Here is a 72,089-nt window from a genome sequence, read left to right as displayed (position 1 = left end):
AGAAATGCCTTAATCCCCCTTTATTTCCTGCCCCATGATGTGCCTTTTAACCCTTTATATGCCACTCTGCCTCCAGAAATGTCTTATGCCCTGCTATATGCCACTCTGTCCCATGATATGCCAGAGTGGCATATAGGGGGTTAAAAGGCATTTCTGGAGGTATATATATATATATATATATATATATATATATAACTGCTAACAGCAATCAAACTCCTATCAAGCCAAGGCAGCCAGTACATGCTGGAACCTGGGGATGATAGGAGTTTGAGTACAGCCTCCCTATGCTATGCTACCACCCCCCTCTTACACATCCATGCTATCACACACACACTCATTCACAAACATTTAAATACTCATTCATTCCATTAATCACACATACACACACACTCAAACCCCCCACCCCCTTACCTGAACTGCAGATCTCCCACTCGCAGACTTCTGCAGGGGCCCGGCTGTGCGAGCAACTTCTCTGGCCCCGCCCCCAGAGGAAGGAGGGGGAGGCAGAATTATGTGACACTCGGCTAGCTTCCTGCTGCTAATAAAAGAGACGCTGCTTGGGACCAAAGCACCGGTAAGCAGCCTGGCCCCAGCAGACATTTTTTTGAGGTCTAATTAGAAGACGACCTCGGTTATAAGACGAGGGGTATTTTTCAGAGCATTTGCTCTGAAAAAAACCTTGTCTTATAATCGAGCAAATACGGTATATCAAAACAGAACGGTTAATAGTATGTGTATGACCTAATACTGCAGCTAGGGATGTGTCTCCCCATGGTGGCACCCTGAACTTTGTATAAAGTAATTAATCACATGTTTATAAAAGAAAGATATGCATGACAGAATAATATGTGATACATTGATATACAAAGCAATGAGACATTTTTGACAATCAAACCGGTAAAGACCACGAGTCTTACTAGGCCAATCTATGGGATGTATGCTTTGCTTAGACCAACCTTAGGGTCTGTGTTCATTGGAATTCTTTTAGAATTCTTATTTGCATTGGGTTGTTTTGTTTTGTTTTTTAAACTTTTTCAAGTTTTTTATTTGTTTTTTTTTTTTTCACATTGACGATACAGAAAGAAAAAAAGGGGAAAAGGATAAGGGGGAGTGACAAACAATGCACCTTCAAGTCCATAGCAAATCCACGGATTAAGTGAGGCGGTGAAATAGCGAGGTGCATCAACAACACGAGTATATGTAAAGGCCCTCTTTGTGTTATTTGCTTTGTTTTAACTCACTGATTTCAAAATAAACATATCTGGCAAATTTCTCCTGCAAGAAGAGCTCATTAGGGCCCTCTCGAATCAAACATTTGAGGAGAGGTTCATGAAAGCTCCCCAATTTAAGTACGCATTATACAGGACCAGCCATGCTTTTTTCATCCAGTGAAGATCACTAGTGTTGACCATTAATAATGCATACCAATCATAGAGATGAAACTGCAAATATTCAGGTTAATAAACCTTACCATGTCTCTGTTAAATATTGTAAATTGTCACAGAAATGATTTACATTGAAACTTGTCTTTCTAGTCCAGCATAGTAAATCTAGCATCTTATCTCCCCCTTTTGTGAGAATCCACTCCAGTATAGAAAAACTCATGTGGAGATAAAGTAAACTTTTAGTATTATTGCTTGGGTTTATTCTGTTTAAAATGAGAACAGGAAAAATGTTTTGTCATAAAATACATATTTTCCATATTATGTTCTTATAGCACTGTAGTAACATAATTATGATGGCAATTTTTATCAACTATAGGTGACTGCCTAATTGACCATCAAGATTATTCTAAAAGTAGAAATCCATGTTAAGAAATACCTCACATTTGTGTGATTTGTTTTTAAGTGTAATAAGGCCCAAAGTAACAATAAGTTACTAATTACAGTAGCCAGTAAAGTAGTTCGAGACAAAAGTGACATAAATAAACACTGAGCCATTAACAGCTTTTGAAATCATTTATCTTCTCACAGGAACATCAGTGTTTATTTTAGGAGCATATTACTTACATCGCCATTATAGGTATACATTACAGATAAATATACATTTTTTATTCATAGCTGTAGAATTTAGCTATATTTTCTGGTTATAGAAAATGTACTGCAAGTTAACTCCATAGACCAGGGCTGGCCCTACCATGGAGCAATTGCCCCAGGCGGCACTTTTGAAGAGGCGGCACTTTGCTGCCCCAAGCGCCTTTTTTTTTTTTAAGCGGAGGAGAGAGAGGGGCGCCGAGTGGTTTTCGCTTATCAAGTTGTCAGTAACCGCTCGGCACCCCTCTCTCTCCTCTGCGAGCCCTCTAGCTCGGTGCTTGTAACACATCAGCTTTGAGGACAAAATGCCGGCTATCCGCCTAATACATCCCACCCACTGACAGATGCCATGTTAACAGGATTATTAGCGGTCATAATGTTATGGCTGATGGGGTATATATATATATATATATATATATATATATATCTGTGTGTGTATGTATGTAGGTATGGGATTTCTCCCTGGAAGTCTGTGTTTTAGTTTTGCTACTTCTCTTTTAATATAGAGAGCAAGACATTGCAGCAATTTTATTCAATTTATAATTGTCTATACCAATATTACAAATGTCATCATATTCAGGACTGGAACATCTATTATCTTAATGTGCTAGATTTCACAAGACTTAATTTAAAAAAAAAACATGTTTCCATTAGAGCTGGGAAAAAGTTCACTCACATTTGGAAAGGAGCAGGTGGTTCATCTGGGTCTATGACTTGTCCTGTGACTTCCTGACATTGTCCATTTTAACTGCAAATATAAACAGCACTCTCTCTTTCACACTCTCAATCTTGTTCATTCTCTCTCTCTCTCGCGCTCTCTAAACCTTCTCTGCCAACCACTTCTGCTTCTGTCGACCACTTCTGTTTCTGCATCTTATTCATCTTCTATCAAGCTTTTAGTAATGTCCTCTTCCCTAATTGGAGGATTGTGAGAGGACATCACTCCTAGCACAGCCATTTTGGCAGAAGTTCCTAGCTGGTTATATCCACAGAGTTGCAGATGAAGATAGAAGATAGCAGATTGAAGAGAGAAGAGTACAGGCTCTGTCTGTCAACATCTCTCTACTAATGTTCAGAATTGCAATGGGAATAGTTTTTTTCTGTCTTATTAGTGCTCATGCATCTGGTCTTCTGTCTTATCTTTCTCTTTGCATTATTTATATCTTGGCACAAATAGTGTTACAGACAATGTTTTCATACGTACTTTACTTTTAACGCAAATTGTCTGTTTCATGCATTCGTACGAATCAGAGAAAAATAACTGCAAATGTTTGTCTATTCTTGCCACGTGTGGCCGCCACCATGACAGCCGTGTGTATAGGACGGTACATATAAATGACTAAAAGGTAGAAGTAGCCAAAAAACCCTTTTTTTAAAAAAATATTGAGGTGGAAATTCAGTCTTGCCCCATGAGGCTTCATGCGCTTACCATCTGCCAGTGTCTGTCTGCCCATGTCAGGTGGCCTACTACACCTCTTTGACCATCCTAACTCTGGGGGGAACCTTTTTTAAAAAAAAAAAAAAATAACAAAAGGTGAGTCCAGAAGGCCTCCTCCTTTGGGAACACCCCCTGAATGTCATTGCAAATAAAAAAAGGCCCCAAATTGAATCTGCAAGGAAACAAAATTTGTTGCCGAAAATGAACACCACCTTATGTAGGGTAGCATAAAAAGATCTGTTTCTTAGCTATTAATTTGATGTCTGTGTGCTCATGTCCATCTCTTCATACTCTTGATGGTGGGCTTTGACTAATGCTGCCACTAACCGAATGTACAGTAAGTAAATTATATTAATATCTTTTGGCATAATAAATCACATTTAATTGCATGAACATGTGTCTGGTGTTATGTTATTTTGGGATCTGAACTAGTTTGCTGAGATTAGCTATTTTCCTGTTGGCTTACAGCAATATAATTATTCATCTGTGTGTGCATAACAATAAATAATAGCTGATTATAGAAATATTTATTTTCTTTGATTCTGCAACCACTAGGTACTTTCAAGCAGTTTACATTCATTACCTTATATTTTTGTTTTCTGGGTTTAAGTATGATTGTATCTTTACACAGGTTGCTGTACCCTAGAATCTGGTGCGTCAGCATACCTGGGAACTTTTGAGTTCCGGCTACATAGAGCCTACCCTTGGGGGACCTGGCCAGAACTGCCTATTGACGTCAGTGGGCAGTCTTGCTGACATTGGTGGGCGGTCCCACTAACATTAGTGGGCACTCCCACTGACATCGCAAGAAACAGCCCCATTTAAAGGGGGAAATGGGACGGGAAGAGTGGCGTGTCAAGACCCCGCGACCCGGAGGAATCAGGTGTTGGCCCGGGGGGACCAGACAACCGGTGCTTCTCCCTTAGTTATCTGGGATAAACCTGGAGAGTTCCCAGGTATGATCATTACAATTCCTTTCCACATAAAAGTTACTCTTTTTATAAAGTATTTCAGACTGCTTTGAGAAGAAAATTCATAAAAAAATCTAGAAAATGTACCTGATGCAATGGCCACCACTTTGGTCTGCTTCTTTTTACAACAAGCCATATTGTAGTTCTTAGTCCTGTTGCTTCTAAGCAAATAGTTGAATTCATTAGTAAAGCATAACAAAAGAGGAGGGAAAATAACAAGGATAAAATATTTAGGTGTTAATGGACTGACTATTATTAACAATAAGTACTGTTTGTGTAAGTAAAAAGAAAGCAAATATTTGACTTTTGTGGGGTTCTTCAGTCCCTCACGGATGCCACAGTTTGAGTTATGGTGTAAAAATGTAAGTGCAAAAAGATCTCCATTGTGGTGATCTCCATTGTGGCGATCTCCATGAAATGCATCGAGGCCGGCACCATGGAAATGTTAAGCTGTCCTCTACAAGCATGTTTTTTAAAGTGTCTTCAGTGCAGCAGGATACATGGTCAGTGACTGTAGAACTTGTCTTTCCAGCTGTCATTAAATAATGATGTTTTGAAGGTAAGCTGCAGGGAAATACCGTACAATGAGGGTAGGAATGGGGGGGGGCAATTTGTATTTGATTTTTTCCCACAGTAAAAGGCTACTTAGTGCCATATATGAAGCAACACATTCAGTACTATAGACATCCTCTGTTTGACAAAGATGAGTCATTGGGTGCAATCAGAAGGTAGATGTGAAGGGAAGATGACAACAGCCTATGGGTTTTATTGGGACCAGTTAGCCCCATCAACCAAACTGGGTTACATTTGCCTTTTTTATGTATATAATTTAGAACATTTTATGAGTCATTTTTCCATATGGAAAAACAAACAGATTTAATTGTTAACTATAAATAATTGAACTTTTCACACTCTCAATAATCACAAGTTCATATGGTTTGTGGTTTTTGCAGCTGGTGTTGCACAGACATATTGGGTAATGTCATATGAAAAATATTTCACTCCCCAAGCCCAAAACAGTCCACCATTAATGAAACGCAGCAGTACAATGAGATCATATAAAGGATTGATTTCAACAGTCATACAAGCTACGAGCTACTAAAGGAACATTGAAAACTAACATATCAAGTTCTGTAAGCCAAAGCAGGAAATAGGGAATGTCTTCCTAAATTATTTGCTTTAAAACAACTGTAAACCACTGCCTAAAAAAAGCAATGGCCCAAGTGTTAGCAGACTAAACAATTGCAACTTGGCACAGGAAAACAGTAAATAACTCCAGAAAAATCGCACAGTTATTTGCCTAATACCACATATGGAATATTCTTGCCTAGAGAAAAAAAAAGCTGTCACTAGCCTACTACAGATTAAAAATAATTTCAGAGCTGAGATTTATATAAATGCTGTACTGTTTATTTTTTATAATGATGTTAAACAATACTCAGCAGAACAAATGCTAGAATGACGCCAAGTTTTGTTTCTGTGTTTTTATACTTACATTTACATAACATTTATTTATATAGATTATACAGCACTTTACAATCAAAGTTGGCAGGATACTTTTAAAATCACAAACAATAACAAACTGGTACAAAACGAGAAGAGGGCCCTGCTCTTGCGAGCTTACAATATTTCTGGAATACAACAAAAAAATGTTTCTATGTGATTAATATTGTAGGTCAAAGAGAATTATTACATGCAGGTAGTAAGACGTGCTAGCTACAGTATTGCCCCTATCTGTGCGTTGATGCAAGCAGAATTTGTCAGAAAACTGTACATCACGCAGATGCAACCTATGTAGAGTTGTTGGTTTATGTCATCTGTTATCCTAAATATAAAAAAATGGAAGATTAGACTTTTACATGCTGAAGTTCTTTTTCTCCTCCTACATGCATTTTCACTATGAAAATCTGTGATGAAGCCGGAATTTAGCCCAGCACTGACAGCCACCTATCATTGTTGTTTTATTCATTTATTAATTATATACAAGGGCACTTAATTCTAATTTTCTTCATTTTTCTAACTCTTTCAATGACAATTATATTGGCATTCTACTCCCAGCTCAGTTAGATAATTTTATCACCTCTCCTGTTTTCTATATGAATTAGTAAATTGTACATACGTTACTAGTTGTAGAGATTTATTTATAATTATGCAGTACCTCTGTGATGCTGCTATTCACAAATATTTTGGGGCCATAAAGCAATTTAAAAATGCATTCTAGCAGCAAGTTTTCACGCCCTAGAAGAGAAAATATGTTTATATTTCTGTTGTAGAGAACGTATTTAATATATTGTTTATTCTAAAATGAAAAAGAATATTAACCCCTTAATGACAAAGCCTGTACATGTATGGGCTCAAAATGCATTGTTTTCAATGGGTTTAGGGACCGCCTATTGTCCTTAAGGGGATACAACTGATAAAATTGACAATAACAACAATGCAAATTGAGCCATACTCTAAAACTTTAAGCTTCTCTAAGACTATAAAAAGCTGGTAGATACGGATTTTGGAAATTTCTAATAATATTGCTGCACGGGTTCCTTTAAGATTTTATTAGTCATTTTATAAATATCCTTGAAACTTTATCTCATACCTATTGTTTAATTCAAAACATAATGGAAATGTACATTTTTAAGGGATGATTTTTAGCTATTAGAGTTTACTAATAAATTACTTAATTAATAAATTAGAACCTCGAATCAAATAAAGACAACATTTTTTAAATCAAATCGAATCTTGAGTCCAATCAGTCAGTAGAAAATGTTTTTGTAATACTCAAGAAAACGTAAAAGCTAAAAAAAATCATAAAAATATATAACCAACAACCCAGTGCCACCCGTACAGCTAAACTCCTCAAAATATATAACCACAAACCAAAAAGTAAACACCCACTTTCTTATATTTTGCTTTTGTTAGTGTCACAATATGTTTAAAAAACTCACTTTATATGTATACCATTAGGAAAGCTTAATTCACGTTCCTTGGGATCTATATAATTAGTCTGTCTATGGGTCGCCTGCAGGGGCCAATTGGTTGATGCTAGAGGAGGCCCCTGCAGGCAACCAATAGAGTCGCTCGCACGGCCCTTTAACTCCTGACATCGGAACTTGGCCCGGTCTCCATGGTCTCCCCCGGCCAAGTTGCGGCACCAGGGTTTTAAAAGTCTGTACGAGCGACTCTATTGGTGGCCAGCAGGGGGCTCGTCTGCCATCAACCAATGAAGTGAAGGTGCACTTCATTGATTGATGGCAGAGGAGGCCCTTGCCGGCTGTCGTTTGGACCTTTAAAATCCTGGCGCCAAAGCTGCTGCATAGTGCGTACTGCTTTAACCCCGTATTGACCCCTTCTACAAAAAAACGGCAAAAATTATTTGCCCGAAAACAGGAAAGGCGAATTTTCGTGGAATACGAAGATTTTTTCCCCACGAAGACGAACACAAAGACTAACACAAAGAGTTGGCCGGCGCCCAAGTCATAGCGACTCTATGGGTCGCCTGCAGGGGCCAATTGGTTGATGCTAGAGGAGGCCCCTGCAGGCAACCAATAGAGTCGCTCGCACGGCCCTTTAACTCCTGACATCGGAACTTGGCAGGCAACCAATAGAGTCGCTCGCACGGCCCTTTAACTCCTGACATCGGAACTTGGCCCGGTCTCCATGGTCTCCCCCGGCCAAGTTGCGGCACCAGGGTTTTAAAAGTCTGTACGAGCGACTCTATTGGTGGCCAGCAGGGGGCTCGTCTGCCATCAACCAATGAAGTGAAGGTGCACTTCATTGATTGATGGCAGAGGAGGCCCTTGCCGGCTGTCGTTTGGACCTTTAAAATCCTGGCGCCAAAGCTGCTGCATAGTGCGTACTGCTTTAACCCCGTATTGACCCCTTCTACAAAAAAACGGCAAAAATTATTTGCCCGAAAACAGGAAAGGCGAATTTTCGTGGAATACGAAGATTTTTTCCCCACGAAGACGAACACAAAGACTAACACAAAGAGTTGGCCGGCGCCCAAGTCTAGTTCTAATGTTGCCTCAACATATGCCAATAAATTTATGAACATACTTGAGGAGGAATTGGTATACTCAATACCTTTATTTAAACACTATATAATGTGGCAAAAGGTACATTGATGACATTTTATCATCTAGAACTAATCAGTGGATTTATTACATCAATTTGTAAATACTTTGAATCAATTAGAACCCAATATCCAATACAGCATGAATTACAGCTACACTGAAATTGCATACCTGGACATGTTGATCAAAAAGATAAGGAAAATGCTACACACAGATTTGTATGTAAAACCACTTGTCAGGCATAGGTACCCAGAAAAATAAAAGTTGTTTCTTATCCTTTTGTTAGGGACAAGGTACCAAACAGAGACAGAAAGTATTATGCAAAACATCTTTATTAATATATATATATATACAGGCCCGGACTGGCCATCGGGCACACCGGGCATTTGCCCGGTGGGCCGGGCCACGGCAGGGCCGCATTGACTTAGGGGCTGATGGAGCTGCAGCTCCAGGCCCCTACCCTACCTACGGCCGCGTTAACGCAGGGCATAAGGGGCACCTGCCCCTTAAGCCCGCCGCAACTGCGACCGCCACTCTAAGGGGCCGGAAAGTCCCCATCAAGGCCGGCCTTACGGGTCTGCGGCCGCACAGGGTTGAGATTAAAACATCGGGGTTTTTTAAACTTTATTTAACATCCTCCTTGTGGAGGATGTTAAATAAAGTTGAAAAAAAAACCCCGATGTTTTACTCTCAACCCTGTGCGGCCGCAGACCCCTAAGGCCGGCCCTGGTGGGGCTTCCCGGCCCCTTAGAGCAGGGCCGACCTTTGGGGTGTGCGACCGCACAGGGCGCCACACTCCAGGGGGCGGCGGCGGCGGGGGGCGGTCCGCACCGGGTGCCGCTCATCAGAGGGTGCCAACTTGCGGCACCCGGCACCCCTCCAGAGACGGACAGTAATGTCCGCCGCTGGAGGAGCAGGCTCGCAAGGGAGCGGTATCGGAGGTCTTTAACAGACCTCCGGTTCCCTTGAGTGATTTTAAGCCGGGTTCAACCCGGCTTAAAATCACTCAAGGGAGCCGGAGGTCTGTTAAAGACCTCCGATACCGCTCCCTTGTGAGCTGCCCGGCAACAGCTGCTGTGCGCCGGGGTTTGTTGTAAGATCCCGGCGCACAGCACTGAAGCCGCGCCCACCGCTGTCCGTGCCCTCTGACCCGGAAGAAGACAGAGAAGACAGAAGAACTGAAGAAGAGGAAAAGAAGCTGAAAGAAGAAATGAAAGGTAGGAAAGCATTAAGTGAGAGTGGATTGCTATATGTGTGGATTGGTGTGTGTGTGGATTGGTATATATGTGTGTGGATTGGTATATATGTGTGTGGATTGGTATATATGTGTGTGGATTGGTATTTATGTGTGTGGATTGGTATTTATGTGTGTGGATTGGTATATATGTGTGTGGATTGGTATATATGTGTGGATTGGTATATATGTGTAGATTGGTATATATGTGTGGATTGGTATATATGTGGATTAGTATATGTGTGTGGATTAGTATATATGTGTGGATTGGTATGCGTGTGGATTGGTATATATGTGTGGATTGGTATATGTGTGGATTGGTATGCGTGTGGATTGGTATGTGTGTGGATTGGTATACGTGTGGATTGGTATACGTGTGGATTGGTATGTGTGTGTGGATTGGTATATGTGTGGATTGGTAAGTGTGTGAGAGTGATGGGTGTTATGCTGTACCATTTCCAATGTCTTTTTCATGATCTAATTATGCTCTAAAAGTACATCATAACTCCCATCACTCTATACTGTTCCATACAGTGGCAGAGCTGGGAGGCAGAGGCCTTGCACCCCCACCGCAGGACTCCTGAAAGGTAAGTGAACTTCAAAGAGGGAAAGGGTAGATAGTTAGGAGGGGGTAGTTGCGGCGGGCTTAAGGGGCTCTGCGTTAATGCGGCCATATAGGACCAGTCAGTCCGGTCCTGACTGGGCCTATTTTAAGGTGGGGGCCTGGAGCTGCAGCTCCATCAGCCCCTAAGTCAATCCTGCCCTGCCACAGGCGCGGTCGCAGTTGCTGCTTGCTCCGGCAACAAGGTAAGTAGGGTGAGGGAGGGGGGTGCAGTGAGAAGGGGCAGAGGGGGGTTAGATAGTGAGAAAGGGGGAGAGGGGATAGATAGAGGCGGTACAGATTGAGAAGTGGGGAAGGGGGTTACATAGTGAAAAGGGGGAACATAGTGAGAAGGGGCAGATAAGATGAAGAGAGGGGGTAGTGTGAATGCGTATGAGAATGAATGAATAAATGTGTGGATGAATTGTGTGAATGCGTATGACAATGAATTCATGTGAGGATGAATTGCTTGAATGATTTGTGAGACTGCATTAATGAATGTGTTAATGATTTGTGTGAATGATTAAATGCAAAGATGGTACATGAAGGGTGGGCTTTAACAATAAATAAATAAATAAATAAGGGCTGCTCAGGCTTAAATGCCCGGGCCTATTTTTTGTCCCAGTCCGGGCCTGTATATATATATATATATATATATATATATATATATATATATATATATATATATATATATATATACATACACACACACACTATATCGTGATCCAAAATCATAATCCAATAAACTAGCTGGGATCAATAGCCGGAGCGGGTAATCAGATGAACTGGTGTCAGGACTATGGAAATCAGCAGTCAAAATCAAAGCCTGGAGCTAGGAGCCAGAAGGGAAGTCAGCCGAGCCAGGTCATACACAAGAATACACTGAATAGTAGGAAATGCACTTGATAGTCGGATACAATCCAAGAGCAAAGAGGTAATGAGCCTTGAAGCTTAAATAGCCTGGACTAAGTAGGAAAGGGGCTGGCTGACAGCAACCAGATGAGTAATCGTGGCAACTGAGAATGAAATGGGTCGCTCATTATTAAACAGTTGAGGAACCCTTACACAGGGAAGGAAAGGGCGTCTTGTTAATAAATTTACTTGGAATTCTAATTATGTGATATACCTACTTAGATGCCCTTGTGGTGAAATTTATATAGACCTAGGCAGTGAAAGACTGAATGTAAGATCAGATCAGCATTGAGGGATATGGGAGGGACATAATCCCCAGTAGCCAGAAGCTTCCACATGCCTGGATACTTGGTGAATCAGTTGTGGCTTGAGGTCATTGACAAATTAGATGTATTACAACCATGTGGCCTTACTTATGAATCAATACACTTTTTGTGACCCTTAGGTTGGGACAACTCCCTTTCCCCGGGCATACCAATATGGAGACAATGCCCCTTTTACCTGCACCTACCCATCTCCTGAGTTGATGCCCAGTGGGGTTTGGCGGATGCGGTGGTTTTATGTTTCCATAGCTTTCCATTTTGTGACGCTGGAAGTGTATATTCCATACCTCACCTTATTTCCCTCTGCACATTCGCGATCCAGGAATCTCTATATAACACACAAGCCCCAGACGTGAGATCAGTACTATTCTTTAAGCATATACTGTTATAATTCGTTTTTACTAGTCACCAAGAGAAGATACTCATACTATACTCTTGATGTCATTATAGGTCTGGACTATTGCCATTTCAACACAAAAATATCCATGTTCTTGAAGCCGCGGGGGCCAGAATTGACTAGAATAGGCCCTGACAGTGTGCTCAGCAGGGCTAGGCTAAGGCAGGAATTGTGGAATTTAGGGGAGGAGTTTTTGGTAGGAGGATATTTAAGTTTGGTGGTTACAGGGGTAAGGAGCCATTTTAGTTTAACCTTACCTTGTGTTGTTTGTCCCACCCTCCCTCCCCTTATGTGGTTGCGTTTGTGGAGTGGTGTTGCTGCATTATTTATAGTCATTGGAGGTCACTTGCCAGGTATCCAAGGGGTTAATGTAGTGGTATGATCATTGGTGGTCAGATCTGGTAGGAGGTTACATGGTTACATAGTTCATAAGGTTGAAAAAAGACCTAAGTCCATCAAGTTCAACCCTTCTACCTAAAAACCCTAATTAAGCTACTTTGAATTCTGGGAAAATCAGGAAAAGAAATTCCTTCTTAACTCCAAGAGGCAATCAGATTTCTCCTTGGATCAAGAAGCTCTAAAATATTAATGTTATTCTATTTATATCCCTGTATGTCATGCCTTTCTAAGAAAATATCGAGACCCCTTTTGAAGGTATCTAATGTATTGGATAACACCACCTCCCTTGGAAGTGAATTCCATACCTTTATTGTCCTCACTGTAAAGAATCCCATCTTTTGTCGTCTATGAAACTTTGTTGCTCTTCCAGTCTCAGTGGGTGACCTTTTGTTCTTTGTATATTTTTGTTAATGAATAGGTTACTGAAGAGCTATTTATATTGGCCCTGCATCAGTAGCGTACCTAGCGGGGGGCGAGGGGGGCGGTCCGCCCCGGGTGCCGCTCATCAGGGGGGTGCCAACTTGCCGGCACCCGGCACCCCTCCAGAGACGGACAGTAATGTCCGCCGCTGGAGGAAAAGGCTCGCAAGGGAGCGGTATCGGAGGTGTTTAACAGACCTCCGGCTCCCTTGAGTGATTTTAAGCCGGTTCCCTTGAACCGGCTTAAAATCACTCAAGGGAGCCGGAGGTCTGTTAAAGACCTCCGATACCGCTCCCTCGCGATCCGCGCGGCAACTGCTGCTGAAGCAACACTGAAGCCGCGCCCACCGCCGTCCTTGCCCTCTGAACCGGAAGAAGACAGAAGAAGAGGAGCGAAGAGGAAGAAAAGGAGCTGACTGCTGCAAGAAGAAAAGAGGAAAGGTAGGAAATCATTCAGTGACAGTGAGAGTGGATTGGTATGTGTGGATTGGTAAATGTGGATTGGTATGCGTGGATTGGTATGTGTGGAATCTGGATTGGTAAGTGTGGATTGGTAAGTGTGGATTGGTATGTGTGGAATCTGTGGACTGGTATGTGTGGAATCTGTGGACTGGTATGTGTGGATTGGTAAATGTGGATTGGTATGTGTGGAATCTGTGGACTGGTATGTGTGGATTGGTAAGTGTGGAATCTGTGGATTGGTATGTGTGGAATCTGTGGATTGGTATGTGTGGAATATGTGGATTGGTAAATGTGGATTGGTATGTGTGGAATCTGTGGATTGGTATGTGTGGAATCTGCACTGGTATGTGTGGATTGGTATGTGTGGAATCTGTGGATTGGTATGTGTGGATTGGTAAATGTGGATTGGTATGTGTGGAATCTGTGGATTCGTATGTGTGGAATCTGGACTGGTTTGTGTGGATTGGTATGTGTGGAATCTGTGGATTGGTATGTGTGTAATCTGGACTGGTATGTGTGGAATCTGGACTGGTTTGTGTGGATTGGTATGTGTGGAATCTGGATTGGTATGTGTGGATTGGTAAATGTGGATTGGTATGTGTGGAATCTGTGGATTGGTAAGTGTGGATTGGTAAATGTGTGAGAGTGATGGGTGTTATGCTGTACCATTTCCAATGTATTTTTCTTTATATAATTATGCTCTAAAGTACATCATAACTCCCATCACTCTATACTGTTCCATACAGTGGCAGAGCTGGGAGGCAGGGGCCTTGCACCCCCACCGCAGGACTCCTGAAAGGTAAGTGAACTTCAAAGGGGGGAGAGGGTAGATAGTTAGGAGGGGGTAGATAGGGAGAAGGGAGTGAGACGGGGGGATAGGGGGTAGATAGGGAGAAGGGAGTGAGAAGGGGTAGATAGGGATAAAGGAGGGTAGCAAGAATATTGAAAGAAAGAGTCAGAATGAGAGAGCGAAAATGAATGGATTAATGTGTGGATGAATTGTGTGAATGAGTGAGAGAATTAATGAATTTGTGAGAATGCATCAATGAATATGTGTAAATAATTTGTGTGACAGAATAAATTATTGTGTGAATGAAAGTGAATTAGTGAGTGACTGTAAAAGTGTTTGTGTTAATCATAGGTGTATAGTTGATTTGTCAAAAAGGCAAAGATGGTATAACCAGGGTGTTTATGGGACAAAAATGGCACAGGCAGGGTGTTTATGGGACAAAGATGGCACAGGCAGGGTGTTTATGGGACAAAGATGGCGTACACTCGGCTGTTTGGGAACAATGCTGACTCATGCTGGGCTGTTTGGGGGCAAAGATGGCACGTCCTATGTGTGTGTAATTTGGGTGCTGGTCAGGTTCTATGTGGGCAATGTGGACGCTGTTTTTTTTGGAGGGTTATTAAAGAAAGCACTATTATATGTTCAGTAAATGTTATTTAAATGTATTTATTTTACTTATAAGTTATTAATTTATTTTTTCAGATTTTACAAATTGGTTACAAATTGGTGCAATAAATATTCTTGCCAACATAATTTTGTAGATGTCTTTACATTTGGGGGGGGGGGGTGCCACTTACAGGATCCGCCCCGGGTGCCAAATACTCTAGGTACGCCCCTGCCCTGCATATATTTATATAATGTTATCATATCCCCTCTGAGATGCCGTTTTCTAGCCTATATAATTTAAATTTTCTTAGTCTCTCTTCATAACTAGTATCTCCCAATCCCCTTATTAATGTCGTAGCCCTCCTTTGCACTTTTTCTAATTCCATAATGTCCTTTTTAAGGGCCGATGTCCAGAATAGTACCGCATATTCAAGGTGAGGTATTACCAATGACCTGTAAAGAGGCAAAATAATAACCTCCTCCCTTGAATCAATACCTCTTTTTATGCATGCCAAAACCTTATAGACAGTGGTGGGATTCTTACCGGTTTGTGCGAACCAGTTCTTAATTACCCTATTATAGGCCGCACTTTCCCCCCCTTAAAGTGGTTGTGCAGCCTATAATTGGGTTTAGGATCCAGATCCCCCGCGGCGCTGCAGGGGACTTGGATCCTCCATTCCACCCGCCCTCCTCACTGAACGCGGGGAGTTCCACTGGCCAGCTGACTCAATTCTATTTCGGATCAACGGGAACGGCTTCTTAAAATGCCACCCCTGTCGATTCGAAATAGAACTGAGTCAGCCGGCGCCGCTCAATAACTTTCGTGGGCGGCACCATCGCTGCTCAATTACCTTTGTGGGCGGTGCCAGCCCCGTTCAGTGAGGAGGGTGGGGGGAGCCGCCAGCAGCAGCGGGGTTGTCTGCATCGCACAGATGTTTGGCAGCGGGAATCCAACAGAGTGCACATCAGGGTCTTCAGTCAGGTAAGTTGAAGTAACTGGAGGCATGCTTGGCAGTGGGAGGCTGGGACAAAGATGACTATGGGAGACTGGGGGCAAAGGTAAACTCTATCCCCAATTTCCTATAGGCATCTTTGTCACTAAACAGCTTCCCATAGTCCCATGTTTAGTGACAAAGATGCCTATGGGAAACTGGGGGCAAAGGCAAATTCTGTCCCCAGTTTCCCATAGGCATCTTTGTCACCAAACATGGGACTATAGGAAGCTATTTAGTGACAAAGATGCCTATAGGAAATTGTCTCCCATGCCTATGGGAAACTGGGGAGAGAGTTAATTAATGGGATTAATTAATGGTAATTAAAAGTATGCACTGATGCTTTTTAGAGGATTGCTTGATATTTTTTTTAATGTGACAAATGCAATTGATAGAACATCAAAGGGGGCATCATAGATTTGTAAAAAAAAAAAAACTTTTTGAAAAAAGGTGAAAACGGCATATATCAATTTGAGTCAAATTGTTTCTTGCAGTTTTCACGAAGTAGATTTACAAAAACTGTTTAGTGGCTCTTTGTTTTATTAATAGAATTTGTCACATAAGCAATAATTCACAATCTAAAATTATCTAAAAAGCACCAGTGCATACTTTTTCCAGACTTCTATGGAACACTTTGATTAACTGCTTTATATATATATATATATATATATATATATATATATATATATATATATATATATATATATATATATATATATATATATATATATATATATATATATAAAGCAGTTAATCAAAGTGGAGTGAGGAGTGATGAGATGTAGGTAGGGGAAGCGCTGTGAAGTGCTTTAAAAGTAAGGATTTTGAAATGAATCCTGAAGCGCACAGGCAGTCAGTGAAGAGACTGACAGAAGGGAAAGGTGTTAGTAAAGCAATGGTAGAGGAAGATAAGTCTGGCAGCAGCATTCATGGTGGATTATAGAAGCATGGGATGGATAAGAGGGAGACCAGCTAAGACAGAGTTACAATAATCAAGGTGGGAGATATTGAGGTCATGGACAAGAGCCTTAGTGGCATCCTGTGTTAGAAAGAGACGGATGTGAGCAATGTTTTTAAGATGTAGACGGCAGTTTTTAGAGTGTGGGGGTGAATGAGAGGTCAGAATCAAGGGTGACACCAAGAGAGCGAGCATGAGGAGACAGGGAGATGATAGCATCATTAACAATAAGGGAATATTAGCATTAGAGAGATTGAGTTTCAGAAAATAAGCAGACATCCAAGTAGAGACAGATGCAAGGCAGTTAGTGACATGATCTAAGACAGAGCTAAACAGATCAGGATAGAATAGATAGATCTGGGTGCAATCAGCATACAGGTGGTATTGAAAGCCAAAGAATCAGATTAGTTTGCCAAGTGAGGAAATGTAAAGAGAGAGCAGAAAGGGTCCTATAACTGAGCCTTGTAGTACCCCGACAAAGAGGGGGAGGGGAAGTGTTACCAAGAGCATGAAGAGTTTGAAGGAGAAGAGGGTGGTCAACAGTGTCAAAAGCAGCAGAAAGGTCCAGTAAGATTAGCATGGAGTAGTGACCCTTGGATTTAGGAGAGACTAGGTTATTAGTAACTTTAGTAAGGGTGGTCTCAGTAGAGTGAGTAGAGAGCGATAACCAGATTGAAGAGGATCAAGAGGATCCCAAAAGTTAATTGGGATTAAACAATTCTTTCAAGAAGCTTGGAGGCAAGAGGAAGTAGAGAGATGGGATGGTAATTGGATATGTGTGTGCATTCTACAAAAGTATGATAATGTAACATGTGGCTGTGTGTATCCAGCAAGTGACTGCATGGATATCATTTTATTAGCTGCTGGCCTTAAAGTACAAGAACAGATTCCATTGGTTACAGGGGTGATAAAAAAACTTTCAAACTTTGCTTCAGAATAACTTTTTTTATCTTACCATACCACCCAACATTTCAGGTGTCCAAATCAAGACACCTGTGTTGTGGGTTTCTAGATGGGAAGAGGAGGCAAAACCAGACATAGGAGGGGTATGGTCCAGACCACCGACCCACCATACCTGAACTACCACCCAATTATGCTTGGCTGTAGAGCATCATGAGCTGGCCATATAGGAGCTATAATGGGGATCTGTGCTGAAACAATAGAGAGCTCAATTAATTTTACAGTCCCCTAGGCCAAGGAGATTACGGGACATAAAAAAAGGCCAGTGGGGCAGCTACATATTTCTTTTCGGTGTTAAGCTAAAACACAGTTTAGAGAGTATGCAAAGTGAGTGCTAGGCAAACAATGCAAGTTTGCCCTAAAATGTATGGGTGAGTCTTAAACTTTAAGGCAGCAACACATAAAGATACTTTGTATTAATCAAATATGGTGTTTATTATATACTAACAGTATATGTATGTAGAGGTCACAGTTAGACTGATTCCATGAGTTGGATGCAAAAGATATGATTGTTAGAGATAATGAACGCTCATGTATTCTTATTATGAAAATTATACTTTCCCTTCAATTACCAGTCTGTATGTTGTACATGTATTTAAATCAATATAATAAATAATGAAATAGCAATTCATAAATATTGTGCGTATGGCTTCCTATTAAAAAGCCCGATATATTCTGATATTATATGTCAAAATATGTCAATATTTGCATTATTTATTTAAGTAAAATGGTTAAAATTGACATTGTGCCATTCAGCCAATAAGTGTATACCTAAATTTAGCTTTCAATTTCACTTGGCTACTTCCAGCAGTAAAAATATAGAAGGTATAGGGAGCTCTTAGTGGTTTAAACTAGAACACAGATAATATAAATATAATATTTTTTTATTGCAACACTTACAAATTATTGTATCCAGAAAATTATGAAGAAAGGTTAATTGGGAAGGAATGTAGGTACAGGCCTCTCAATGAGAGTAAGTACAGATCTCTCAATGACTGTGTGAGCAAAATGCACACAGTTTCAAGGGTGCATACACTTTAAGGTAGCAGACTTCGGGGAGCAGGATATCATAGATCTGGACTTTCAGTGGAGGAGGTTCTAAAACACAAAATGTCTTGAGCCTTCTTTTTGACCTGCATGGCAACCCATTGGTCTTCTAAAAGAGAGAAGTTTTCTCATTTAGTGAACACAACAAGGGGGCAGTCCAGCCACTATGTCTTATAGGAACCTTAACTGACAAATTATTATTTGCAAAAATCCAAATGATTAAAAATTATGTCAATTGGTATGCTTACCAATAAAGGTATGTTTTGTCAATTTCTTTTATAATATATTATATTTCATTTTTATTACCGGTATTTTAAGCATTATGATAAAGGAATGATCTTGCAAAAGTAAATGTGAGTACCAATATGTCTACAAAACTACTGTAGATAACTAGGTTAAATTAGGGCATTTCTCAAGGGTCGATTTGCTAAACCTATTAGTTTTAAACTCTAATTCAGTCATCATGCTAGATTTCTTGGTGCCACATGTTTTATGGACACTGCAAAGCAAGCATGAGACATGCTTTTAATTGTGTTTTCAAATGACTGCCTTTATGTTTACGATTCAATGATGGAAATGCACAATATCATTCACTCAGAGGGTGTTACAATTTGCATTAACCATTCGGACATCATTTTTAGTTTCGTTTTTGGTCCGTTCACTTTTGAACAATGAATTTAGTTTCCTGCCCTCTTGGTTTGTACAATATTTAGATGACTTTTTCCCATTAGGAAATGAAATTTGTTGTCACTGACCATCATTTATTCTTTCTCACACTCTCTCACTGTCATGGTAGAAGTTTCTTTATTCTGTTGTTTCCCTTTCTCCCTGGCAACTCCCTAGCTGGTTGCCATGGCAACTTTCCAATTCTCATAGATAAGATTGGGGTATTCCTCCTCCCCTGCATCTTTCTGTAGTTAGTTTTTTCTGGGTGTTTTCCTGTTTCCCTGAATCTCTCCCCTGGGTATACTATATCTCAGTAGCCTCTGTGAGTACAAGCTCTGATTTTCTTCTCCCTTGCAAGGCAATCCATTTTTACCTTCCTGTTGCAGAAGCACTTCCACCCATACCAAAGCACCTTCTTCTAGAGAAGCACTTTTTCCCAACACTATAGAATCAACAAGTGCCTTTATTTCTGTTAGTTCCCTAATAAAGCTAAGAAAATACAGAAGACTTTGTATGCTTTCATAGGGAATGAGTAAAGCTATCTGACCTTATTCATATCCTGAAATGTGACATCCATATCCAGGCATCTGACCCTGGGGGCGCCAGAATACTCACTCTCGCTCACACTCTCTCTCAATGTCACTTTACCTTCTCTGCCAAATCCTTGCCCCTTGCTAAAACCATACACTAACATATATGCACACAATCACTCTAGTACAATGCACTTACATATACACTGATCAGCCAAAACATTATGACCACCAATATTGTGTAGGTCCCCCTTTTACCCGTCGAGGCATGGGCTCCACTAGGTCTCTGAAGGTGTACTTTGGTATCTGGCACCAAGACGTTAGCAGCAGATCCTTTAAAGTGAGGCCTCCATGAATTGGGCTTGTTCGTCCAAGACATCCCAAAACTGCTTGATTGGATTGAGATCTGAGGAATTTGGAGGCCAAATCAACACCTTGAACCATTTTTGCTTTGTAGCAGGATGCATTATCCTGCTGAAAGAGGCCACTGTCATAAGGGAATAATGTGTCTGTGAAAGAGTGTACATGGTCTGCAACAATGCTTAGGTAGGTAGTATGTGTAAAAGTAACATCCACATGAATCACAGGAAACAAGATATCCCAGCAGAAATTTGCCCAGAGTATCACACTGCCTCTGCCAGCTTGCCTTCTTCACTTCTTCCCATAGTGCATCCTGGAACCATGTGTTCTCCAGGTAAGCGACGCACATGCACCCGCCATCCAGGTGATGTAAAAGAAAACCAGGCCAGACTAACTTAAGAAATCACTAGTAACCCTCTTCTTTATTTGTAAAATGACATAGAGTGTATTAAGTAAAAATAACCTATATTATATTAATAATAAAAAGCTTTTGGCTGTTGTTGAAAACCAAGCATGATTGACACAATCACTGCTCCAGTCCCCAGACAATAAAATAATACACTTTAATACATCCAAAAACATTGCAACATGATAAAACTTTTTATGTTTTGTATAATTAAAAGGTTGCCTGTAAATATGTTGAATGCGAAATTAGCTGTTTGGAAAAGGTACAGCTTAAATGATTTGATGTGTAAAACAATTAAAATAGTGAAGAAAAGGATTGGGGTTTTCATTACACAATCAATTATATACTGTATAAAGTAACCAATGTAGCTGATGTAAAACAAAATGTTATCCTAATGAATATTGACTATTGTATTTAGGATAGATGTAATTACTAGGTTGATTGACATATGTATGTCAATCAATTAATTACTTAATACGCTTGCGATGATTTAAACAGCAGCAACTGAAGGATAGATAAAACAAAATAATGTCTGCAAATTTAAAACTCAAAACAAAATGTTTGTCACATGTGTAATTTTAAATGAACAACCATCAATGCAATTAAAATACATTTCATAGGGTAAATATGAATGGGATCAAATGTGGCAATGTGTTTGCTAAGTCTAAGTCATGCACCAAGTTTCAAAACTTCAAACAAATGAAATACCACAACATTCATAAAACAGAGCTCAGCTACTGGGAGTAAAAAAAAATACAAAAAAGGTAGCAGACCTCAACAGCAGATGGTAAAATTAACATTTCAACAGTTCTTGTCTTTCATCTCAGTCTCCGTAGTACATCTTTTCTAGGAAAACTAAGATTGAGGTTTAGAAAGATGCAGAATTACATAAAACATCTGGAATATGGGACAAGCAATATTGGCTTTATTATCCCAAATAGACCCTATCTATGAAAAATTTAATAGTACTGTTTTGGTAGTTTTAATCTCTAGAGTTTTCCAAGATATGTTATGAAAACATCATGTTGGTAATTTATATTAGAGAATACCTTCTAATGAAAGTAAAGTATATCCTTGATGTTTTTTCCCCAAGAGTAAACCATATTTTTAAATGAACTTAATGTATTATGTTACTATTTTTTTTTATGTCTAATTTTATGTCTGTATTAGGGGTTTATTGGTATATATCTATGTGTGTGCATGCATGTTTTTGGTACGTTATGATTAGTTTCTCTGTTCTATAGAAATAAGCCACTATTTTATTTTGCTTCAAACACCGACTTGGGTTCAATACCAAAGAAACTTGGATCAAATACAATTTTCATTCTTCCATTTATTTACCTATTTTCCTCTAGCATTGAATGCAGCCCATTTTCACTAGATTCTTGAATGAATCCATGATAATAGCTCGCTTAAGTTTACAACTTAAATTTATGTGATATTTTCTTGATAGCAAACTCAATACATATAATGTTCATTAACTATTGCGTTTGCTGCACAATTAATACTCTAACAACAAAACAAATATCTTCTTTTGTCTGATACAAGAATATCAAACTGGTAACACAAACATGCACTATATTCTGGTAGTATGTTTTGTTCAAGGTACCATACATGTAATTAAATGTGCCATATGTTAAAAACATAGAAATGGAGACAATTTTGAATTTACATTTATTATATTAAAGTATAATTTATTTACTTAATTCACAAAGAAATCAAATGTATATTGAGCTAGACAAAAGGAAAATCTGTATTTCTCTTTATTGGTCCGGTATACTGGATACAGTATTTAGTGGAAATACATCTGTTTCTATGCTGGCCCAATAAAAAAGATCTCATTTGACTAAAGACTACATAAAAGGCAACAATATGAATTTATATAAAAGGGAAAATGTCCGGAACGTGAGTTCTCAAGTGTCTGGCTCAGTTTCTTCTTTTATGCCACATGGAGAATGGTGCATAAAAGTCCCCAACGATCTGCAAAATCCATAGCTGTAGAGTTCCAAACTTCCATTGGCATTAATATCAGCACAAAAACGGTGCAGCCCAAGCCTATGTCTGAGCAACTGCTCGAAAGCTTCACATCACCAAGAATGGCAAGCGTCGGATCGAGCGACGTAAAGCACGCTGCCACTGGACTCTGTAACAGTAGAAACGTGTTCTGTGGAGTGACAAATCACACTGAGTTTGGCGGATGCCAGGAGAACATTACCTGCCTGACTACACTGTGCCAACTGTAAAGTTTGGTGGATGAGTGATAATGGTATGGGGCAGTTTCTCAGGGGTTGGGCTTGGCCCATTACTTCCAGTGAAGGGAAATCTTAATGTTTCGGGCATGCCAAGACATTTTGGACTATGCTATGCTTCCAACTTTGTTCTATTCCTGCACGACTGTCTCCTAGTGCACAAAGCAAGGTCCATAAAGATGTGGTTGGATGAGTTCCTTGTGGAAGAACTTGACTGGCCGCACAAAGCCCTGGCCTCAACCCTCAAACAACTTTGGGACGAACTGAGCCAGCTCTTCTTGTCCTAAAAAAACCCCAAAATATATCATTTGTGTGGGTTCCGTAAATGAGAAGGATGAAAATTATAGCTATACATGGGCACCGCAGAAATGTTAAAACAGCCATTGTCATGAAGGGATTAAGCTTTCTGGCAGAGGCAGTCAGGTGTTTTCATTTGATACCTGTCGATATGAGTATATGATTCCATGTATCCTAGCAAAATTCCCAGGTCATGGTCATGTTGGATTGTAGTTTTGAAGACCTCCTGACCCCAAGACGCAATTAACTTCTGCAATTCTCAAGCTGTGATCCTTGGAGATTTTTTGGCCACTCAAACTATCCTCTTCACAGTAATTTGAGACAATATATACACACGTCCACTTACAGGTTGATTCATAACATTTTTCAGTTTACTAGAACTTCTTAATTATTGCTCTGATGATGGAAATGTTTTGCTATTTTCTTTTAGCCACTTCACATTTTGTGAAGGTCATCAACCTTTTGCCCCACATTACAGCTATATTTCTTGGTCTTACCCATTGTGATTAAATACAAAGTGAATTTGTAAGGAATGTGCTACCTAATGATGGCGGACCGCATCCTAGACTTGACAGATGTGATCATGCCACTGACGCTCAAGGACTGCCCCCCCTGGGCTATTTAAAGCTGGTACAAACTAATGCCAGTTCTCAGTTGTAGTGTGGCTTCCTTGTGGATGGTCCTGCTTCCCAGCGTTCTTCTGAGTCTTCCCAACTGTGTATTTAATATGTTCTTTTCTTGAATCTGGTATCCTGACCCTGGCTTATTATATTACTATCCGTGATCTCTTGGTACCCTGACCCTAGATTTGTTATATGTTCTAAGTGATCTCCATTATCCTGAATGTGACCTTAAGCTGCTCCCCATAACACCTGATCACACTGCTTACTGCTACCCACAAGCATACCTACCAACATTTCAAAATGTGAAAGAGGGCCACCAATACAAACATTTGCACTTTAAAATGTCGCGCTTGCATCACTATGTAAAACATGCTTCATTTTTGTCAGCACAGTCATGCATATTAAAAATAACCAACACATTGAGTTGTATTCCCATAAGGCTCAGGCAGACATACTACTTCCATGATGCTAGCTTAGTGTCATGGGAAGTGCAGCAACAGTAAAGCTGCAGATGCTAGCTGTGAACTGAAATTCCTAAGATTCTCAGGCAGCCAGGTGTCCACCATAATACTTGCTGAGCATCATTAGAAGAGTAGTCCACAGCAGCAGAGATTTTTTTTAATTATAAAAGGCTAATGTTGTCTCCATCCCAGGACCAGTACACACTGTCTTTAAACACACCTGCCCATAAACACAAATATACACATACACTGCCTTTACACACACATATACACATACACTGCCCTTACACACACCTGCCCATAAACACAAATATACACATACACTGCCTTTACGCACACATATACACATACACTGCCCTTACACACACACACACACATGTACACGTACACTGCCCTTACACGCACACATATACACGTACACTGCCCTTACACGCACACATATACACGTACACTGCCCTTATACACATACATGTACACTGCCTTTATACACATACATGTACACTGCCCTTATAGACACACATATACACTGCCCTTACACACACACACAGACAGATACATGTACACTACCCTAACACACACACAGATACATGTACACTGCCCTTACACATCAGCTACCAAATAACTATACTGCTCTAACACACAACGGCCCATACACATACACAACCTTATAAACACATACATACACATAAACTGCCCTTACACCTCTTTCTCCCCATCTCTTACCTCTTCCTCCATCCTTCTTCCTCCAGCCTCCATCCTGTATCCTGCATTCTGGGGTGGGTCTCACTTCAGACCTCGCTTTACTGCTCCCTCATTACTACGCGCCGGCTATTGCTGCAGAGCGCATGGATAACATCATATCCCTGCACTCACCATTATTTGCCGGCACGTAAAGATTAGGGAGCAGTAAAGCGATGTCTGAAGTGACAGACCTCGGGGTCCCTAATGTTGAGCCGACTAGAGTCTGCTGATCAGGTGGCTGTGCGCCCCCGCAGCTGCAACTGAGGTGAGTGCAGATCTCGCCTCACCCAGGGACGGACTGGGAATGAAAAGCAGCCCTGGAAAAATGTGGAGACCAGCCCCATATAGTTTATCTCGCGATATACCCAGTCCGGCCCTCGCCTCACCCTTCCTCTGCCCCTGCAAAGCGGGACAGAGGAAGGGATAGGCGAGACGGCGAGACGGCGAGACAAAGAGCCAAAATCTGGACAGTTGGGGGGCATGCACAAGAGCGCCCTGTTATCCACCTACAGGTCTCTCAGAGTGTGTTCCGTGACTGCAAGCGTGTTCATTCCTGCAAATATATTTTTCATATATTAAGTCATGCCAATAATCATGCCACACATATATTTAATTTTTTCAAATTTTCACAGAATTCTTTGCTCATATTTACCAAGGGTGCCAGTGGAGGGCACTGCATATATATATACACGTGCACACACACACATACTTATTGTCTCACATCTCCTGACTTGCGCAAAAGATTCTAGGTTAAAACAATGATGCACACATTATGTAGGTTTATTCAGAATATTTATGGAAGAAACTATTTACAGTGCTTTATTTATTTAATGGGAACATTTAATAGAATGATATTGATTGTTATCATAATTTCTAGCATTTTTCTTCTGTAAGAGAAATGTTGCTTAATAGTCCAGGAACAATAGAAACCACTAGATAACCTTTGGAAACATATTCAAAGTTATCACACTTGGCTGTACAAAAATTTGTGTGAACCATGCATACAAATATTATTGCTAGACTTATAATCTAGTTTCAATTATAATCAAAATTGTGCAATCTATAACAATGCACACACATTGGACATTAGATAACACTACAACATACAGTATACTATTATTATTATCTTTTATTTATATAGCGCCAACAGTTTACGCAGCGCTTATTACAATACATAAATTCAAGGTATATGACAAGACAAGAATTGACAGACTAAGACAAATCGACACATTCGGTGGAGAGAGCCCTGCTCGCAAGCTTACAATCTAGAAGGAAATGGAGTGACAAACATAAGGCACAGAGAAAGGGTGAGAGGTAGTGTGGTGGTTGTATCAATGACAAGGAAGTTCTAGCAGCTAAGATGGTATGCTTCTCTGAAGAAGTGGGTTTTTAGATGTCGGGAGGGAGGGTGAATGCTGAAGGTTCATTGGGAGTAGATTCCAGAGATATGGAGCAGCTCGAGTAAAATCTTGTAGACGGGAAAAGGAAGAGGTGATAAGTGAGGAGGAGAGACTTAGCCCATGGGAGGAACGTAGGGATCAAGTAGGAGAGTATATGCTAATGAGGTCATAAATGTATGGAGTAACAGTATTATGGATGACCTTATATGTCAGTACCAGGATTTTAATTGGGAGCCAGTGGAGGGTTTCACAGAGGGGGGAAGCAGAAGAGGAGCGACGTGCAAGGAAGATAAGCCTAGCAGCGGCATTTAGGATAGACTGTAGAGGAGAGAGTCAAGACAGTGGAATGCCAACCAGAAGAGTGTTGCAGTAGTCAAGACGGGAAATGATAAGTGAATGAACCAGAATTTTTGTGGATTCTTGGGTGAGGAATGGGCGGATACGAGAGATGTTTTTTAGGTGCAAGCGGCAGGATCTGGCGAAGGACTGAATGTGAGGGATGAAGGAAAGGTTAGACTCATGGATGACCCCAAGGCCTGGTTAGTAGTACTACACACACCATCCATCTTTCCTCCTAAACTAGTAGATTATCAAGGCTCCTGATTTTTCTAAACTGTGCTATCTAGACATGGCCTAATACTTCGGGCCCCCTTATCTTTTCCCAAGGAATGCCTATTTTGAATTATTTGACTAATTTAGTGTTCATTTCTTAATAATCTGTTCTTCTTCACTTTAGTAGTGTCAGATGTAAAGAAGGTAGGTAGTCTCAAACTGCCTTGGACAAAATTACACTAGAATTTCTCATGATCATGTTGCCACTATCTCCTCATTATAGTTGGTGTTAAACCCAAGACTGAATTTGAGTAAACACTTTTTTATTTTCAAAATAACACTGTATTTCTGGTCATGTAAACCTCAAAGTAACATGTTTGTTTCTTATAGAAGAAATTAAAAAATCAATGATTTATGGACCATTTCATTGCTAAAACTGTGTGTTGAATCTCCAATTCTTACTACCCTAACACTGATTTGTACTCAATTATACTAGAAAAAAACCATGATGGGAATTAAAAGCAGAAAACTGCATGAAATGGAGGTGTTCTCTCACCAGTTACTTTCTAATTAACTAAACGGCACATCAGTAGAGGTCAGTATAATCTAAAAAAAAATTATCAGTACAACGTTACAACGTGCGTTTTTGGGTTTGATACAGAGCAAAATGATTGCTTAAATGGTTATCCACAAAATGTTGTATTATATATATATATATATATATATATATATATATCATTACAAGACAAGCATTCAAGTGCATTGATGTTGTCATCCCATATCTGTCCAGACTATAGTTCCACAGAAAAATGCTCAGCTCCCTAAGGTTCAGGAGTCTTTAATGGTCACAGTAGCATGCCACACGTAGATGTGAAAAATGCAGGACTAAGTATTATAGTTAGAAATGAAATCAAGTCATAGCTGCTATATATTTACAATAGTTTCATGTTACCATGCCTTTTGGAGTACAGATTGCCACTCTAGCTGGAGAAACAAATTTACTAATGAACCTGCTAATAATTAACACACAGCTATTGTGTTTGGGGGTAAGCATCTCATAGAAGAACAATTGAGAGGCAGAAGATATGCTTGCTTTAAATCAAATACATATAAAAATGAAAATACTTTTAAGAAGCTTTCATAGTGCTGAAGTAAAAATCAAAGGCCCAGCAGGATGAAGGCACAAATGAAGAAAGGGTTCTCCCCAGGAGATGATATATGACCTGTCTTGTGATTTCCATGGCTTTTGGATCAAAATCCTTAGAATGACTAAAAGAGCACTACATGACAGAAATATGCCCTCATGTAATCAGATTAAGTGTCCACAATGTGATTTCCATTGCAAAGAAACTCCACAAACATATATTAATGTAAGGCTAAATGTGTAAAATCCATCTGTCAAAGGTTATTGTTATTTTTTAAGATCATCATTCAGGAACTTTGTCATCACTTATGGCAAAGGGTGGCTTGAAATGAATCATTGTTGAAGATAACCAATAACCATAATGTCCACAATGTTTAACTCCAATGCATCACCTGATGAAATAATGTGTCACCAGGGCCGGCCCTATAATGGGGCAGACTGGGGCAATTGCCGCTTTTTTGTCATCCGATGCGGCTACCGCCGCCGGTTTTAACACAGATGTAAATCTGTTCGGCTCTTCGTTCCACCCCCTTGAAGATGCGCCGTGACGCTCAAGGGGGCGGGCTCACGCAGAGCAGTTGCCCGTCACCGCGTGACAAGGAGAAGATCTCGAGGGAGAAGAGCACGTCAGTGGAAGAAGAAAAAGTAAGTATTTAAAAAAAAAATTGAGGTGATAGACGGATGGATGGAGTCATGGAGAGACATATTCATGCCCCTGAAGCCGGCACCGAGACCGAACAGGGAGACTCGCCGCAGGACTGCTGAAAGGTAAGTACAAGGGGGGGGTTAAGGGTAGATAATAGGGAGGGAGAGGAAGGGTAGATAATAGGGAGGGAGAGGAAGGGTAGATAATGGGGGAGGCGGCAGGGACGGAGGGGGAGGAAGGGTAGATAAGGGGGGGCGGCATTTTAAAATTCGCCCCAGGCGGCATTTTGCCTTGGGCCGGCCCTGTGTGTCACATATATTTTTATACCTTGAATGAGTGGTGGTGATTATGACAAGTGACATGACTGGAACATGAAGACAACAACCTTCAAAACAGCCGCTGAGCGGCTGCAAACTGGATTGAAAGCGGCACCCAGGCCGCCTCCTCCCGCCGCTGGCGCCTAATGAGGTTAAAGGGGTCAGTGTGCACACACCGCACCGCCCAATGGCAGTGCCTCAGCAGTTTGTCCCACGTCTTAAAAGGGGTGGAACGAAGAGCTGAGGCATGGCCATTTGGCAGCACGGTGCGTGTACACCGCCCCCTTTAAATTCATGAATGCCGGCCTCCACCCACTGCCCTCACCAGACACCAGAAGCAGTGGTAAGTCGGGGTGTGTGTGTGGGTGTGTGTTATATGGTGGCTTAAGGCTTTTATGGAGGCAGAGTGCATATAGGTGTATAAGGCATTTCTGGAGACAGGGTGCCATACAAAACCATCCACTTGGACATATATACACACACAGCCACTCCATCACTCTACACTTTTACACACATTTTTTTAAATTAAGATGGAAGTTATGATATTTATTTAAAAAAAAAATATATGCATTCTAGTTAATCTATGTTTCTTAATTGATAAGGGTTTGTGTTTGATATTCAGTTGATCTCTGATTCCATGTGGTTAACCTTTGATCTATACCTGCAATGCAGGTTTAAGCATGATATCCTTTATATGTAATAGAAAGTCATATTTCTCTGTATTATATCATGATGATTACAGCAAAAAGATCCCAATAAACAAGGATAGGTAAAATGGCATTACATGTTAATGACATTACATAAAAATAATTCTGATGTTTGAAAAGCAAGACCTTCTAGCTCAAAACATTTATTTAATCTTAGGCCGTTTAACCTATGCAGTCTGCAGTTTTATTCTACAGATGTAAACCCTCATACCTTACTTGATCCTAGGTTATGTTTCATGTTTAGGATGCCTAATTCAAGCATGATAAAATTGAATCAGTGTATTGACCTCCTCTACTTCTGCTACAAGTCTATCTACCACCCTCTGAGTGAAGAAATACTTCATGTAATTTTGAGCCCTTGTAAAATGTAAAGGTGTTACACTGGTTGTCAGGAATGAGGGCTACACATTTCTAAAATAGAAACAAAAACCTTTATGTTAAAGACATTGTGTCTCCATTGAACATGTGCATTTTCAGTCAGGTATAGCCATCATCATAGATTCTCAACTAATACTTGTTTATCTGCATGAGAAAATGTGCAATGATGAGTAGTTCAAGCTTTAGTCAGGGTAAATCTACAGATCTAATCTTTATGCTATTTAATGCACAGATATTGATAAGCACTAGCCTGTTTAATTGGAGACATGTGAAAAAATAAAATAAAAAGTAAAATGTAATGAGTAAAATGGTGGATTTTCTGATGTATTATAATGAATACCACTTTATCACCTCTGGCAAATAGACATACATATGCCTCCAAAAAGCCTTAGTTCACAGCGGGCCTTCCATGTATATATGTTTATATATTTAAGCATCCTATTGCTCATACCACTCAGCAGCTGTCATTTTCATTTTTCAAAAAATGTCCATCCTATAAACATCTACTTAATTAGATACACATTTTATGTGCACATAACAAGATGGACTATTACATTTAAAAAGAAAAAAAACTCTAGATACGATTGTAATTTTAACCTAGTCCATTCATTCCCAAATGTATTGTAGAAGTACTGTAATTTTAATGAAACAAAGAAAATAAATACGCTCTTTTCAATAGGATGAGATTTTTCCATTGCTGGACTACTCATGGTCCAGAACTTATTTCCTAATGAAGAAGTATCTGCAAGTGGCCCAGGAAAATCGGACAATACCTACCTATTTTAAATAACAATACTCATAGCATTACAAGGTCTTGCATGATTGAAATGTTGCTTTCATTTCACACAAGCAATCTGTTCCATTGGATTAAAATTAAATAGTTTTAATTTGTATTTTATATTTTTAATAAATGCTATATTCGCAAAGAAGCCCAATTACTTAGTTATTCCTAATTTAACATGGAGATAGATAATTTTTTGCTGGTTTTCCTTAGAACATACTTGAATTAAAAAAAGGTTCTGCTTGATTTCTAAATTGTAAACAGCACATAAAAATATGCAGAACAAGGCCATCCACAAAATATCTGATGCAAATACAATTATTTGCTACATATTGAAAATAATTGCATTCTTAGTTAATTTTACATACCTGCCTATTTAAAATAAATTGAAGAGTCTTAATCAAAGCATGGTGGTTATTAAATATGTTAATCTTTATAGTTTATACTAATTCAGTAATTTTTATTAATTTGACACAGATACACTTACAATGCTACTAGTTCTAGCCCTGTTCCACACTTTCAATGCAATTAAAATCGGTTATGGGAGAGTATGGGCTTCTTTGTAAAGGAAGATATCATTCTTCTGATTAACATGCAAACGAGCTCATGCTGGCAGAATAGATTGGGGTTTTAAAACCCCAATTACTTTAGTGTGATTATCTATTTACCAGTACACAGGGTGTTTTAATTCCTGATAAACTAAATATCCTGCTTACATTTCTAGGCAACCAATTATTTTTTAATATTTGCTTACACACTGGTGTATTTTACTGAAATTTTTACACCATATCTAGGTTTGTTTAACACGCTAGCCTTGTGTGCATTCTTCAAACAGCAAAAAAGTAGCCCAACTAGATTTAAAGCTCATAATCAAAACAGAGCATTCAAATACATGAAAAATAGAGATTTTTATTATTTTAATTTGCAGAGAAGAAATAACATCCAACCATATTAGGGTTAAAATTCACTGCAAAATAACACTATGTTTCTGTTTGTTATATATTTTGCACTAATTGCATAATTCCCTTTGTTAGGCGGACTTTATTTCTGTAAAAATACCAAATAGTATTTTTTCAACAAATAGCATAGACAACACTGTCTAACAAGCAACCATTGATTTATTCTTGCTACAGTCTGAACATGTACACATTTTTTTTTCAGACTTCTAAAGAAAATTATAATGCATTAATGACAAGAACCACAGTAATGGAAAAAGGTCACCTTCTCTTGAACACCTTCTGTTTTAAACCATTATACATAAAGACATTTGAGAAAGCAAAAAATTAAAAGCCAGCCTTTGTGCAACCCATTACTGAAATATTATAGAAGAATAATCTATATAAAATGTAGTGGAATAACAGATTCTTTTGGATCTAAATTAACTGCAGCCAGAGAAACACATTTATACTTATTATGTATCTGCATGTTGATGCAATTATCAAAAGAACACCTGACAGTACCAAACTTATTAAATTGAATTAACAGGGATTGAAATACGGTTCTGATGATTATTTTGTAGTCTCTGGTGCATTATGTCCACCTGGCATGCATTTCAATTTTATGTGACATACAGTATACTAACATTATATATATTTATATATGCGTGTGTGTTTTGAAATGTTTTTTTTATTTTAAATGATTACTGATGTTATTATTATTTAAGGAGAATGGAATCAAACAGTCCTTAAGGGTGGATAACTAATGTTTTTATAACGGTTTAACAAAACAATTGTGTATCACTAAGTAAGTCTGCAAGTACCTGAAGCAATACAATTGTTGTTTCAATATATTGGCTCATATGACTTGATATGTGTTTCTTCAGGAGTATGAAGTCACAGAAAGACTCACTTGAATGGTTTGGAAAGCCATACCATGCAAAATAAAAACTAAGTTTATTTACTAAAGTGGTTGTAGGCAGTTGTGATTTCACCTCCCTGAATTCACCTTGCATTATTAAGGGCCAACATTTGCAAATGCATGAAGGGTTGAGCCGATTCAGTAATCTAACTTTTAAGGAATCTCATTGATATAAAGCATTTAAATATACTTTATACATGGCCATCCCATGGGATGGGGTCTGGACTCCTCTAAATGGCTATTTAGCCATCATCCCAGTGGGCAGGGACAAGGATACTCCCTAAGGGATTTACACTTATCTTAGTCCCCATCCAATGGGTAGTAAAGGGAAGACACAGGTTAAGTTTATTATTTGTACCATCTTCCATCCCTCCAAGCAATAAATGGAGGTGAGTGCATGGGTGTATCCAAGAGGGGCAATGGGGCAAATGCACCCCCTGAGAAAGATGGTGGCCTTACCTCACAATGTCTCTAATTTCCAGAATGGGATTGGGCTCAGCAGGGTCACGTAACACTGTGCTTCATGACCCCATGGTCCAGTGAGCGAGCTGCATTGAAAGCCGACTGAGTTGCGTGAGGGTGTGTATGTTACAACGTTAGTGTATGTGTGAGTATGTGTGTCTGTGTATCTTAATATGTGTATATTTGTGTGTCTGGGTACATTAGTGTGAGTGTCTGCTTGTGTTAGTGTGAATGTCTGTGTGTGAGCATAAGTGTCTGGGTGCGTGTTAGATCGGACTCAGGATCCACCACTGGGTATACAGTGGGTATACACTGGGAGTATACACTGGTATACCACCCCCAGGTTGAATTAATTACCTCATTCCTGCCCACAGGGCAGGATGGGCAGGGTGTGAGAAGAGCAGTTGGCAACTGTCACCCCCCCTTGGTTAATAGTAGGTTCCCAGGGACCACCCTATTCATTTTTATGGTTTTATGGGAAAGGTCTCGCATATCAACATGCAACCCCCTGAGGTTTGCGGTGAAACTCATAGGTTAATAAATCTGCAAGTTGCCTGCATTTTTTTTTAACTCACATACACTCTCATACACTCAAATCTACTACAGACGAGTGTATGAATGTTGAAAGTTATTTCTCCCTGGCAGTAAAATATAATATCCCAATCTGCCCACATATTGGTACTTGAGTTTTGATAAACATATTTCTAAACTTGCTATACGTTTCTGCTTTATTATGCAGTATTTTATCCTTGTTATCAGTAACCATATGAGAATTCAAATGATTAAGTCAAGTATAACACATATTCTGTCTATTCCTTTAAAAGCTGAAATTCATTAAAAAAGACCCTGAAGGTGAAACATCACATCGAGGCATAATTTGTGTTGCAAATTATTTGATCATTTTACCCAGAAGCTTTCGCACACAGTTTCAGCTTAGGAGAAAACATCCTATGATATTACTCTGTTAAAAAAAGTAGTGATTATAATTACACACACGTGTGTATTTGTATAATATATAAATAAAAGATGTATATATGTAAACAAAACATATTTTTTTCACTTTTTTTGTAAGAGCTACTGTTGCATATGAGACACACCTGTCTGACTCATGAATTGCATTGGTGACAAATTAAATAAACCATCCAATCGATATAAATGTTAATAAAATATACCACAAGGCATATTTTTTTTTAGATCTTGTCTTCTACGTAGCAAGTTGTAGACATGACAGGGTGTATAGTAAGAAACATTCTGTGTTGTGATCAGTGTCTGTTGATTTGGAAGCAGGGCATCTAAGCCCATTTTCAGCCCATTGCACAAGTCACCAAGTCCTAGCAGAATTGTGCTATTATTCTTAGGACACAAGTGATAAGTTCAGGAGTAGACAGGAAGCTGAAATCAGGCCAAGCTTGATGTCATGAAAGAAGGTTTCTCTGCATGTTGTCATACTGCACTGTCTATCCTAGTGACCATATGGATGTTTGCTTGATGTTTCTCAATGACTAGCAGAACCCAAAAAATTCTGCACAAAATAGTCTAAAACTGATTTGCCTGGAGGTGGTATGCAAAGCTACATGCTAAATTCTCCATTGGAGTGAGAAAAATATGATAGATTTCTCTCTAGAGCTATTCTATGTTCAATACTTGGAGGTCCAGTGATAGACTAGTAGACATGGCTACACAATAGTCAAGCCCATTTTCAAGTGTACCCATCTGAGGTTGTGATCCACCAAATTAACCACATTCTGTCTAATTTTACCTATCTGACTTTTATATCCAATAATGATGTTTTTAAAGGGTGAAATATGCTGTATTACTAGTGCACACACCTACCAGACACGTAGATCAGCTGCTTTATAGGCTACTTTACAGTGATTAAAGGTAATTCGTACCTCAATTTTGGATCTTCCTGGTTTTTAAGCAACTAGATCTGTTTTAATGCACTATAGTCTGTGCATAAACCATTTCTATTATGCCACAGAAAAGGGTTAGATTTTTATGTCAGTATGTCTGGTGTTATCATAAAAAGGAAAAGAATATCTATGGTATGATTTGAAATGCAAGTGAATAAGCATTACCTATTTGTATGTATGCTTAATTTAATTTTTTTTCCCCGCATGATCAGTGTTTTATATACCACATTAATTTAGTGTCATGTAATATGTTAATAATTATATGTTAATAGTAATCAAAGAAATACATTCATTTTATATTAGCAAATAAATGTAACCACCCTTATATTGTGTAAATTCCATATACAACTGTATAAATAGGCATTGGTATAAATGCATGTGACATATTGGGAATTAGCTTTATCAAATCTTTAAAAAAACAGCTGTGAGATAAAGTACGTTATTTTATATATTAGTACTAAATCATATTTATTTGCAAATTTTATGTTTTATGTTAAAATCATACAGTTATATACAAATGAAAAATCCTACTTTCAAAAACCATGGAACATACTATACTCTTTAAACTGAGTCTTTTCGTTGCTCAAAGTTCACCACATTAAGGCTGATGTGTCTCTGGAGTCCAAATCAACAATTACTATTAATTAGGCGCTTTTTTCATGTGTTTTCCCCAAAAAAAATTATCAACATGTGACTAAACATTTTTGTTTGGTTTATCAGTGCAAATTAATTCATTTTTGCTAATTGTTGACAGGGCACGGTTTTGAATGTATCATGTTAAACTGAAGTTAGAGGTAACAGTAATTTATTTGTACAGTTAATTTATTTTAGTCATTATAACATATATTATTTGGCATAAATATAATATTTGCGATTACAACATTCTATGTTTATGATGTTCGTTACAGAAAATAAATTCACTATTTTATTAAATTCTACAGATGTTATTAACATGAATTTTAAAAAGGAATTCTAAAGCCATATGTATACATATACGATTTTATTCTTCTGTTGCTTCACACATAGAGTACTGTAAATTAGAAAATAATTACGGTATCAGTAGGAACATTATTAATGATTTTGTTCCATGCAGACTCTGTGAAAGTCATAACCTTTTTGGTTCAAGTTACAAAAGGGTTTGATTACCATATGGCCTGCACTCAAACTCATGAAGGAATTTACAAAACAAAGGTGTTCAGTCATATTATTGTAAATTAGTTTAAATCAAGTTATCTATTTGCGATATTTTATAGGATTAAGAATAATTTCCTTACTGATTAGTAAATAAAGCATTCTTCAAAGGTCACAAAATCTGTGACCAGCAGAAAATTGAACCAGTGTGGGCTTTACATTTTAAGATCTTGAGATATGTAATGCATAATTTTAAAACTATGAATTTACATGCATGCATTGCCTGGCATGAGGAGACAAAATCTAAATAATAATCTAGAAATATGTTATAGTTAATTTCCCACATTTCATTTTGTAATAGCTAAATCCACTGGCAAAGTATACAAAAATATTCTGTTAATAATGGCATGGATTGTATAAATAATAAAAATAATAATAATAATAACTCTGTTACAAATTCATATTCTTTAACCTTTAGAGAACCCAAATGGTATTTAACAGACTATGCAAAGCAAACCAATCTAGCACTCTAAGGGTTAATTGTTTGAAAGTCTCCATTTATGTGAAATGTGCATTCCTTAACATTATGTAGGTACCATTTCAATATGTAGTTTATCTGTTATATTTCGTGGTAGTAAGGTGGAAATGGAAACAGTGCCATCATGTGATACATTTCAGCGTTTTTTCATTTAATAAAACATTTTACAAAATCTATGGGGAAATTGAAATTAACAGAAATGATACACTGATTGTGTGCTTGTTTTAATATTGAAGAATGATAAAGAAAAAAACAACTGCATAAACTCAATATATTTATTTTTATTTCTGTGAATTAAACAAGATATTTATACTTTGTAAGTATGTAACAAAAGCTAGTATAACATTATTTGTTTATGTTGAAATACTTACAATTATGTAAGAGCCCATTCTGTCTGGATTTGAATTATTATAATAACAATCTGGATAGTTGGATTGTTATTATAAATAATTATTTTTGTTGTTCCAGATTTTGAGGGAAGTTTGGGGGAAAAGAAATACAACTTGTATTACTAAATGAATATGGGAGATTTAACACTCCTTACAGCTGGTTAGTGAGAATTTTTGCCCAAAATGCATGTAGCTCCAGTACAGTTTGGTTGCTGTGTATCCTCTTAGATTAACAAGGAATACACAGCAGGTGCCTATAAGCATTGGCACCCTGGCTTTTCCAATCAGGAAACTCAGAGGCTAGGGATAGGTAACACATGCATGTATACAAATGTTTTTACTGCACGCAATCAACAAACTACTCTATTTTGTACAAAATGAAGAAGCTCATCTGTCCTTCTACTTGTCTGGAGAACTGAAGAAAAAGGATTAGCAATCAAAAAATAAAATGTCCCAACATCAAAAAAGTAAGCACTTTATATCCATCAAAAAAGTCTATGAAAATCATATCTTCAGTTAAATCTTCAGAAATGGTTAGATCTCAAAGGAAGCAGGTCACATCCAAAGCACAGATCTGACATAAGTACTTAAAAAAGGCATATTCACCCACGCAAAAAAGTGGTATACTAGCCTGCCATATGTGCTACAATCCCAACAACCTGAAAAGGGTGCAGTGCACAAGTGGCTTTGTAGACTGTTCACACACAGAGAGGTTATCCCAAGTTTGCTTTTGACATACACATCCATGGGTTCACCGTTATATATTACCATGATTTTATTCGGGTATGAAAAGAAAAATGAATTTGCATGGACATGTTACTGACTAAACAATTATTTTTGGGTATATGATGATACATATTCAAACTCATCTACTTTGCATGGAACACTGGAGGGCAACCAAGTACCAATAGAAGGTGCATGTCTAAGGTCCCTTTTAGTGATCACAGAGATCACTCCACTGAGATCACCCTTGCTAAAGTTACAAATTACCTACTCACTGCTAAACCCAAGGGTCACTACTCCATGTTAATCCCACTGGACCTTTCTGCTGCCTTCTACACTATGGACCACCCTTTTCTCCTTCAAACTCTTCATGCTCTTGGTCTCCATGACACTGTTCTCTTCTGGTTGACTTCCTACCTCTTTGATATTACCTTCAGTGTCTCCGTCTCCAGTAACACTTCCCCTCTCTCCTTCTCTTGGTCGGGTCCCCCAAGGCTCAGTTCTAGGACCCCTTCTGTTCTCTCTTTACACTTCCTCACTTGGCATATTAATCTCATCCTTTGGCTTTCAATACCACCTGTATGCTGATGACATCCAGATCTATCTGTCCTCTCTTGCTCTCTCTCCCTATCTCTTAGATCGTGTCACTGACTACCTTGCATCTGTTTCTACCTGGAAGTCTGCACGTTTCCTGAATCTCAATCTCTCCAAAACCAAACTTCTCACTTCTCCCTCCAATGCTAAGATTCCCTCATCAGTTTCCCTTAATGTAAATGGTGCTAATATCTTCCTGTGTCCTCATACTCTCTGCCTTGGTGTCACCCTTGACTCTGACCTCTCGTTCACCCCCCTCACTCAGTCTGTCTCTAAAAATTGCCGTCTCCATCTTAAAAACATTGCCCGCATCCATCCCTTCCTAACACAGAATGCCATCAAGGCTCTTGTCCATGCTCTGTCTTAGCTGGTCTCCCTCTTACCCACCTCATCCATTTACAATCAACCATGAAAGCTGCTGCCAGACTTATCTTCCTCTCCCATCGCTTTACTAACACCTCTCCTCTCTGTCAATCTCTTCACTGGTTACCTGTGTGCCTCAGGATTCACTTAAAAATCCTGACTCTTACTTTCAAAGCCCTTCACAGTGGTTCCCCTTCTTACATCTCCCCACTCATCTCTAAATACACTCCAAACTGGTCCCTCCCCTCCCCAATGATCTCCGTGTATCCTCTCCTCTGATTGCTAGCTCTCATGCAAGATTTTTCAAGGGCTGCCCCTATTTTCTGGAATGCCCTCCTTGGCCTATCCATATTTCCCTCTGCCGTCGTTCCTTCAAGAAATCCTTCAAGACCCACTTCTTTAAGGACACTTACAACATTGCACATTAACACCCTCCCATATTCCTTTAACCCACCTATCCTAGTCCCTCTCCTGCAATACTTATAGTAGTGTGGCTGCTCCATCCCTACCAATGGCACTTTTACCCTTTACCTAATGTATATTACACCCTACATTGTAAGCTTGTTTGAGCAGGGCCCTCCTCACCTGTTGTTTCTGCAAGTCAAATTGTTATGTTATATAGTATTTGTTATGTCCTGTCTACCCATTGTACAGTGCTATAGAATTTGATGTTGCTATATAAAACAATAAATGATAATATTAAGAGCTGCAGTTTTGGAGATGCTCTGACCCAGTGGTTTAGCCATCACAATTTGGCCCATGTCAAAGTCACTCAGATTTTTACGCTTGGCCATTTTTCCTGGTTCTAACACATCAACTTTGAGGACAAAATAGCACGGAATGGAGCGCATGTACATGAGGGAAAAAACAAAAATACAACACAATAGTGCAATATGTATATTCAAAATATAAAATGTGAAAATAAGTACCACTCACAAGTGGACTGCAGATGGTGTGCTCATCAAAAAATCCAATTTTCAGATCTTTGGTGCTGTAAAGAATAGAAGTGGACAAATGGTGCAGTATCTTCAATAGTCGGATGTAAATAAGACGAATTTACACTTACAATTGCGATGGCACCACTCTAATAGAATAGTGCATATGCATATAAGTAAGACTCCACCGAAATCTTGTAAAAAATGGTTTATTAAATCCCTCGACGCGTTTCGCCGATCGCACGTCGGCTTCTTCAGGAGTAGATTAAATTAAAATTAAAATCCAATACAATATAATAAAATTAACAAAATATAAACCTGTCTACTGGGAGTCCATAAGTCCTTTTATGCTCATAGGAGCACTTCCGGGTTCGTCCTCACGTCAGGTCACGTGAGCCGACGTATTGACATCATCTATGGGGCATCCTCTCTGATCCTCTGAAATCTGAAAATTGGATTTTTTGATGAGCACACCATCTGCAGTCCACTTGTGAGTGGTACTTATTTTCACATTTTATATTTTGAATATACATATTGCACTATTGTGTTGTATTTTTGTTTTTTCCCTCATGTACATGCGCTCCATTCCGTGCTATTTGGTCATTTTCACACTTTAAGGAAGAGTGTTTTTTGGAAGCTGCAGTCTTGAGGGAAGTATCATTTTATTGATTAATACACGTGTTATTTTGGGTTTTCTCTTGTTTTTTCAACTTTGAGGACAAACTGTTCACTTGCTGCCTAATATATCCAACCCACTGATTGGTGCCATGATAAAAAAGATTATCAGTGTTATTCACTTCACCTGTCAGTGGTCATATGGCTGTTCGATGTATATATAGTAATCTGTACAGAAATACAGAAAATTGTCTGGCTTGCCAGTAGAGAAAAATATGTCCTGGGCCCTAATGGTGTGCAAAGGGTTAATAAGATAAAATGACTAAACTAGATTGCTATCTTCAAAATCTTTGCTGTATGAAGGAATAATGTACATTAAAAAATGTCATGTACACATTGTCATGTACACATTGCTTTAACACACAATTACTGGTATCAAACATTTTAAAATGCTGGTATCCATATACATGTGCAGAGAGTGAGACATGGGTGTCTTGTGGTCTGCACACTAGTGATCCAGTGTGAGGCAGTATGTAGGACAATTTTTCTTCAAACTGGCCTGGTCCAACTTGGACTGGCCTACTTGCAGCGGTGGGAGCAGAGTGGGTTCATAATGCAAAGTTTTGTGGCCCTATGGTAAAAGTGTGCCTGACTGTCTGCACAATGTGAAAGCAGCCATAAAAAATGGCCCGGGCAAAGTAAGGGTGTGATAGAGCGAGTATGTTTTAGTGTATTACTGTGAGTATGTGTTAGAGTAAGTCTTTTCTAGTGTGAGTGAATGTTTGCGCTAGCTAGTTAGTTAGATACCAGAGGGGGAGTGCGGGGGCAAGGGTCCAAGCGCTGCTTGGCTTTTCCTGTCTCTGGGTCAGAAGGCTCCAGCCTTCACCTGTTCAAAACCCAGAAGAATGGGTCTATTGAATTAAATATATTGCTGTAGCAATAATCAACTCACTTATAACCTCTGCTCTAAAAATGCATTGCAAGGACACAAACAGTGATGTGTGAACTAAGTTTAAATGTGAGAGACATTGTGCTCCAAAAAATATTCAGATGAAAATATATTCATATTGATATACATATTTAAAGCATAAATATAATTTTTGTATGGAAAAAAATAACAGGTTATCATTTCAAACCAAATGAAGTTAGTGAAATGACTGCATAATCAAAGGACAGTTACAGCCTTGCAAATGTCATAATCATAACCTGCACTAGTGTAGTGTTCACGGGCATATTACAAAAAATTCCTAGAATTAGGATCCCTTATTACTTAATAACATCACTTATTTTCAGACACTTTATTTTGAAATTATACTTTCCAAATGTCTTCAAAATGTAATTGTTTAATAAATGATGATAAATATTTAGTACCGTTGATGATTGAGGTGGTATTACCATCTGCTGGGAAATGAGAGATGCCTATTGGCCAATCTGAAGTCACGGATTAGCATAAACTCAGCATGATTAATCTGCATAATTTAGGAGCAAATGATTAACCACATTCTGTTTATGCTAATCCCTGTTCTTTAAATGGCTGAGACAAGAAACATAGTTTACATCAAAGAACACGGCGCTTTCAACTCATAGCTGTGTTATGACTGACTTAATTGTTAGAATGTACACAGCATGCTAGTCACTTTCATGAAAGTAGTTTACTGTATCAACCATATGTAATTAGACCTTCACATTTTATTTTATTTTAATTTGTTTATTAGGTGGATTTTTTTTAATAAGAGGCAAATGGATTTACAACGTAATTTAACCGCTGAATTACTTGCCAACTTTATTAAAGTCACTGATTGTATACAAGCTATTTTTACATGAAGAAATGTAGTCTTCAAAAGAGCATTTGGAAATAGATCGAAAAGAATCATAATCAGCAATATATGAAAAAAAATGTACAAGGTTTCATAAACTCTGGAGCAGATACCAAAATGAAACAAAGTAGATTTTGCATCTATCATGGAATATCTTGTGTTATTTATTTGATTACATTTTAACTAGGAAAATCCTGTTACCGGATGACCTTAATGCAGCCAAACCCCAAATATGCTTTGACATTATATAATGTGTTTATTCTGGGCTGGTTTAAATGAAAACATTACCGAAATGCAGTTTCCTTAAGAATTTTGGAATGGTTCTACCAAATAATACTTTATTTATATACAACTACATGTGCCATTTTGGAAGTTGGAAGGGAAATTTTTGGTTAACACTTAAAAATAAAATATGTCATATTAACATTTTCCATTCATTGGTGGTTATGGGTAATTTAATTTAATGCTTTACGCTTTGGATACCCACCATTATATATACAATATCCAGTAAGCTTTCATAGTTATAATTTCCAAGATGTTGGAGGAATTCACTGTGTTAAGGAATTGATTCTTCTCCAGTAAGTGTATTGGGCCATTGTTTTGTCATTTAAGGTACCACAACGTGTCTTACTGAATTATCATTAGAAATGTCATAATTAGGATAGCTAACATTTTTGTTGACCGCTGAAAATTCAGTAGATAATCTTTTAATTTATTTTTTTATTTTTATGTACCTGTACCATACAAAAAAAGGCCTCATAAATCTACAAACAGTGGCAAACGACTGCTTTAATGCATTTACAAAAGTCAAGATAAAGGTTTGCATGTGATACTTATTCTTTTGCTAGAAAAAGACCCAAGTATCGTTCATGCATTCACTAGATAAATGTATGTTATATAAGCCCATTATGTATCCTCCTTCTCTCTCTCTTTTACATCGATACAAAAGGCATGAAATTCATCTCCACTCTACTTATGTAATGAATGGGCTTCTCCAAGCATAAAAGTCAATAGAATAGGAGTTTTTAGAATGTTTTGTGGATTCACAAAGGAGATGTGCTACTGTGCTGTATAGAAACTGAAGTAGCTAAACTTCAATTATATCGTCACATTTGATAACATGAACCCTTTTATTACACAGATTTTTATTATGCAATTAAACTCTATATCATGCCTCTGTTATATGTTTTGTGGTAGCACATTTTTGCAAATAAAGGAAGATAATGGAATTAATAAACGGGCAAGGTTACAGTAGGTGCTATCTCCTTCTGAACAACTAAAAAAATGTTCTAAATTGATAAAAAAGTTGAATTCCTTGAAACAGTCATGGACATAGAGAATGTTATGCTTCATTAAAAAAAAATCATGAAAATAGTTATTATGTTTGGAATGTGTGATTTCCCAGCATCTTTGCTTAGCATGTTTGAAGTACTATCTAATGGTATAAATTATGCTATCAATAATGTACTGTGTGCCAGAGTGCATATACAAAGTCTGATGAAGCCTTTTTCTTGATAAGGCAGTTGTGCATTAATTCTGTGGTGTTTATTCACCTGTGTGTGCTCAAGTTGCCTAAAAATGTGAGTTTGCAGCAGCAAGTTTGTTCAAGTTGGATAAAAGTGCAACTCACTAAAGCGAACTAGGATGCAACCTCAGCTATGTCTGGTCAATTATGTTAATCTCTTACTGGACAGACCACTCAAGATCTTAGTGAATAGACCCATTTGTGTGTGTCAGAGTCATGTGCTCCACAGGTAATATCATTCTCCATTCAGGCACTAAAAGAGTTGACTCTTAACTTACTTGTAAAACACTCATTGATATTCTTATTTTTTCATGCGTCGTTTTTTTCTGTAAGCATGGTTTATAACTTCAAATAGTAATAGGATGTTTTACTTTACTTATTTCTCTGTACTTCGACTAAAACTTTTTTTTATTGCTTTTGCTATCAATCTAACAGTTTCACAAACAGCCAACACTGTGGATATCCTTAACTTTTATCTGCACAACTATATTCTGCAGTGTTTTTTATCACTTTACATGGATGTTATAGAATTACAATGTTCTAATACCCATTGTTATTCTTTTATATAATTTAAATCTGGTAATCTAGACATAGTTGTTTGCTAACAGCATTTATGTAGCAATATATACAAATACCAATTATGCATTTGAAGAAGGGAAACACGCATGCTAAAAATAAATTGAATAGCTGTTTGTTGGGTACATTTTCTACAGAGAACAATCAAATGTTATGCGGCATTAAAAAAGAGAGCACATTAGGTTGCAATAATTGTTTGTAATCCATTATACTTAAATTAGCCAATAAAAGTATCATTTTTACCAAATTTGCACACAGTACAAGTCTATTTATGTATGGAAGGGGAATGCAATGTATTGGGTGAGAAATGAATACTTCCTATATACCATTGCGAAGACCACAAATTGAACATGGACTATGTGATGGGCACCAGTATATAAAAAGACAACATGAAAATGGAACGGGTTCAGAGATGGGCACAGATTAACCCCTTCACTGCCCTATGGGTGTACAGGTATGTCCACACAAGTTGTGGCAAGATTGTCATTAGGACATACTGGTGCACCCTGACTTTGTTGCAGTGGCAGGGACATCTCTCCACTGCACAGAAGATCTGCCTGATTACAGTTTGATCAGTGCAGGGGAGATCGGAGGGAAGAGAATAAGAAACTGTTCTCCATCTTCCCAAAAAGGAAAAAGTAAAAAGTTGGAATAGATGTGGCCCTGTAGAACATAAAAAATATATGAGGGGTATTTCTGTAATCAGAGGATGTTGCTAATATAAACTGAGCTACTGTGTAGAAGCAAAATTGGAAGTTAAAAAAGAACCCTTGATAAGGAAAGGGTTAATTAAAGGAATGCAAGATCTTGGCTATGAAGATGGACCTTTCAAACGCCAATGGAAAATCTTAACTATGATGATGGGCCTTCCAAAGATACTTGCATGGGAATCTGAAATATTGAAGGATAATTCAAAAAACCTGTCTAAGGACCTTTTCATTCGTAGAACTTTACAGCATGGGGCATCCTCTAAGAAAAAAATGATTTCTTATTAAGCTAAGTTTTTTTTCTTATTTCAAGGCAGTTAGGATGTGTAATGTGCTGCCTTGTGAAGTGGTTCTGGAGAATTCAGTTAATCTTTTCAGAAAAGGTCGAATGCTTTTCAAGTGACTACGGAAGTTAAGGGTCATACCAAAACTAAAATAGGTAATATTGTTCCAAACAAAATTTGATTGGCTTTAGTGTTAACAGAAGTCATGTTGGGGCTGCTGGGGCTAACAGGGCTATTGGTGCCTTGAACTTAAATAGCGTTGTCATTTTTCAACCAGATTAACTATGTTAGCATAGCATGTGTCATCTAAATGCCCAAACAAATATTTCTCCTTATAAGAATTCGGAATTGTTTTAGACGTTCTTAAATATCCCTACATAGTTAGATTTCATTAAATTAAATGGATAATAATGAAATGGTCAAGAGACTGGTCAAAATAAAGAAAAATATATTTACAATACATTTCAGTAAGGCATTGGCTTTTGGGATTTAAGGCCAGAATGGTTGTACTAGCCTAGACGCTAGAAAAATATTTTATTAACAATAAATAGATTTTTTTTAAATATAACATTTACAATTCATTTAGACCACCATGGCACCCATCAGCATGTAGCTGAACCTTTGCTTTTTTACATAGCTATGTAGTGCCAATCACATAAAACAGTCATGTGGCCAGAAACCATGTTTTTTTAGACTTTTCTTAATATACATCAAAAGTTGAAGCTACTTCAAATATGATAAAATAGTTTTGATGTGCAGTACCCCTGTGGCTGGAATAAAGGAGTGACTTCACAAAGTAACATTTGTACAATCTTTCTCAGCAGGATAATCTTGGTTAGTGATAAGCTTGTTCTAGGGACACTTCAGACTGGTAAAAAAAGTATTTTAGCAATATACCTTCAACAAAGTAGCATGGCTCATACATTTAAGAAGCATCAGAAATGCACAATTAGTGCATTTTGCTTATCTAAAACAATTGTTGGCCCCCACCTATTATTATTATCCAGACAGCAAACATTAACAAGCATTATTTTTACCATTTTAATGACAAAGCTGAAATGTATATCATATTTATCAAGGGTTGGCACTTTTTTTCCCAGCCAGCACAGTGGTTTCCAGGACATAAAGAAGAAAGTCCATTACCTGGGACGAGTGGCAGCCCTATATTTATCCAGACTGTTATTGGTACTAAAAAGTATACCATATTTAACAAAGCGAGTGCCAATACCTGATAGTATACACTCCACTAGTACCCAAGTATTGGAAGGACATTTTATCTACAAGTCCTTTGGAAGCATTTCATAGCCTATAAGAACCAGTGGACTCATTTAATCAGATCATCTTTTTTTATTTTCTTAATCAAAGACCCTAATGCCTATTCCATTCATTAACTATGGGATATGGTTAACTCCATTCCTTAATGATAGAAGGCCTTGGGCAATCAGGAACTTCTTACTGTTTATATGCAATTACCTAAAACTCTGCATTTTCTGCTGAGGAAAAATACTTACCCAATACCTAGTGTTAAATCCTTAACGAGCTTTAAATTAATTTACCAATCCTCTCCATTCTCATATTAAGTCAATCTGTTTTGATATGATTAACAAAGTATGACCTGCACCATATAGCAGCTGGATATGGCCGGCCGGTTATATACAGCCACTACAACACCCCTGATCTGCTGCTGGAATGGTAGATCAGGTGAGGGCACGGCTCTGTTGGCCAGTAGCATGTGGGATTTGCCCAGTGTGCCAGATGGCCTGTCCAGACCTGTATCCATATATTCATACAATATATATAGGTATTCTACTGCTTAAACATCTTAATAGGATAATTAAGCTCAGAACGGACACACTTGGGTTTACAATTATCCTTATTTTTTATCCACAGCCATGTTTGTTGTTTTTATTGAAAGTAAATAATAAAGAGTCTAACAAAACCTGTGGAATAACAAAGCAAGCTTTAAAGGCACAACCTGCTCTTTATTCTTTTCTGTGAGTGCTTAAATATCTTCTTCGGGCTCTCACTAAAACTACTGATCTGTGAAACATAGTGCACTCCAGGGAGGTAATTCACTTGACATTACATCTCAAATGATGAGATGAATAGTGATCATGGCATTTTGTAATTAAACATCTTACAAACCATTTCAATGATTGAGTGTCAAAAGGGCACAATATGTTGTGTAAGCACTTTTACTCCTGTATCATGAATTTTACTTAAAAAAGTTTGTGATCAATGGTATAAGACATATTTGAACATACCATTTTATACAGAAATGTAATTAAAAAAAAAACAGCATGTCACAGAAAAAATAGTGATAAAAGTAATTTGGAATATTTTCTGGTAAAAATTATTGCAGTATAAATATCTAAATAAACATATTAGCAATAACAACACACTCACAGTAGCAGGTATCTACATCAGTACTGGAATAATAAATAACGATCTGCTCTTGCATCATCTACATAATCCCATTGAAACATTGGGAGAAAATGACTCAATATACTGTATTTACACATATGGTGCTACCCTTGACCTTCCCTACACGACTTAGCCAGCCACTGTTCTCTGCATTCCATGAAACCATGGGCCAGAGGGCATTTTAGTGGTAAAGGTGTAACGATTTGTGTTTTTTAGTACCGTTCTTTTCCTCTTTCCACCTTAGATATCAAACCACATCCTAGCCTTCTTCACTGTTCAGTAGCACAAGGAAGCAATTAAAAGTGATCTGTGAATGAAAAGCATGGTTAGCGATTACCATGTAGCCTATCTACCACTGTCTCAAAGGTCTACCATGCCTAGAACTAAATACACCACTGCTTTGATGTTAAAAAGCAAGTTTAGACGCACCCTTTGACCTACTATCCTACACAGTTGACTGCAATTGATAATAAATGTTTTAGTTACTGACTTGTGGTCAAAACTAAACAAAACACAGGCCATTGTTATTCTGCATAATGCAATGAAAATATTATTTCAGTTACTACCAAAACAGACAGGTAATAATTCAAGATGTTTATGGCTTTTAGTATGAACGCTCAGATGCAAAATGCGTTGTATGGTGGTCATTTCAGATTTTCTCCATCATAAAATATTTTGCTGGTTGCAAAAGTAATTTTATTTACATTTTAATTATTTGTTTTAGTATAACATTAACTAAAATGTATTTATGCTGATAACATTACATTATATCTAAAATGTCAAGTTTCTATAGAAACATTGAGACATAATGCAATGAGCCACAAACACCCCAAAATAAATCAGTTCTCACATTTTAATCACATGTCTCAAGCAAACACATAGAAACAAATTTACAAAACACCACAGGACAGAAAGAGATTATGTGGTAGTTTTCAAGATTAAATCAGTTATATTTTCCTATCTCTATAGGTTATTTACAAGTCTAATTATATTTATAAAGAGTGTCTGAAACGATAATTAAAATTGTGTAGTAGAACAGAGAGCTTTTTTGACACACATTTAAAACAGATTTTCTTTATGTAGCACAAAATATATTACAGCTACCTTTATAATTATGGATTTACCATAAATTTCTAATGGTAGATTGGTTAATTTAATATCAAAAAAGGAAAACGTGCATTGGAATTCTCAAATGCCAATTTGCTCTGATCAAATAGAGTAAAAGGAGTTTAAAACAGAATATAACATATGACACATGTATTTGTTAAAGAAAAAAAAATGAAATGTTAATCATTATTTAATTTAAATTGATAATGCATAATCATTTCAAAGATATTTATTTATTAAAATATTTTCCCTTTATGTATATGAAAGTGTGCTGCTATTTTATACATTTTACTTCCCACCTAACATGACTGCGCAGTAGGGTGACCACATGTCCCGGATTGCCCGGGATAGTCCCGCAATGGGACTGTAAATCCCGGGTCCCGGGGAGCATCAATCTGGGACAATGCATTGAAACGCCGTCTTTTTTTTTCTGACGCAGAGGAGAGAAAAGGGTAGCTCATCAAGTTTTCAGCAACCGCTCAGTGCCACTCAGTCTCCTCCACGGGTCTTCTAGCCCGTCTTCTATTGTTTTGATACCATAGTTAGATGATAAGATGAAAATTTAGGATGAGAAATTTAGTGAAAACTAGCGAAAATTAGAAAAAAACTAATTGTTTATATATTTTCCCTCTGAATCCTCACAAAATTAGGTAAAGTGATGGAAAATTTCAGAAATACCAAATTTATATAGATTTTCCATACTTTCCCAGCACTTATAGGGAACATACTATAAGCTGTACATTATTCGTGTATTAATTTTTATGCTTATGGCTTAACGGGCTTGGGGGTTGTGAACGGGGGCAGGAGGGTTTCAAAATGCCTGATCGCACATTTAAAAATGTAACCGTTTTCCGGCAGCAGACAGCCAGCGATGGGGCGGGAGTCCAGCCTGATCTCCTGTTTAGTGGCAGGGATCTGTTCCTGTGTAGCGGCATAGGGGATTCTTGGGATGCATTTTTTGGACGTATCGGTATATCCATAAGGGACTGAAGGGGTTAAAGAATGAAAACTAACTGCCAGTTCAGCTATTTTTGAATCATATTTCAATCATGGTCTTTACTTCAAAGAGATAAGTACATATTCTATAGTTAAAAATGCATGTCTAATGCATATATATATTAAGCGAGACAGTCCCGATTTTGGGTCCGTCCCGCCTATCCCTTCTTCTGTCCCACTTTGCAGGGGCAGAGGAAGGGTGAGGCCAGAGCCGCTCAGCGGCTGTTCTGAATGTTGGTCTGCCGGCTGGTCGGCCCACGGACCGGTCGGCCCACCGGGAAATTTCCAGGTATCCTGGTGGGCCGGCCAATTTTCCACACAGTCGCTGAGCAGATGCGAGCAGGATTGAAAGCCTCTGCCGGCCGCTGGCGACGCAGACGCCCAATGGCCGTGACTCAGCTCTTCGTCCCACCCCTTTTAAGACGTGTGTCTGTAATCTGTAATCTCATGTTCTTCATAGTGTGTCCCTGAATGGTAGAAATAAAATGTGGTCACCCTACTGCGCATTTCCACCTCACTAAAATAATTAGAAAAAGTATTAGTGGTAGTATGCCTTTATGTGATACTAGTTGTTGTCAGCAACTAGGAGAAAGCAAGCCATAATATAAAGTGCAAATAATTCCCATTTAAAAAGGCCTGAGTTGGCCTTAAATAATACATACTTAACTCGGTGGAGATTATACCGCAAATGTAACAATGCATTATGGAAGGTCGGGTGAGCTCTTGCTTCACAAGGAACTAAATCAGTATTGGTCCTGAATTGGTCCTGAATTGTGAGGTCTGTCAGATGAAATATTAAAGGATCATTCCAACTCAATTTTTCATGTTTTCCATTTTAATGCATACTGGAGTCCATCTTGTATGGACTATGGTGCATTTTGCTGCATACAAATTTGTGCAAGACATTCTTTAGTTTTTTTTAATTAGTTAATGATTAAGATTTTTCTCTCACTCACCTACCTACAAGAATAATGTTTTCCCTATATATGACAAACTCTTTGCCTTGTTTATAAACAGGATGAGCTGTATTACCAAATGTGCACACTTTTTTTCAGGGAATACATTGGGTAAATTGTGTTTTGGTTGACTAAAATGCTTAAAGGTTAATGGTTTAAGACATAGAACATTGTAGATTTCAGTTTGAGAGAGACTCTGCAGATGACCCCCTCTTGCTGATCATAAAAGCAGTGAACAGGGAAGTAGGACTCTGCAGCTCTGCTTTCCTGATGATTGGCAACCATGGAGTGATTTGCAAGCATGGAGATAAAGGTGTGAACATAGGTGAAACAAAGTTTCTCCCTATTATAAAATGAGGGGGGGATGAAAACAACATGTGATCATATAATAATAATAATAACAAAAATACATTATAAAAAGGGTTTTTTATACAGGCTATTAAAAGAAATCGTATGGGTACCATCTAGTTCCAAGCATTAGCCTTCGGGACCCCAAGTGATCTCTAAATATGTTACACTGCATCCATTTTTATTTTATCTTTTCATACTAAATGTTAATGTGTATGTTTGGTTATGGTTTCAAAATGAAGCTCTATTTGTCCCGGAAAAAAAGCAATGTATAATTTGGGTGAGTAAATTTAATTAGAAAGGGAAAATACGGTTGAAACAAACATAGCAAAAAAACTTTTTAAAATAACATATACATAAAACGGCCTTTGTGGTTAATTTAGAAATAAAAACCAGGAAACTATTTTTACTAAACGGTTTCCAGCTTAAAGACTGAATTGAAAATAATATAAAGCAACAAAACATTTTTGTGCAGGTTGGAATCACACCTTGCTGGTTTAACATCTGTATTTTTTTTTTTAACGTTTGCAATATTTATTCACAAAAGGCATTCATTCATTTATCTTTGTCCAAACTGCTTGCTCAGTCCCTTTGTTTTTAGTGGTGATTGCCAGGTAAACTTTATATATTACATATAACAGCCTCCTAACATATTTCATGCAGGTTCTGCATTTACTATTTAGATCAACAGCTTTTCTTTCAGATGTAATGCTGTGTGGTTTCATAATAGATTAATGATTAAGAATGGGTAAAATAGCATTATTATTTCTGTATGCATCTGTGTCAGTGTTCACATGATGGTGCACTAACTACAATCAGGGGGCAGAGATCAATACTATAGATCTTTTTTTTAAAAAAAGAATAGCTGTTTTTTTCCTTCCATTTAAAAGCTGCCAATTCAGACAAAATCATTAGGCCAGAAAATACAAAGAAATAAGAAAAGGATATATAATAAAAACTATATCATACAAAGCATATGATAACTGAAAATGAAAGAGAACAGAAAGAGGACATTCACATAATGTATAGGCATGGCTATAACTTCCATGGGCAAGAGGGGCAGCTGGTCACCAGGTGCCCTAGCAAAGCCAGACTGGGAATGAAAAGCAGCCCTGGAAATATTTGAACACCAGCCAGATATATTTTATGGCGTGGTTGAGCTCTTCTACCCACATGGCTCACCCCTTATACAGTACATACCTATCTGATGATCACATAATTTGCCTTCAAAATACCGTATTTGCTCGATTATAAGACGACCCTGATTATAAGACGACCCCCCAAAATCTAAATATTAATTTAGGAAAAAAACAAAAAGCCTGAATATAAGACTACCCTATAGGAAAAAAGTTTTACTAGTAAATATTAATTCATGTAAACAATATTTTCATATTTAATAAAAGCTATGATTGAGAAAAATATATTTTTTTTATTTCCTTTTATTTGCCAACCTGCCCCCCCAGTTATGCACATCTGCCCCCAGGGTTGCCACCAGAAAATGTCTTATACCCTCCTATATGCCACTCTGCCCCATGATATGCCTTTTAATCCCCTATATCCCAGAGTGGCATATAGGGGGTTAAAAGGTATTTCATGGGGCAGAGTGGCATATAGGGGGTTAAAAGGCATTTTTGGAGGTATATATATATATATATATATATATATATATATATATATATATATATATATATATATATATATATATATATATATATATATATATCTGCTAACAGCAATCACACTCCTATCCAGTACATGCTGGAACCTGAGGATGATAGGAGTGTGAGTACAGCCTCCCTATGCCATGCTACCACCACCCTTGCACATCCATACTAACACACACTAATTCACAAACATTTAAATACTCATTCATTCCATTAATCACACATACACACACATTAATCACAAAAACCCTCCCCCACCCCCTTACCTGAACTGCAGATCTCCCACTCGAAGACTTCTGCAGGGTCCCGGCTGTGCCTGCAACTTCTCTGGCCACGCCCCCAGAGGAAGGAGGGGGGAGGCAGAGTTATGTGACACGCTGCTAGCTTCTTGTTCTCCTGCTGCTCGCGATCAAAGCCCGGTAAGTAGCATGGCTCCAGCAGACATTCTGAGGTCTGATTAGAAGACGACCTCGATTATAAGACGAGGGGTATTTTTCAGAGCATTTGCTCTGAAAAAAACCTCGTCTTATAATCGAGCAAATACGGTAGCTAATTCATTCTTTTTAAAAGTATACTAAATTGTAACAATAACATTTCCATGATCACATGGTGAATACAATGCACGTGATTGGCCAGCACAGGATGTCCTTTCCTTCGATGACCTTCCGGTTGATGACGGTGGAAACGTCTTCTGGCAGAAATGCCCAATCTAGCATTCTTTATGTAACGGCTTACTTGCACTTGTGGCTGCAGCCATTACAAAAGGGTTAGCAGGAAGCCAGCAATGCTGAATTGTAGACTAGGGCAGTAGACTGGCTAATCTTTACCACCACAGTTATTGTAAACTAAATTTCTTATCTTGGGTAGGTACATGATGATCTGTTAGCTACTACTACCAATGTCATACCATTTTTCCTATTAATGAGTAACTAACATCTGCCATCCAACAGGAAACCCCTCTCTTGAGCCAACACAGGTAGGCAATAGGGAGGAGGTAAGGCGGTATTGAGGTAGGAGAGGGGGAAAATGGCGAGAACTTTGGGACAAGAAGATGATAAGACAATCCTGACACAGGTTGCTGCTGAGTTCCATTGAGTAAACCTAAGCAACTGATTGGTAAGCAAAAAGCCAAAGCTATAGGTAGTGTTAATTATATTTCGTTATGGTGAAGGCTGTGATAGCAAAAATTCCCATTTTTGGAAGCTAGTTTCAGATGGTCTTCTTGTATTTCCTAGTGGTTGCCAATTTTGGTTTTCATGTTTATTAAATTTAACATAAGATTACAACATAGCTGCTTATACAACTAATTATATATATCTATATACGTATATATATATATATATATATATATATATATACCATATTTCACTCAGTGAGTCAATAGCATAATTTTGCATAGAAAATGTTTTATTAAGGATAAATTAATACAATACAGTCTACTGTTTGCATTTCTAGTAACCTGAAGGTTAAAAATTAATTCATTGTTTTAAGAGATTTGTGAAAGTTATTTTCAGTACTATTACTAGTCTGGCAGACAATCATGTCATTCTTAAAATCAAGCATATAATTTCCCATAGACTAGACTGGTGCTTAATACAGAACTGAAAAACAGCTGTCTCTAACACCACCACTTATGAACCAGTTTATTACTTTTGCAGACATTTTGGCTTCATATTCATATATGAAATCCAATGCCAGTGTATAGACAACAATGCTCAGAAAATGTATACACGTTGTATATAAAATTAAATATTTAAAATGTTTTCAGCAAAAGGGTATGGTTTCCAAAAAAATGTTTTATTAGTATTATAATATTCAAATATTTTAACTGTGCTGGTATAAAATGTAAGAACTGAACCAACAGTTTACTATAGTTCATGAGTAATTGTGACATATAAAACAAAAGCCTGTAAAGCCACCAGTGGTTATTAAGTGAGAGTGACAAATAAAAACTATCTATGCCTTCTATGTGGATTAATTAACAAACCCATCTCATCAAAGTAGCTAAAGATTATGGGAAATGGGGTTTGTGAAACGAAACCAAAAGTTGCTGAGATTTATGTAGTTGCAACCATGATGATAATGAGAGGTAGGATTCATTAACAAAATGAATCTTAGCAGGCCAATAAGCACTATCCTTCTGATTGATTGGGGCTATGACTTGACTCATGGTTTTTGATTGACCCTTAGTCTCAGTGGTTTTCCTGCAGTAACCGCTGGGTGTATTTGTACAGTACGTTAGGACAATGTTTTTCAGTCTATGCCACATTTCACTTTATTTTCCCTCTAAACACATTCAAACTGAACAAAAAAGTAATTTACTTGCTGCACTGCTCCAGAAACTTAGCAAAAGACTCAGTTGTGCATGGTATGATTAACACTAAACTCTGTGAAGCAGTGATAACTAGTGATAAACTATATATATACTTAAATTTAACACTACAACAACAATTAGCAAACATAGTTCCCAAGTATCCAATCAGAAACATGGTGCCTATTGAATTGCTAAGATTAGTTTCTGGACGGAATCATACCTCCTGATGGTGGTATGGGTTTTGTGATTTAGAGTGCTAGAAATTCCAATCCCACAAGATAGACATTATATTCTCATGCTAAAGTTATACATTTAAAGTTAAGGCAAAGATAAAAGTAACTAATATGAAAGGTACATTTATTTTAGTGGGAATAAAGCTTGCATTAGCAATACACAAGACTCACTGAAATTCCATTGTAACGAACATATAAAAAAAGCCCGCCTCTAGTCTTATGTGAGGGTACAACTTCCTAAGACATCTTGAGGTTTTTAATCCATGATTTGATTCTAAAAGCTAGGTGTTAAAATTGTATCCTGTCAATGTTAATGTTATTTTTAATTTTTGCTGAATTATTATTATTGTAATAGTGCCTCGGATTCTGTAAAATGTAATGTTAGTGACATCACTATGTTTTCCATGCATGGCTGCAGTGTTTGATCAGCACCAAGGCAAACAAAAATATAAAAACATAAAGCTTGTGGCTACATGCTTATAATTAATTGATATCATTCATTTGCAGCTATGATTTTCTTTCATTAGAACTAAGCATTTTGAGCCAACTGCACTTTATGGAATATTATCAATTCTTTAGCTGGCTTAGGGGAAAAGTCCCAACAACAATCCATGTATGAGATGGATGGACACCAATGTTTTAATGTTGTCATGTCATCCTTCTTTTGTTTCAAATATTTTGCTTTCTGTAATTTGGTGCTTTCTGTAACTTGGTAAAATCAGATTTTGTTTACGTATAACAAGGGCATTATGAGAGCATGGATTTTTATCTCTGAGCTCCAAAAAAATAGGACTGGCCTAAGTAACTTAACAGTCTTCCAGCATTCTTTTAGTGTTTTAAGCTTGAACATTTATATTTATAAGCAGACACAGTGTGTTGTCAAATATCTTTTACAATAAGTAGCAAAGTTCATTCAGGACAAAGCAATACAATGAAAAAAAAAATCAAAACAATGTAAGCACTTACATACATACATAACTAAAGAGCTGACATAAATGTCTACTCTACAAAATGATAATAATTTGTAAATGGTGAAAAGGAAATGATAAACTATATGTTACTGAATAGTCGTACATTTCCATAAACCACAAGCATGTAGCCCATAAATCTAGTACTCAACTGCAGTAAGTACCAACATGCATGTGATGCAGAGGCGTACCTAGAGTATTTGGCACCCGGGGCGGATCCTGTATGTGGCACCCCCCCCCACACACACTTTAAAACTACCTGGCCGAAACTGAATATGACCCCCCCCACACACCATAAAAAATATAACACTTTTATTTAAAGTAAGTAACACACCAAAATAGGACAAAACAATTAAATAACAATATATATATATATATAATTGTTAACAGCAATCACATTCCTATCATGCCCAGGCATACCCAGATTCCAGGAGGCACTCGCAGACTTGGCATGATAGGAGTATGATTGCCCTATCTACCCCTTCTCGCTCCCTTCTGCCCTATCTACCCCTCCTAACTATCTACCCTCTCCCTCTTTGAAGTTCACTTACCTTTCAGGAGTCCTGCGGTGGGGGTGCAAGGCCTCTGTCTCCCAGCTCTGCCACTGTATGGAACAGTATAGAGTGATGGGAGTTATGATGTACTTTAGAGCATAATTATATAATGAAAAATACATTGGAAATGGTACAGCATAACACCCATCACTCACACACTTACCAATCCACACGCATACCAATCCACACGCATACCAATCCACACGCATACCAATCCACAAACACATACCAATCCACAAACACATACCAATTCACAAACACATACCAATCCACACACATACCAATCCACACACATACACCAATTCACACACATGCACCAATCCACAAACATACCAATCCACACACATTCTAATCCACACACATACTAATCCACACACATACACCAATCCACACGCATACCAATCCACACGCATACCAATCCACACGCATACCAATCCACACACATACACCAATTCACACACATACACCAATCCACAAACACATACCAATCCACACACATACACCAATCCACACACATACACCAATCCACACACATACACCAATCCACACACACATACCAATCCACACACGTACCAATCCACACACATACACCAATCCACACACATACACGAATCCACACACATACACCAATCCACACACATACCAATCCACACACATACCAATCCACACATACCAATCCACACATATACCAATCCACACACATACACCAATCCACACACATACACCAATCCACACACATACACCAAGCCACACACATACTAATCCACACACATACCAATCCACACATATACTAATCCACACATATACACCAATCCACACACATACACCAATCCACACACATACACCAATCCACACACATACACCAATCCACACATATACCAATCCACACACATACACCAATCCACTCTCACTGTATGCTTTCCTACCTTTCCTCTTTTCTCCTTACAGCTCTTTTTCCTGCTCTTCGCTCCTCTTCTTCTTCAGTTCTTCTGTCTTCTTCCGGGTCAGAGGGCACGGACAGCGGTGGGCGCGGCTTCAGTGTTGTGCGCCGGGATCTGACAACAAACCCCGGCGCACAACAGCTGTTGCCGCGCAGATCGCAAGGGAGCGGTATCGGAGGTCTTTAACAGACCTCCGGCTCCCTTGAGTGATTTTAAGCCGGGTTCAAGGGAAATCCTTGAACCGGCTTAAAATCACTCAAGGGAGCCGGTGGTCTGTTAAAGACCTCCGATACCGCTCCCTTGCGAGCCTGCTCCTCCAGCGGCGGACATTACTGTCCGTCTCTGGAGGGGTGCCGGCAAGTTGGCACCCCCCTGATGAGCGGCACCCGGTGCGGACCGCCCCCCCCGCCCCCCGCTAGGTACGCTACTGATGTGATGAATTATCTCTGTGTACCTCCAAATCCCAATGACCTTCTTAAGACACTGAAGTCTATGCTGACATACCTACCTGAACAATTTACACATCCTTCATGTCAGTGCAGACATTTCAGCCTAAGCACTGGTCCACTAATACAACTATATATAACAACAACATACACAGAAAGGGGAGCGCCCAACCTAAAAAGCATAAAAGGAATAGACATTCAGATTCCCGGGTCACTGTTAGAATATTAATGACCAATAAATACACAAAACAAAGCAAGAATGTAATGCATAACAGCAAATACCATTCAAAAACAACCTTTCAAAGGCATAAATAATGGGTATTCTGTCGCAGCTTATGGCCATATATTGCTTACTACACTAGAGTACATAAGTTTGGCAAGTCCTATCTAATTTTACATGGCTATTTTGCTTACCAAAAAGTTAAATCAGTGGGACTGCGCTGGATTTTAACCCACTGGAACTCTCAAGCAACTTGAAGCCTTCTCTGGACAGCATTAATGAGGTACCTGCGTGGCAGGTGAGTCCATATAGTGTAATAGTAGAATCTCCAATATTTATCCCTTATGCTTTTGAAGGGTATTTGCTAGGCTATGCACTGAATTATTTCTTTGTTTTAACTATATATACAAAACAACTCAAGAAATGATTGAGGATCCTCTAAATGTCTTTAGTGAAATATCATACACACACATGTTCCACCACATTGTAGTGATTTAAGTTAATATATAGTTGTTTTTAGATGGAGTTATGCATCTAATTAATACACTGTATACTCTTAAATTCACTTGTTATGGGTAAATTAATACCGCTTTGCTCCACATTGTTTAGAAAAAAGCCTCAATCTTTGGCAATAAAGATCTTCATAAGTAGACACTGACAGATCCTAATGACTTTAAGAGCAAATCCATGGATGAAAATATAGTGCTCAATTAGTTCTTTGCCACTGTGAGATTAAATTGGTAGGTACGTACATGTCAAGTTTTGTAACGATTAATGAGGATCATCAGACTCATCTTTCGTACTTTTTTAGGGCATTTGCTGCCAAATTCAGATAGTAGCAAATTATTTTCTTCAGAGCAGTAGATATTACCATCATGAATATCAAAAATAGATTAATCTCAGGTTTCAATAGCTAGTCCAAATTATGCCTTGTCAAATGATGTTTCTTCTAATCTCCGAAAGATTGTAATCAATGTGGACAAGGTATTTTGTCCGAGTGAATTACATTAAATAACCTACTTTCTTTTCCATTGTCCTAATGCATCTACATATAGTGTTGCAAGCTTCATAGTATATATATGAGCATCATTGTCTTTAGTAATATAAGTTTTTGCTGTTTGTAAATTTTAAGATACATTTAATTGTAGTTAACCCCTGTCCCACTGGGCACAAGAAGCTTAAGGGAGGCATAGAGAGGCTCTATATTCCTAAAGGAATAATATTAGCACCTGCACAAGAAGAAGGAGGACATGCTGAGTCTTATGAAGGAACACCAGAAACCATTGGATATAAAGTAGTTACAATTTGTAAAAAAAAGAAATCAAGAAACCACAATTAGAATTAGAACCACAATTGCTACATTTCAGCCTAACTTACTTTTAAAACAAGAATTCAAGAATGTTTTATATTAATTAACATTATTTATGTTACGCATACAAACTGTAGAATATACTGTATTCTCCTTGTGATCTGCTTCTCCTCTTTTCCCTGGTGATCTGCTTCTCCTGGTAATCCGCTGCATTACCCTGGCCTTTTGGAGAGCGGAATAATGCAGGCAAATCTATGAAGAAAGAGAAGTGTTTATCTGCTTCTCTCTCTCTCTCTGCAGAGAACACAAAGCATGACTGTGGAGACACAGCAAAAGTAGGGAGACACTGGGGGAGAGAGTGTGACACACTATGTCAAAGAGAGTCAGAGTGAGTTTCTGTATTAAAAAAGTCCTCTGAACCCAGAAGGCAGTTCTAAATAAAAAAAACGTTTTTAGTCCATGTGCACAGGTTTAATATTCAGCACAGTAGATAAGACAGCTCTACAAGATTGCCAATATTGCTCAAATGGTAAATTCTATTGACGTCTTAGCCAAAGATACACACAATGGCCTAATTTTCCTAAAAGGGGAATAAAGACTTTTTAAATGTACTATTTTAAAAAACTATCAAGTGAAAAGTTCTTGCAGTGCCACTGTAAGCTGACAAAAATAAGTTTCAGTAAACTAGTTCAGATCCTGAAATCACTTAACACTTAATGAGCTTAATAACTTAATGAGCATAATTAAGCTCTCCCGCCATGTCAAGGCACTCTCAATAGGGTGAGAACCTACTCTCGCTTCCTACATAGTGGGCACACAAAGCAGTTTATACTGCTACCAAAACCTTATTAATGTGTTGGGGGAGGTATACAAATGTATACAAAAAACAAAACACAGCGAAGGGCAGACAGTTTTTGTTTTTTGTATACATTGTACAGCCAACACACTGTATTTGCAGCATGCTCACACTGTTTGGTAGGCCTCATATTATACATTTGTATTATTTGAGCCTGAGACTAGCTTAGCGCACAAACATTTTTTCTTTTCTTTGTTTGCACATATTTGAGGTTGTTGGCTCCTCATCAGTCGGGTTGCAGCTTGCTGTCCAGGGGTTAATAGGGAGGAGGTTTAATTGCACCTCCCCCAACACATTAATAAGGTTTTGGTAGCAGTATAAACTGCTTTGTGTGCCCACTATGCAGGAGGTGAGAGTAGGTTCTCACCCTATTGAGAGTGTGCCTTGATGTGGCGGGTGAGATTAATTATGCTTTGGCCAATTCATATAACCAAAACCTCTCATTTATATTATGTTTATATATTTGTTCCCAACTTTTTTAGGATGAGAAGCACACACAGTTTTTGATTTTTGTACACATTGTACAGCCAATACGCTGTATTTGCAGCATGCACATGCCTGTTTGTGTCCCAAGAAAATAAAGTAAGGATAAAGATGAGAAAGAACAGCTACATGAGCACTTAAGAGACATAGAAAAACAACTCTTATCACAGTCCCTGAAATTTTGCATGTCCCACCGTCACCCATAAAACATCCATTTAAATGGAGGGAGACTAATGTTCATAAAGGTTTTCCTGAAACAATATTGTTAATTAGACGTATGCTTTTCATACACATTTTCACTTGTTAATGTCAATTAAACATTGGCACATATAGCCTAACAACATATTATACAAAAGTGTTATACAAGAATATACTGTAAATGTGTTTTATTTTAGACAACTAAAAGACACAGCATCTTGGAAAATAGTTTTTTAGCTATCAGTCTTTCAAAGTTGAGTTAACCATAAAAATGTGAGGTTTTATATTGTTTTAAGACGTTTATATTGTGATTATAAAAACTCTTCTAACCTATTGACTAATGAGTATGAATAAACACAATAAAGAACAAATCCCAGACCTAAACTGGGCAATTGTCCAATCTTCAGTTACAAATATTCAAGACCTACATCAATTAGTTGAACAAAAAGAACAGATGTTTGAGTCTGCCATGAAACTGACATCTAAGTCTCTACATTACATAAACTGCGTTGTAGTTTTTGCGTGAAAAATGAGCCAGTTTTTCTTTGAATTCTATCCTTACAATCTGGTAAGTGCCATTTATACATTCTGTACATTTGAAACTCAACTGCATAAGACAGACATCAATCTTTTCGTTTTTGCTATTTCAAATAACACAGAGAAAGGCCAGACAAGTTACCAGGTTGAAAACGCAGTCCCACAATTACATTGGTGGAAAAAAATGGTGGAAAACTGACAAAGTTATATGCAAAACTGTTTAGGTGTCAGTTCTAAAATTAGGGGTAACTCACTAAATTATAGGTTTGCAGGAGAGTTGCAGATTCAACTTGATTTCAATATATCTTATGAGTGGCCAACCCCTATCTGCTTCTCATGGAAGAAGGGCAAAGTTAGTCTTCTAAAAGCCAAGCTCTTGTAGCTGGAAAAGGTCATTGAAGTTGGCCTTACATTATGCAAAACGATGAGAAGTTTAAACTAAAACTCTCTTTTACACTCACTTCTTGTGAATAAACCTCAATGTTTTGTTCGATCTTGTAGACCTGACAAGTACGCATGAAGGGTAAAAAATAATAATAAAAGAGAAAAAATATATTTTTGGGAGCAGCAAAAAACAGGATTCCTCATGAATGCCAATGGACACATTGACGAATCACACTTTGGGCATAAACATGCAGTTTGCAGCTACTGACATCACATCTCACATGGCATAGAAATAGCATGTGTGGTGCCACACACAACATGACACTTGTGGAGTTTAGTAGACTTGTGCACAACATGCAAAATCGCTTTGGACAAAACTTTAGTTTTGCTTTTTGGCTTGTTCGTTTTCGGGCAACAAATTGTATTTCCTGGACGAATTTCGAGGGCATTTTTTGATTCAGAACGACACTTGGGGTGTTCTCAAAGGGGAAGGTCTCTGACACCTTTTGGACTTACCTTTCATTATAGACATTTTGAAAAAAGGATGGCAAATCATGACAAATTGCCAACTTCCGCAGTTCATTTTCATCAGTTTCTTTGGAGATCCCCCTCGCTATTGTTGATTAGTATAAGTGCACAAAACAGGCAATTTCATTAACAATAAAGTTTGTACGAAAATGAATGCATAAGTCTATTGTATAGATTATCTAAAACCTAGACATGAGAAGAAAGATTTCACATGCAAGTGTTTTCCACAGGGCAAAAAATGCTTCTGTTCAATTCTTTTACACCCAGCTTTTGTAAATTTCAGGCCAGTCATTATATCTCTGATTTTATTACCAGAATACGTATTGGCATGACACAATGTGTAAAATATAAATATACACTATGTATATATATATATATATTGTGATAAGGTGCAGGGTGATGTCGCTGATGACGTGTACACCCCCCCCAGGTTTTGTAGAGAGTGGTATGATATGTAGCCACAAGGGGAGTATGTGTTGTGCCACATAACAATATGATTAAATATGGGCCCTTGGGGTGGAGCATATGGAGAGCAGGGCGGGCCTGTGCTCCACCCCGCAGTTTACATACACCTGGAGTGAAACAGAATCCAGGCCAGGATTTCAGGTTGACTCCAAAGCACTGGTCAGCTGCAAGTAGTTATTACTGATATAAAAAAGGAGAATGTTTATATATATTAAGGTGTAGGGACCTATATAAATATGAAAACATATATTTGAAAGCAAGTCATGGTTTTGCTTTGTTAGCTTGACACTCTGTGATATTGCTCAGAGAGTTATTATAAATGATGTAGCTTTTTTTCTTTCTTTCATCATTTTTGATCACTTGATACCCTTACTGTTTTTCGTGTGTGTTTGGGCACACATTAAGTTTAAATACAAAATAAACAACACTTTATGAGCTATTATGATGTCTACATTTCCAGTTAACAATATGACTCACCAGTCATCACCATCCTGTAACAAGATCTACTGCAACAAAACGTCCTTTTGGAAAATATTACTTCATTTAAAATAACCGATTGAAAATATATACATAATCACTGTTGGAAGTAAATGCATCAGTGCAATTTTGAGGGCTGCGACTACATTTTTTAATAATACGTCCTAACAGTAATATAGCATTTTATTTCAAAGGGTATGTTATGGTGTTTAACAGCAATTTATATGATATTTTATGCACAAACATATCTTGTTACTGAAACTATTCACTTTTTTTGTACATCTTTATGTGATTGTGTTTAGGGAATATAATTTCAAGAAAATGATGCTTTTAATTGTTTTAGGGTATAAGACATTTGACCGTGCTCTTCTCGTCTCCACCTGTTGTAGAAATAAAATGGATACTTGTTTCAGGCTTTACTTGTCAACAAATGCAATGTGTATGGTTCAATTGCTACTCTTGTTCTATGTAACAAAAATATATATAACCTATACATAGATGACATCATTTTAAAGTATTCTATTTTTTTATTCTAATTATGTTAGTTTGTTGATCCTCATATTTTCCAGAATATTTCTCAACGTTTAATTTGCACAGGAAGTTTACATGAAAATATTATAGCAGTAACATTGTTTAATCTATACACTACATTTGGTACTATTTTTTTGAGAAGTCTCGAAATAATTTTTTATGTCCCACTTAATTCAAGTAGCCAATCTGTTTAAATGGTAACAAAAGGTTAAACAGTTGTAAGGCATGCATTTCCAATCTTTCATTTAACAAATATGTCTCAAAAGTAAAAAAAAAAAATCCAATGTCAGAACCTTTTTCTAAGTTATTTCAAAGTTTGACTTTGTCTTAAAAAATTCAAAAAAGAGAGAGAAAATTCTACTTAGAACATAAGAGGATAAACTGTGTATTTAATTTATAATAAAATAAATAAATATGTTTTCTTTATAAATCATTTTTAGGGAGACTATTTTTCCACATTACATTTTGCATGTTATATTTTATTACATTTCAATATGCATATTATATGAAAATATATTAACATTCCAGTTACTTTAATCAGAATATTTAAACAAATATAAGGTCAAAACAAGCACTATACCTCTGGAGACTAATTTGCTAAGAAGTCCTAGTTAAGAATCATCTAATAACCTCATAAAGAAATAATTAGAACACTTAATTGGACAAATTAAGGAAATGTAATTAACAATAACACTGACAATTGCTTAGTATTTTCGAAGTGCTTCTCCTAATGTAAAAGGATTTGTGTTTAATGATAAATTCTAGTCATGTGGTTAAGTGAATCAAATTTGTTTGTCATATTAAGAAGGCCAAGTAGCAATTCAGCTGGTGAAGAGACTTCTTGGCTCTTACAATTTCTCACTGAGAATTGCCAGCAATAGGCAGTATGCCAACAAAATCCCATTGCAAGCACAAGAGGATTAACAAATCACGTGGCAGAGTTCAGTCTTTAAAAAGTCTTTAATCAGAGACTGGTAATATGCAAATTAGAACATGTAGTACATTTTTCTTTGTTAGTTCTGTAGTATGTATTTCTAATACAATCTTTATATACACAGACTGCCAGATAAATCAGGCCACGCCCAGTTCTTGCAGTATTTGTGTACAAATGATTGTTTTCTATTTTTGCACATTTACAATGTTTGGTTGCATGTTTTCTAGGCAGTATGATATTTAAATACTATCCCTCCATGCTTAACCACTCCAATTTCTATGCAAGTTCAGACATACAATATAGTTACACAAAAGGAGATCCATCTAGGATTTTGTGAAATTTAAGTTTTTTAAACAGCATTTCAAGTCGGATAATCCCCAATACTGATTTTTATGAAGCGGCAATGATGGTGCAACATACTTTTCTAATGGTATTAAAAGTAAAACTCTAAGCTTCTAATATTTTTGGCAGGTCAGGGTGTAAAGTATTTAGTCCGGGGGGGGGGGGGTGTCCGGCAGAGTGGCCCACTAGCCTGACCATGACATGGATTGAGTAAGGCTGGCAGTAGGAAAATGCATTGGGAACACCCAGAAACCCTGCAATATCTAGTATGAAGTGTCTCCTGGGAGCTTCTGCTAGGTAAATAAAGTGGCAGCATTTATCATTAAAACGCGCTACTCCATCACGGAAGAAAACAGGCATTGCTTCCCCTTCACATTGTATGCTTTTCATAAAACCTTGTTCGTATCTATAACAATGGCTTTTATACAGTAAATTTTTCTGCAAAGTGTTTATTCTTATCAGCTGTGGAAACAATGGTGAAGGTGATGCTCATTGTAAAAGAAACAAAAACAGTTATTACATATATAAATATTTAATTTCATTTGCTCTGAAAAAACTCGTCTTATAATCGAGCAAATACGGTAATTATAATTTTGCCATTTCCCCATAAGTAAGAGCATGTACCATTGGAAGTATTTGGAAATATTATTAAATTATTGCAGGTATCTGAATGTTTATTAATACATAATCAATACTAATCACCTGGGTTATATTTGTCAAATTTATATATGCAATAACACACCGGGGAGTCAGAAGCACCGGTAAATTTTTTTGGGGGCGGGGGAGTGTTAAATGGGGGGCATAAGGCATTTCTGAATGCCTCCAGAAATGCCTTTTAACCCTCTATATGCCACTCTGCCTCCTGAAATGACCCTATAGGGTCATTTTATATTCAGGTTTTTTCTTTTTTTTCTAAATTAATATTCAGATTTTGGGGGGTCGTCTTATAATCAGGGTCGTACCGAGCAAATACGGTAAACTTAAATAAATGATAAATATTTAGTCTGACTGCTCGCATTCACACCTTGTTTACAAGAGTTTTGCTTCTACACGAAGAGAATGCCAAAACAAAGAGAGAAGATTATAATTTAGTTTTAAAGGCCAACTAGAAAGTGAAGCAAATCACTTAGCTCATAAAACCACAGGACATATTTTATTCAGTCTTGTTCACCTAGCTGCCTGAGCACCTAGATAACAAAAAGGTGCCTTTTGACTGAAGTTTAACAGAAATTGTATTTTCAAAGGAATATGATATGCTTTTAAAGTGTGCATCACCTCTTTGTATAAATGCCTTAACAAATACAAATGTGTTTAAACATGAAATAAAATAAGGCTTCAGGAAAAATGTCTTTTAAATAACTATTCTTTTTTTTACATTCAAGGAGAACCTAAATGAATTTGATTAAAAAAGGAAAGGAACATTTGTATGACTTGATGACCTATTCTCCACATTTGTAGTAATCATATTTTAAAAATTCAGGCAAATTGCCTTTAGTATGTGTGCAATTCACCCCTATATCAGGGAATAATTTATACAGCGGTGAAACACTAAACACCCACAACTAGACAACAATATGAATACATTCTTCTTTCTTAGTATCCATAGTTGCTAGGGAACTGAATAGAGAAATATGTGTGATATCATATGATTGTATCTGTTAACAGCTTCAATTAATTATGCATGCCTTCTGACCATTTGTGTACCAATCATACATATTTTTCAAGTGCCAATCACATGAATAAAGGCTAATGAAGACATCAAGTAATCAGTAACCTGAGACCTCAAATGAATTTCATTCTGCAATTTTTGCATCCTTTATAAAACCCAATAATCAGAAAAAGAATGTTTAGAGTTTTTGTTATATCAGATTTTCCATGAACTTTCCAGTGTAGCTTGTGATCTATGTAAGCTCCTTTTTATTATACTTAATGAGATGTTTTTTTATGTATTTATTACAAAGCCAAACGCTCAGTGGAAAAAAATGTTGTATGTTATCACACCGCCCTCAAGAAAATACCCACATATTTTTAAAAGTGATGTGAGCTGAGTCTTTCCAGATGTTAAATATTATGGAACATTAATTTCTGTAAACATTATTTTTCTATAGTCTCAATGTAGGAATCAAGCCTTAGGCTTGCATAGGTTAGGCCTTTATAACTATGAGGCATATATAGAGAGCAATTCTGAGGCAAAGTTCTAAAGGTGCAGCAGTCACCATAGAAAAATCAATGTAATATTCTGTTTCATTGTTTTCCATGTATTACTTTCAGTGGCGTCTCCAGCAATCACATTTGGGGGGGCACATGTAGCGGTCAATTTTAAATATATATACCGTATTGGCCCGAATAGAGGCCGCACTTTCCCCTCCACACTTTAGGTCTTTAAAGTGGAGGTGCAGCCTATATTCGGGGTTTAGCGAAGGAATGCGAAGTTTGTGGGTGGATTTTTTTCTTTTTTATTTAGCCCTGCTGCGGAAAGGCAGCAGGTTAGGATCCAGATCCCCAGCAGCGCTGCAAGGGACCTGGATGCGCTTAGACAACCTCCGCTGTCGGCACTTCCGCCGGGGCTTCTATGGTAGAGCACCGGTGTGACATAACCTTCCGGTGCTCCACCATAGAAGCCCCGGCGGAAGTGCCGGCAGCAGATGTTGTCTACGCATATCAACCTCTTCTAGGAAGCAGAGTGGCATATCAGGGGGGCAGAGTGGCACTTCTAGGGTGCAGGTGGGCATTTCTAGGGGGCATAAAGCATATCAGGGGTTATAAAGCATATTAGGGGCAGAGTGGCATATCTGGGGGGCATTGTGGCATACCAGGGGTTATAAGGCATATCAGGGGGCAGAGCGGCATATCTATAAGTAAGGTGCATTACAAATTAAGAGGGGACCTTAAAATAGCTATTGGTTTTCTGTTTGTATGCAACATATGCTGACAAACTGTATAATAGATACCAAAATGTTAAAATACATGTATGCCTGTTCATTAGATAAAATACTGTTTTACCATTCCATTACCAATAGAACCAAACTTTAAGGGTGCGGCCTATATTCAAGCCAATACGGTATATATAGACTAAACTTCACTGCAAGCACCTCCATATTGCCCTCAGTTCATGTGAGGGCAAAATGATGGCACATGAGGTGACATCCTTTCCCCCAATTGGAGGATCAGGGAGGATGCCACTGCAGTGCCACCATTTTGACAGAAATTGCCAGATTATGTTCGCAGAGATTCGGATGAATAAAGAAGATTAAAGATTGAAGAAAGAAGAATATATGTGTGGCACAATCACTGGCACCCTTATGAATGCATATGAGAAAAAAATATATATGAAATATATATTTCTCCTCATCTACTCTGATGCCTGAACCAATCAACAGGAACAACAGCTGAATTATATGTAAGACATTACATAAAAGGGAAAACAATCAAACTGCTGTAACAAAAAGGAGCTCCCCGCATCTGCTGCTGAAGCTATTAACATCCTAGTGATTTTATACCAACCAAGCCACAGAAACCATTGGGGATAGACTGGTAGACAAAGGAGACCATGTCTTGAGTCAATGGCTCACCATTTTCATTTGCCCAGAGTCCCACCAGCACCTTCTGTCATTGAAGATATATCCAAGTAAACCCCATATAGAAAACACTGGAACTGTCTGGAATCTGAAACCTCAAACCTAGAATAAATTCTTCTCATATATCGGCACAAAGTCCCTGAGAAGCCAGATCTCTTGCTACAGCACTGTTCCTAGATATTTTGAATAGTTAGCAGACTTGCCCCAACCTAAGTAATCTCATAAAGCCACAAAAAATAAGAGGTGGAAGATGAAAAGCTGAGGAGGGAACTACACTTGGGGCAAACAAGGTCTTGAAAAATAATATCCTTCAGATAACTAAATATCATTATAAACTACCAGTTCATATATTACTCAAACGGACAAATCGGAAAAATTGGATCTAAAAGTTTGCATACACAGGGAAGTCCTAAGGAACAATAGAACCTGCTGTTATGTACTACTTACCTATATATATTGAGAACTTTTCCTGGAAGCAGAAGTCCCACATAATACCTGTCAAACAAAGCGGTTTTGATAAGTTGAACTGCATTACTCCCTGCTATTGATACCATACAGATCTGACAATTTATTTTTAAGATAATACAATAGGTTGTTCTGTACAGCACTCAGTTATTTAAAAACAATTCTGATCAGCAAAATATAGTGGCCTTAGATAAATCACTTCTAAAAGGGTTACCTTTGTTTTTGTTCTCTTATACACGGTACTGGGGAAACAAAACAAACCAGATTAGTGGAAATCTACTTACTATATACTTACCTATATACTGAACAGGGCACCTGGCCTTAGAGGTCTTAGAGAACACCTGATAACCAAAAATATTCAGATCAGAGGAAACACAACACTCGATCTTGGGTACTATCATGGTTCTGAGATAGAAAAGGGGGAAGAGGACACCTGACACAGCACAAAGAAAGCAAAACAATTTTGTTCAATGGAATGACATCATATAGTTATTATCTTCAATAATACAAGGGTTTTCACAATTCACTTTTATATGGTTTTCATTGGTTGATGTTATAAAGGAATACCTTCTTAGGCACCTAGCACTGGTACAACAATACCATGGAAAAACCTTAAAGAAAATATCTTCTTAAGCAACATCCCAAATGACAACATGTCCATATGAGGAATAATTCAGCAGAAAAATAGAATCTTTATGACTTTTCAAACCAATTTGTGGAGAACACATTAAGAGACAGCAATGCCCTTAACCATGGGGACTCCAGCATTGAAGGTAGCAACAGAGGTGGGAAATATCCTCTGGTCAATGTTTGCCAAAAAATCACATTTCAACAACTATGCAACAAATTGCATCTTACACAACCTGCATTACAGAATTAGAACACCAACAGAGTGAGATGGAGGATGTAAACACACAATAGCAAGAAACAGTGGAGTGTCAAAACATCCAATTATATATTTTGTCTGACAAAGTGGAAGATCTGGAAAATAGGAACAGACAAAACAACGTATGCTTTGTTGGAATTCTAAAAATAGTTAAGCCTTCTGTACTACTATCCACCATATAATCTTGTTTTACAGATGAACTTCACCTATGACATGATGAGCAAGCATCCTCTGATCATCGAAAGAGCACACAGAATTGTGCCGGAAAGAAGTAAACTGGGGACAAAACCCATACAGATTATCATGGAATTATGGAATTTTCAAGACAAAACAGACATTCTATCAGCATACCTCAAAACAAAAGCCCTCTTGTTCCATGGGGGAAAAGTTCTGTTTTTTCAGGATTACTTAGTGTTGGTGCACTCAGGGCAGATCATTTTCTCCAATATGCAAACTCCTCACTGACAAATAGATAAGATTCAATCTACTGTTCTCGGCCCATCTGGGTTTTATTCACAACAACAAAATCTATACGCTGAGAATGTCAGACAAGTCTTGAGAGATGATGAAAAAGCTGGAAACCCTGTCATAACAGTGCTGATTATTTTATTATGCTGTTTTTTCTTGTTCATTATTGTTTTCCAGGTAACTGTGTCCTAAGTATACTGTGCATGCCCAAATATGCCATACATATTTGGGGCCAGACCTCCATGCGCTGGGAAGTGGAGGGGCACTACAGTATTGATTGTTCTTACACTAATTCCATAGACATCGGAGAGAATACCAGACATTTTTGAAGCCACCCCCAAGTACCGTATTTGCTCGATTATAAGACGACCCCGATTATAAGACGACCCCCCAAAATCAAAATATTAATTTAGGAAAAAAACAAAAAGCCTGAATATAAGACGACCCTATAGGAAAAAAAGTTTTACCAGTAAATATTAATTCATGTAAATATATTTTTTAAATTTCCTTTTATTTGCCAACCTGCCCCCCCCAGTTATGCCACTCTGCCCCCAGAAATGCTTTATACCCCCCCTATTTGCCACTCTGCCCCATGATATGCCTTATACCCCTATATGCCACTCTGGCATATAGGGGGTTAAAAGGCATATCATGGGGCTGAGTGGCATATAGGGGGTTAAAATGCATTTCTGGAGGTATATATGCATATCATGGGGCTGAGTGGCATATAGGGGGTTAAAATGCATTTCTGGAGGTCCAGAAATGCATTTTAACCCCCTATATGCCACTCAGCCCCATGATATGCCTTTTAACCCAGCATGTACTGGCTGCCTTGGCTTGATAGGAGTGTGATTGCTGCTAACAGCAATCACACTCCTATCAAGCCAAGGCAGCCAGTACATGCTGGAACCTGGGGATGATAGTAGTGGGATTACAGCCTCCCTATGCCATGCTACAACCCCCACCCCCCTTACACATCCATGCTATCACACACAAACACACATTCACAAACATTTAAATACTCATTCATTCCATTAATCACACATACTTCACACATTAATCACACATACTTACCCAAAAACCCTCCCCCACCCCCTTACCTGAACTGCAGATCTCTCACTGGAAGACTTCTGCAGGGGACCGGCTGTACCAGCAACTTCTCTGGCCCCGCCCCCAGA

This window comes from Spea bombifrons, chromosome 4, assembly GCF_027358695.1.
Source record: "Spea bombifrons isolate aSpeBom1 chromosome 4, aSpeBom1.2.pri, whole genome shotgun sequence".
In the NCBI taxonomy this organism is placed as follows: Eukaryota; Metazoa; Chordata; class Amphibia; order Anura; family Pelobatidae; genus Spea; species Spea bombifrons.
The sequence above is the reverse complement of the archived record's forward strand: the minus strand, read 5'-3'. Positions refer to the sequence as shown.